The sequence below is a fragment of the Myxocyprinus asiaticus genome, chromosome 30 (assembly GCF_019703515.2).
Source record: "Myxocyprinus asiaticus isolate MX2 ecotype Aquarium Trade chromosome 30, UBuf_Myxa_2, whole genome shotgun sequence".
NCBI lineage: Eukaryota > Metazoa > Chordata > Actinopteri > Cypriniformes > Catostomidae > Myxocyprinus > Myxocyprinus asiaticus.
In genome coordinates this window covers 42,988,085-43,060,173 of record NC_059373.1, presented here as the reverse complement: position 1 = coordinate 43,060,173, position 72,089 = coordinate 42,988,085, and the positions used below count along the sequence as shown (strand labels likewise).

Here is a 72,089-nt window from a genome sequence, read left to right as displayed (position 1 = left end):
TCCTCTTTCACAGACGAGGTAAGAAACAGTGAACCAGCTGCTAAAATAGCACAGATATCCCTGCAGAGAAATCATACTCTTATGAAGGTTTTATCCCTATCATAGAGATATGTAGACTTTACGTTGAATATTTTGGAAAGTGTGCTGATGTTTCGCATAATTTTATATATGTGTTTCTCTTTCAGGTTGTTCGCCAGCCTCTTGCCGCAACTGTATGAAAGGAAACACAGATCTGAGGGTGGGTAAGAATTGCATTCGATCGATATAACTAAGACAGTGGAATAAAAATTATGTAAACAAGGCTGGACTGGGACAAAAAAAATCTATGGGGTGGGGGGGGGGACTGATTATATTGTATATAGTGATATTATTGAATTGCAAATGATATTTATCTTTCATCAGGATCTTAATTATTGAATTAACTTTTTCCATTAAAGTTCATTAGAACTGAACATATTTACAGAGGACGAAAAGCTTCATCCTTATTTCACGGGGGTCCAGGCTTAAGCTCTTGTTAAATTGTCCTTTGTACTTGCCTTAATGAACATTTACCACAGTTCTTGCACATTATCCAACGTTTAACTGTGGTATTAGTAAGAACATGTTATTCACAGGTAAAATCATGTTCCTTTTTACCAGATGCAATTATGGTTTCTATAATACAAACTATGGAATTGAAAATTATGATATACAATATTCATGTAGAGACTATAAAAACAACTGCCATAAAAGTGACTTATATTCCCCTAATATACAATATTTCATATAATTAAAATTATTGTGACATATATTTCAAATATATACAATATTTCTGCCAAAACATCATAGTTTCTACAGATAGTGTTACTAACTGCAATGCAATAAGTATGGTGATGTGTGGATTGAAAAGAATGTTATTACCGTCGTGAATGACACAGTGTTTTCCAGTTTAACTCGTCACTGCTGTTTAGAATGTTGGGCTGTTTAATCTGGTTTCAAAAAGCTTTACGCGGAGACTTTAAGGTTTTTAAATCTTGTGCTTCTTTTACCACAGGGCTGCGTCAGCGCTACGAGGAAGGCCCGGTCCCGCTCGGCTCTCGCGTAGTGTGGTTTAATCGGGTAGCAGCGTTTCAACATACTTTTGGATTATTAGGTGCTGTCCATGCACAGCAGTAAATGGCTAAACTTAATAAATAAGAGTGGAGCGATTGACTGGCCCAATACTGGTCTGGCCCACCGGGAAAAGTCCCAGAGCTCCAAATGGCCAGTCCAACACTGGGTGTAAATAAGAAAGTGTCATAAGAACTGCATTAGAATGTTGTAAATATGACATAACTAAGAAAGTGGCAAAATAACACCATAAATACGAGTGTGGCATTAGAATGGCATAACTAAGTGGCATAAATATAGTGTAAATACGGCATAACTAAGAAAGTGGCGTAAGAACGAGACAACTAAGAAAATGGCATAAGAATTGCATAAGTATAAAAACAGTGGCATAAGAACGGCATCAACAAGAAAGTGATGTAAGAATGGACAGAAACCTTTCTTCTTCATTGACTTCTTTTGTCATGTGGGGTCAGATACCAGCCCTCATTTATACAGTATGTTTTTAGTAAACTTTTTTTTTTTTTTTTTTTTTGGTGCTCTTCTGCTCTGAATGTATTACATTATCATATTATAATATTTATTCATGAATTCATTTCAGATGTTTAGGGTGTTTTGTTGTTTTCCAGGCAGTGCAAGTGCAGTATGCCAGTCTCAAATTTGTCAGGCAGTCCAGGGCAGCTGTTCCTGAACCAGTGGATGTGACATACGCAACTGTAGCCAATCACTCCCCCTGATTACTTTGTGTATTACAGGTTTATACACTTCATATCAAAAGAGTTTTATTTATATTACAGCCTACTATACCTTTTATTTTTAAGTCATTAATCTATCAAAGAAATTAAACTGCAACATAAATATAATACTTGTTTTATTGCAAATGTTTATGAATATATGAACAAATCTTCAAAAATGGTATTCACTTTCATATATGTAGCATGAGATATAAAGCTAAGAAACAGTGGTGTTTTTCTTCCTATTTAAGCTGTCTTCAGTTTTTTTCTATTTACTGTACAATTGTAAGTCACTTTTACATATAAGCAAAATAACAGCATGCTTATCATATACTTATGTGATCAGTGAGAATATAAATAAACTGAAGGCTTGTTTTGAGTGCACTGGGCACATGTAGTTTTCAGGACGTATTTGTGCCTGTGATCAGTGTGGAGTAAATCACATGCTATCTGCTGCTCGACTGTCTGTCTGTCTGTCTGTCTGTCTCCAGTGCTGCTCACCAATAGATGCATACAGTATCTTCCCCTGAACACACACACACACACACACACACACACACACACACACACAACCAGAATGAAATTAACTAATTTAACACTCCATTCATCTTTGAATCAGCTGGCTCAGTACATTCAGTTCACCTGTGGTTCAGATATCACAATATATGTTAAGCACAAGAAAAGTGTAGGGCTTTACTGGTTGTTTAGATCAGTGTTACTATCAGAAATAATTAATAATTATTTCTGTAGTTATTAATCAATATTTAAATTAATTAATTGGATCTAACTCATTAAAACCTCATATGGGACTCCAGTAAATGTAGTGTGCTACGTTTAGGAGCAAGTTTGGTTATTAGCAATAATTAATCATTATCAAAGATAATGATTAATTATTCAAATCAATAGAACATTGATGAGAATCAATGTTAGCTTTTTTTAATCCTTTAAATCAACAATTATCAAAGATAATCGTTAATTGTTAACATCGATGAAACATTAAAGTTAACACTAGCTTATTGATCATTCAAATTCAATCAAAGATAATTATCAATTATCAAAAATCAATAGAATATTAATAAGGATTAACATTGACGGGGCACCACCCTGGAATCAGGGACAAATAACCAAATATTAAAACAGTCTCAATATTAGATTGTTTTCTTAGGAAAATCGACATCCAAAGAATATCGATTTTCGGGAAAGAAAACAATGAATGAAGGTTTGAATCCGAGCACTGACATCCTGTCAGCATGACACAGGCGTATGCAAAGCAAACCAAAACACTTCTCTTTGTAATATAAACAAAGTTTATTTATGCAGTAATATCAATTAATAATTAATACAATGCAGTCAAGAAACTTCCGACTTACAACTACAAACTAAACAGTGATATGATTAGATATGGAAATAAAAATAATCCTATAACACATAAGGTGTGTGTGTATGAGTGTGTGCGTGTGTGTCAGTGTGGTTAGTGAGTGAGAGAGAGAGAGAGAGAGAGAGAGAGAGAGAGAGAGAGAGAGAGAGAGATTATTAAGTGACAGCCTGAAAGCTGATTTCGCGATAGCTGGAGATAAAGCAGCCGTGTTCATCACTCAGAGACGCGGTTTTACGAGCGGGGTTCGTAAAAGTCCTGCGTTATTTGACTCTAATGGATGAACTCAGTTTCTGTCTCACCCGCGACGGCGAAATTGCACAACAATCCAATTTGGTTGGACCACAATACAGCAAATCAAATTCGTGATAATTAATACCCTGAGTATTAATAATGAGCGGACATGGCGGTCCGTAAACTGTACAAGCAAAAACCTTGAAACACAAGAATAACACACTATAATATTCTATCTCTGCCCAGACGTAACCTCTTACTTGAATCGCATGAGGACACAGGTAGAATGTGTTTTCCTCCGTCCTTTAACTTTGACCCGGTTCCTTGAGGCTCGGGTGATGACGGGGGGCCGTTTCCTCACGCTGTCGGCGGGCGGTACGGCTGTTGATTCTCGGCGGGCTGGCGGAGAACTCAGAAATGTCGACTTGATTGAAGATGGAAGAGAAATCTTTTATCTCTTCACTTCTGTAGGCCAACGGATGAAGATGCGAATTGCTCGGCGGTCTCCTTCGGATCCGTTAGAGTGTTTGGTTGAACACAGAGTAATCTCAACTCGTCCAGCGAGATGGAGATTGTATGACCACAGTTTCAAGTCGGACATTACTTCCTTATGCCACGAGGCTACACCTGAGAGCAGCAAAAAGCTATGTCCGTATTCGGTGAACGAAGTCGCTGGAAGCAACTCTGGAAGCATTTCAGAATTATTTGAAGTCCTGATGATGTCATGTTTGAGGGACGTTCTGTGGTGTGCCTCATCCAATAGGAGTTGAGAGCTCGATCCTTTAGAGGGCAAGGCTTCATGGATCTGTAGTCTGTTTTGGACTCCCTTTGTTTGATTTTGCTACATGCCTGTATATACAGTATAACACTTAAACTGAGAAAAATGGCGTCACAGTTTTTTGATTGTCAAGACAAATGTGGAAAATAAAATAGTCTCGTTTTATCTGAAAAGTTGCGTTGTGCCTTTGCAGGGCCAGGGGCGGATTATGAATAGTGAGGGCCCTGGGGCCAATTTTCTTTTAGGGCCCCACCTAAGTCTCTTTTTATACTCTTTCTGTTATTTCCAGTCAAAATTAATTCTAATCACACATAGGGCAGATGTGGTAAAATAAATAAATAAATAAACACTCAACTGAAACACGTTTGCTGAGCAGTCGCTGTTCCTAAAGAGGCATTATACAATTTTAGCGCTCTTATACTTAGCAATATAAACTCAATGTAAATATTGTAAATACTGCAAATTATGAATACAAAAACAAGTATGTAACAAAATGTGTGATAAATGTGTGAACGTGCATATATTTAAAGGGACATTATAGAAATTATAAAATATTTTAACTTCATCAAACACTTTAAATATTAAAGAATTTAACAAATTGTTTCCTACAGCATCTATGGATGGGTTTGGTGAAACCCATGCAGAGCTCTGCTCCATAAACCTAAAGTTAACCTAGTATTAGTATTAGTATAAAATAATAATAATTATTTTTGACACCCACTGAGGTAAATCATGCATGTCACAATGGACAGGCAATTTTTTTCATAGTACAAGTTAAATGTTAGATGTGTAATTCTATTTTCATCTTATTTTTTGTTGAAAATCTGTAGCTGACATTAAATTTTACACAGTGGCATCATTATGATACCATAATGACATCATATTATTGCTACAATAAAGAATTTGTACATTTTTAAAAAGTCAAAATGTGATTAAAATGTTCTCTAATCATGTATCTGTAGAGGGTTGTAAAGCAGTGTACACACTGAAAAATGCTGATTATAAATGTAACAGTGCCAACTAATTTAAAACTACCTGTCATAACCACTATAATCTGATTATACCGTTGTGTGTATCGAAATAAAAACTAAATTCTTTCAAATATACACACTGCATTATTGCTTATGTTTAAAAGATATTTGATGGAACTGTATATAACTAACTTTCACATTTGTAAGCTTCATCCAACAAACTCTGCAAAGAGTTCAGGCAGTTCTGGCTCACGCTGCTATATCTGTTCTTACTCATCTGAATTATGGGGTGCGTTCTATTCAGAAGTGATCATCCCTATACTCTTTTCCCTTCAAAGACTTCACCCTCCACTGTGAGCTTTGGAAGGCTGAAAGGTGTGGAGCTCAAAAATAATGGTAATTTTTTTTTTATTAAAGAAGGAAAAAAGGAATCCACACACCAGGCCATAAAAATTGCAATAAAATAAATAAATAAATAAATAAATAAAAAGGAAAAAATAAGGGTTCAAATTCCAAGATCCATTGAGAAAAATGTTTTACTGAAGATTTACAATGTATAGTAACAAGAGTACTAAGCGTGCACACACAAAAAATAAATAAAAGAAAAATAGAAAAGAAAATTTAGCAATTATGGACTATCTTCAGTGCTTAACATCTTCAATGTAGATAGCATATATACTGTATATACACATACAAATCAAGCGCTACACTGATTGCAGACACTGATTGGAGCTACTAGATAATGATCAGGGATTACAAAAGGCTAGTTAATCACTTAATCACTAAATGAATGATACACAAGTACTGCCCACATAGGTGGAGTAATCCATTGTATACACAACAGCAACAACAACAACAACAACAACAGGTGGATGGGAATGACACCAACAGAAAACAGGAAAGATGTAAGGTCTCATTAAGGGCAAGAGTTTGTTCTGTTTTAACTAGAAAAATCTATCGACTTTCACACTGCAATAATCTTTGTTCCAGATTCGAGTACCTGCAGGACAAGGTAACTCTATAAATGCCACAAACAGAGAGACAGGGTAGGTGTAGATAGGGTGTCTGGCTTCCTTAAAATGTCTGGCAACCGGAGATTTTGGGTCACCTCTGTAGATGGAACTACGATGTTCATTAATGCGGGTGCAGAGTTGTCTGTTGGTTTTGCCAATGTACTGCAAGCCACAAGGACAAGTCAGAAGGTAAATAATGTTAGTAGAACTACAAGTAATAAAACAAATAATTCTATATTGCTTTTTGGTAACAAAACTAACAAAAGTGTTAATCTTTTTGGAGTTGTGACAAGAATGACAATGTCTGCAAGGAAGAAAACCATTTGGACCTTCAAGAGTCTTATCCCATCCAACTGTTGTGTTACAATCAGAGTGAACCAATCTGTCCCAGATGGTTTGTCCTATAGAATGAACAAAAAGAGGCAAGTTAGTAAATAGATCCTTGCCTACATTATCAACTGTTAACACATACAAATATTTTTTAATTATATCCTTCACTTTAGCACTAATAGGACTGTATGTTGTGGAACAAATAACGCATGAAGAATGACTGTTCTTTGTTCTTGGATATTGTCTTTGAATAAATTGATTGTACAAGACTTTGGCTTGGCACTCAATTCTCTAAATTGCTGCAAATTCTGCGCAGTCGTAAAAACTGGCTATAAGGTATACTGCGTTTCAAAGATCTTGTGTGGAAACTCTTTGCATGCAAAACACTGTTTTTGTTAGTAGGTTTTACATAGAGTGAAGTGGAAAGTGTTCTGTTCTCAAGTAAAACCAATGTGTCTAAAAAGTTTAAAGATCTCCGATTGAATTCAAGACAGAACTTGTTAATATGCAGGGAATTCAAATAGTCTCGAAAAGAGAATACTTCCACCTCACTACCATTAAATTTAACATTGGTAAAAAATAACATTAGAAGAAAAAATTGTATTGTTATGGACATATTGATACTCTAGGTAACCCACAAAAAGATTGGCGTAATCATGGGCAAAAGTTGCCCCATTGCTGTACCCTGAAGTTGTAAAAAGAAATCATCCTGAAACCTACAATAATTATTTGAAAGGACCAATTGTGCCATTTCTATCAAATTATCAGAGGGGGGCAATTTGTTCTCTTTTGTGTTAAGAAAAAACTTAAGTGCCTGTAATCCCAAAGAATGAGGAATATTAGTATAGAGACTAGTCACATCAAGAGTTGCCAGGTAGATATTATCATCAACAATTTGAACCAGAGACAGTTGTTCTAGAAAATCACTTGTGCCTCTAAGATATGATGGCAGTTGAGTCACCAGAGGTCTAATATGGGCATCAATAAAGTTGGAAAGAGGCTCAGTCAGTGATCCTATCCTAGACATTATTGGGCAACCAGGAACTTTAGTGAGGGATTTATGTACCTTAGGTAAAATGTAAATGTGTAACAACGCTGGCAATGACAGGCAGACGATGATGAAGTGTAGAACCCAAGTGCAGTGTTTATTTACACCAACGTGAAATCCAGAGTCTTGACTTCCAAACAACATTACATAAACAATACCTGACAACAGACAATGGCAAACATGAGGGCTTAAATACACAGACATGGGTAACAAGTAAACAAGACGACCAATCACAAGACTGAACTAAAAATAAGACAATGAATCAATGAAAACAAGACACATGAACATGGAGGGGAACAGGATATCACATGACCAGGAACACATGAGGAAACAGGAAATCACATGACATGAAACCACATGACCTGAACAGGAACAGGAACTAAACTTAAAAATAAAAGACATGAAAACAAGAAAGTATGGTCAAATATTAGTTTTTTGTAAAACTGGTCTTCACCTGTATAATCAGATGTATTCAATTTATTTGACTGGAAATTCTGTTTGGAACGACCCTACAGCTTGGCTACCATTATTATTACTCCCAACCAAGTGCCCTGCGAAGGCATAATTTTTGCTTTCAAAGTGGCCACAAATCCCCAAGACTACATTACATTGACACAATGTTCAAATGAGCTGAGTTTGTTTTGGAATGCTTATGCTTTATTTTAAACTTTAAAGGTTTTGTCAAACCAAGATTGTCTCGACAATCTTTACAAATCTAGTTTAATCAATACTTTTCTTAAAGGCAAGTTATTTGTTTATAATGTAGGGCAAACATGCAGATATAGCATGTTTAGAGAACACTCTGGGATTTACAGTGATGCCAAATATTAGTGAGTTTGGCCATGATAACTTCCTCTCCTTGCTCTATAGAAATGTATGACATTACAATTCAGCACTTCAAATACAATATATATATATAAAATCAATTATTATCATGTTTTTTAATACACCAAACACTATATTGACGTTTGCTATCTCAGGAGGTTATAGTAAAATTGCATCATAATAGCTTGTAATATAAAACCATGGCATCTTTATAATGACAGAGCAAGCTGCATACAGGTGCATCTCAATAAATTAGAATGTCGTGGAAAAGTTCATTTATTTCAGTAATTCAACTCAAATTGTGAAACTAGTGTATTAAATAAATTCAATGCACATAGACTGAAATAGTTTAAGTCTTTGGTTCTTTTAATTGTGATGATTTTGGATCACATTTAACAAAACCCACCAATTCACTATCTCAAAAAATTAGAATATGGTGACATGCCAATCAGCTAATCAACTCAAAACACCTGCAAAGGTTTCCTGAGCCTTCAAAATGGTCTCTCAGTTTGGTTCACTAGGCTACACAATCATGGGGAAGACTGCTGATCTGACAGTTGTCCAGAAGACAATCATTGACACCCTTCACAAGGAGGGTAAGCCACAAACATTCATTGCCAAAGAAGCTGGCTGTTCACAGAGTGCTGTATCCAAGCATGTTAACAGAAAGTTGAGTGGAAAGAAAAAGTGTGGAAGAAAAAGATGCACAACCAACTGAGAGAACCGCAGCCTTATGATTGTCAAGCAAAATCGATTCAAGAATTTGGGTGAACTTCACAAGGAATGGACTGAGGCTGGGGTCAAGGCATCAAGAGCCACCACACACAGACGTGTCAAGGAATTTGGCTACAGTTGTCGTATTCCTCTTGTTAAGCCACTCCTGAACCACAGACAACATCAGAGGCGTCTTACCTGGGCTAATGAGAAGAAGAACTGGACTGTTGCCCAGTGGTCCAAAGTCCTCTTTTCAGATGAGAGCAAGTTTTGTATTTCATTTGGAAAGCAAGGTCCTAGAGTCTGGAGGAAGGGTGGAGAAGCTCATAGCCCAAGTTGCTTGAAGTCCAGTGTTAAGTTTCCACAGTCTGTGATGATTTGGGGTGCAATGTCATCTGCTGGTGTTGGTCCATTGTGTTTTTTGAAAACCAAAGTCACTGCACCCGTTTACCAAGAAATTTTAGAGCACTTCATGCTTCCTTCTGCTGACCAGCTTTTTAAAGATGCTGATTTCATTTTCCAGCAGGATTTGGCACATGCCCACACTGCCAAAAGCACCAAAAGTTGGTTAAATGACCATGGTGTTGGTGTGCTTGACTGGCCAGCAAACTCACCAGACCTGAACCCCATAGAGAATCTATGGGGTATTGTCAAGAGGAAAATGAGAAACAAGAGACCAAAAAATGCAGATGAGCTGAAGGCCACTGTCAAAGAAACCTGGGCTTCCATACCACCTCAGCAGTGCCACAAACTGATCACCTCCATGCTATGCCGAATTGAGGCAGTAATTAAAGCAAAAGGAGCCCCTACCAAGTATTGAGTACATATACAGTAAATGAACATACTTTCTAGAAGGCCAACAATTCACTAAAAATGTTTTTTTTATTGGTCTTATGATGTATTCTAATTTGTTGAGATAGTGAATTGGTGGGTTTTTGTTAAATGTGAGCCAAAATTATCACAATTAAAAGAACCAAAGACTTAAACTACTTCAGTCTGTGTGCATTGAATTTATTTAATACACGAGTTTCACAATTTGAGTTGAATTACTGAAATAAATGAACTTTTCCACGACATTCTAATTTATTGAGATGCACCTGTATGTCAAATAACTAGCTGTTCACACTTTAAATATAGGCCTATCTTATAAAAGTTTATGTCAGTATTTTCAAGGCTCCTTTTTTATTTTATTTTTTATTGTGGTGGGCATGGATATAATGTAATGATGATAAAGAGATATACCTCAAAACCCTGTTGTATCACATTTTAGGAAATTTTGGAAATGAAATTACAAGATCTTCTTCTTCCAGAAGAGTACAGAATTTTTCACCAGGAGGCAATAGACATCTAGTGCATTGCATAGAATCGGGTTTTCAGCCAAGTTTTGATTATGTTGATGATGTAGAGCAGGGGTCTGCAACCTTTTTGACATGGAGTGCCTTTTTTTATTTTCCTGGTCAATAGCTGTGCCGATTTTTCTAATTTTAATAGTTTATTTTTCATTACAAATGATATTATCAGGATAACAGTTTGAGTGAAATTTTTTTGCAAAACCCGATGATTATGATATAATCATGATCCTGCGTGTGAATCATTAGCACAAAAGCAACAGCGAGAGAGGAGCAGGCTCTTTTATTTATATGACTTTTTTTGCAACTGCATTCCAATCTACATCTTGAGGCTTTACAAAGTCATGTAACAAATATGATACGAGTGCTGTTAAGGAGTGGCTCAAAATAATTTAATTAGAAACAGGGAGGCAAAGCGGCCCTGTAAGACGCCTGGGGCCCTCACAGTCACAGGGCCCTATTGAAGGGGCCTTGTCTAGGCTTTGGGGCCCATATATTTATTTTAAGTTGATGGGCCACGAGACCTTGCGGCCCAGGGTCCCCCAGGCTCCTAGCAGTCAAGGGCCCCTGGGCACTGGCAATGTTGGCCCGGTCCATAATTCACCTTTATGATGATGGTTTAACTAGTATAGTACATGTGATCTTCTTCTATAGTGCACTCTCATCAATGTTTATCTCATGCCGTCGCCAACTGACGTATTTGTTACATACATTCCAATCCTAATTTCAGACAAAGAAATTGTAACCATGCCAACAGGCCCGGATCAGCATGGAATGACACAATTTTGCAATGAAAACCGTTCGGCTAGATGGTGGAAAAGAGGCTAATATTACTTTTTACAATTATAAGACATTTAATCCTTTTATAGCTTTGACAATTAATATTTCACAATGCCAATGCGTAATGCCAAGCCATCAAAATGAGTGAAATAAATTTGTGAAAACTTTCACAAATCCAGTTTTGTGTGAAATTAGTGTTTTACCACTTTTTTTTCTGGTGAGTTGATGACTCAAGAACTCCAACATGGGTTAAAAGACAAAAACTTTATTGTGAAAAAATACACAAATCAGTATGGTCTATTTGAGCCTAGAGTTCCTTCTCCAAGTGGACAGTTTTTAGAATTATTAGGTGATTATAACTCCATTGACACGTACTGTATTTGTTATTATTTCACAAGGCAATGTGATCGAGCAACAAGACACAATCAAACACGATCAAATGTGACTGTGAAAGTTTTTAAAAATCAGGTTCTAAAACGAGTGAATGTGCATGAACCCAGACTGCGTGTTAACTGGAAAAAGCCATTAAAAGCCATTATCACCAACTTAACAAGGGTTGACAGACAAAAACTGTGCTGTGACAAAAATTCACAAACCAACTGGTCAAGACAAGAGCGGTTTTACTCTTCTAGTTGTTCCGCTTTTGGATATATAGTCGTATGCATTATAAAAAAAAAAGTATTCCACTAAAAATAACACTGATTGCGGATTAGAGGACCATGTCACACAAATTCACAAATCATGAAGAATAACATGCAGTGTTTTTTACATGTCTACAACAGGGCATGGTGGATATATAGCCAACAGAAGTCTAAATATCAAGCCGCAAACTATATTTACTGCGGTATAAAAACCGGGGCTTCAATCGAACGGCTCGGATGCACATTTCAGATAAGAGGCATATTTAATGTTTTTAAAGTGCTGAATGCGAGATGAATACACTGTAACGTCTGTTTGTTTTTTCCTGGGTTAAGTGTTATTTCCTAATTGCTTATGCCTCAAAAGTATAGAAAATGGTTATTATTCCCCACAAACTTTGCTTTTGTGACCAGGACAGTGATATTTTGAAATGTATCTATTTCCAATGAGAAAACAGGCGAATTTGTGTCTTTTCGTTCACATAAAGTCAGAAAAAACAACATATGAATCCAAATTAACATATATTTATACTAAAGTAATATTCAAAGCGTGCTGGTCCATAATGGTAACAAGTACCCGTCTCTTCCCCTGGCTCACTCGGTGCACCTCAAAGAGGATTACAACAGCATCAAGACCTTGCTGGATGCCTTGAAGTATGATGAGTACAGCTGGGAGATCATAGGAGACTTCAAAATGGTGGCATTCCTGATGGGTCTCCAAGGCGGTTTTTCCAAGTTTCCCTGCTATCTTTGCCTTTGGAACAGCAGGGACACCAAGGCGCACTACCACAGGCGGGACTGGCCACAGCGGACCGAGTTCTCTGTGGGTTGGAACATCGTCAAGTGGGAGCCACTGGTGGACCCCCGGAAGATGCTGATGCCACCACTGCACATCAAATTGGGCCTTATGAAACAATTTGTCAGAGCTCTAGATAAGGAGTCGACAGCCTTCAAGTACCTTCAAGACTTCTTCCCTAAGCTGTCTGAGGCAAAGGTCAAAGCCGGTGTCTTCGTTGGACCAAAGATAAAGAAGGATTTTGGATTCATGTTGTATTTTTCTGACTTTATGTGAACAAAACCAAATCTGCCCGTTTTCTCATTTGAAATATGTAAATTTCAAAATATCACTGTCCTGGTCACAAAAGCAAAGTTTGTGGGGAATAATAGCCATTTTCTATACTTTTGAGGCATATGCAATTAGGAAATAACACTTACTACCCAAGAACAAAAATTGTGTTACATAGTGATATCACTGAATGTGCTTGCGACTGCCAAAACATTTTCAATGCAGGAAAACGCATCATTTCAGCTTTAAATATGGGACCATACCATTTTTTTATGAGACAGGTGGCAACCCTAGCCACAACACAACTAGACTACTATCACTATAAAGCTGTGTGTGAACACTGCAAGAGTCCGACGCCACATATCTTGCTAAGTAGACTAGAGATTTTCGCAGATTTTAATAGAAGTAATGTAATTTTTGTCACGTCGCTCACTTGCAGTGCTGATTGAGTGTTAAATACACGTCAGCATTGACAAAAACAGCAGGAATCGTCACCAGACTTTGATCCGGGACCTCTTTATTTACAAATTTAGCACTGCTCCCTCGCACACCAAAATGGTTGCAGGCAGTTGTGTTAAATACAGTTAATTTAAAAATCAGGGTTTGATTATCTGGGGTTTTCTAACTGGGGTCTAGGGAACCCACGGCGGTCACAAGGGAGGGCTAGAGGGAAAATTTCAGTAGAAAATTTCATTCCGTTCAAAGGACTAAAAAATATTTGTTTTTGTTTTTCTAAACATGTATACTTTATATGTAATGGCAGTAGTGGATATAGGCATGGGCGACATGGGCAGACCCCCACCGGTCAACAACTTGGCCCCTGGTTAAATAAAGGATAAATAAATATAAAATAAATAAATAAACGAATGGAACCTTATTGTGCAGTGTTACCATTTCATGCTTACTATTTTTCTCACACAGTATAGCTGGGTCTTTTTGCATGAAAATATATTGCTGCCTTTTTAATTTTTTAGAAGGGGGCCCTTCCTAGCAAGGGGATCATTATATTTGTGGGTCTTTGGTATCAAAAGTTTGAAAACCCCTATCCACCTTTTTCCTGAACACAGAAGTGTTCCACAATTTATAACAGACGCTTGTTTTCAATTTCCGAAAACTGTGGATTACAAAAAATCTAGAGTTCTTACAAACTTGCCACTCATTATTTTCCACAAGCAAATGAGCTTGTATTCCCTGCCAATGTTTGTCAAACGTTTGCCACTCTTTAGTGGTGAACCTGAAGCAAACATTTGGTGACAGTGAAGAGTTGCGGCAAGTTTGCGGAAATAGCCTATATTGTTTCATGTATTGTGTTCTCATTAATTATTTTTGTCATTATTTCTTTGTAGTATTTTCAAAAAAGAAGTAGGACAGGAAACCTACAGTAGCACGAAAACTTTGGGGCAGCCCAAACTGGGATCCGAAAAACAATTGTGCAACCCACTTGCAAGGCCAGGCACAGTGCAAAAGCAAATAGGGCTGGGTTCTTCTTCATTTAGTTCAATACATTTTAGTTAAGTATTGCATCTAACAGGATTAAATCCTTTGCTATTACTCGCCTATGTGGTTAGTTATTTCGTATATTTGAATTGGTAAAAAAATGGCTGCTAAAATAAGTCGCTGGTAAAAATGTGGCTTGTGGGCAAAAGTTATTTCCCCCCACCTTTTCTGTCATGCATTGTACATGTGCTGCTGTGCTCATGCTCGACTACACGTGACAAGAATAACCTTAAATAACCGAGGGTTGTGTAAGAGCTACTAATTCAGGAACCTTCTATGTGTGTGTAGCTCTAATTTATTAGTGAATACCAATTAAAACCGCTCTTCACTCGCTTTTAATGACTGTATCACACTTTGTGCAAAGAGAGAAATTCGGAATGAAATCAATTAAATCAGGAACAAAGGAGCGATGCAGAGTATGTCGTGTCGTTACAAGCTCGACTTTCATTGGTCAATAAATCTGTCAATCTCCAGTGACTTCTAAATTGCTTGTCGTTTATTGGATCTTGCAGCAATCATTCAAAATTATCTGCGGCGATTGGACTATAACCCGCCTTTTCTGCTAGACAGTCAAACGATTGGCTCATCGCTCGTCCAATTACATTTGGTCTGTTATCCGTGTGGCGAGCCGTCCTGCCAATTTTCTGTTCTACATTCCGATTGGCTCCGCAGAACAAAAAAGAGGAGGGACTTTTTAAGGAAATGAGTTTCCTTGTCTGTGTGTCAGTGAGCAGCGGTGCGCGATGACGAACTAAACCTAATTTAAGCGAATATAATAAATCCAGTGACCCGTTTCACGGTTTCGGATGTTTCACTAACTGACGGACTCGTCTGTGATGTGGTAATCCAGCCGCTGGACGTGACTTCGTCAGCGCCAGTGTAATTTGCTGCTGTGTGTTGGTTCCGGTGGTGTGTTTGCTGATGATGACCGCGGAGCTGCTGCTGTCTGATTTGGACAGCCGCTTCTGCGCTGATAACTTGCTGACCAGCGAGGACTGGGGTGAGTACTGATGGACCTCACCAAAGACGTGAGCTATCCATTATCAGTGCTGCTGGTAGATGGCAGTGAAACATGAACTAACATTTCTGTTATCAGCCAAGAGGCCACAGTTACTGGCCTCAAAACGGCTAAATATTGTCCGATCAATCAGCCTCGCCGATCACTAAAATTAACGATGTCAATTTTCTTTAAAAAAAAAAAAAACCTAATTGGTGTTGACTCGACCAATTTCACCCTAACAATACTTTGGTTTTGTGGGTGGTCGCCAGGGTGTTACTGTGCTTTTGTAATGCGTTCTTAGTGGTTGCTAGGGCATTGCTAGTGTTTTCTGGGTAGTTGCTAGGGCATTGCTAGTGTTTTCTGGGTAGTTGCTAGGGCGTTGCTAGGATGTTCTGGGTAGTTGCTAAGGCGTTGCTAGGATGTTCTGGGTAGTTGCTAGGGTGTTTGGGTTGTTAACTTATTGGCCCATGTCAAAATAATCCACTACCAAGTCTCTATGATGTTCTTGTCTCTGGATAGAGCTTGTGTCTCTCCTTTAGTGTAAGTCAGTGCTATTATTATTTTTAACCCAGTTTATCATCCACCAAAGGGAAAAAAATGGAATGAAAACAAAAGTCTGAAGACCTTTTCACACCAAACGTGAATTTTATTTGATTCACAGTTTGATAAGGGTTAAAATGATAATCACAATTATTTTGATACAAAATTGTTATCATTGTTATTCTGTCATTTTGAGATTTTTTTGAGATATTACAGGGCTCCAGACTAAAAAAATGACTAAGGAGCCATTGGCTCCTGAACTGAAACATTTAGTAGCCAAATGGCTGTTTTAGTTGCCACATCACAGAATTGCTTGATTTAGATTGTTGTTCAAAAATAAGATAGAAAGACGAAAAAAAAAGACAGCTGATAGCTCATTATTAGGGTTTTAATATATATACTGTATGTTTGAGTGCACAAATTTGCATTCCCCTTTTGTCTCATAAGTTTTCACACCCCTTTCAGAATTTATACAATATAAGAGAGAAAAGTTTTTTTTTTTTTTTTTTTTTTAGTACTGCCCTTCAGAAACAACATAACAGGTATTTACGTATAGTATGAATATAGTAGTGTGTTCCCTTCTTGAGCATCAGTGAATGTTTGCACCTTGTGTAGTAGGTAGTAGTTGTGTATGAGTCCCTCAACTGTCCTATCAAAAGCTGGATCTCACATCACAAATAAATAATATATATGCATATGTGTATATATATATATATATATATGTATATATATATATATATATATATATATATATATATATATATATATATATATATATATATATATATATATATATATATGTATATGTATATATATTAGTATATATACATACATTGGCGGCCAAAATTTTGGAATAATGTACAGTTTTTGCTCTTTTGGAAAGAAATTGGTACTTTTATTCACCAAAGTGGCATTCGACTGATCACAATGACGAGTTTCTAGAGAAAGCTGTTTCTTTTTCTAATATTGACCTTAAGACATGCCAGTCTATTGCATACTGTGGCAACTCAAAAACAAACACAAACACAATGTTAAGCTTCATTTAATGAACCAAATAGCTTTCAGCAGTGTTTGATATAATGGCAAGTGATTTTCTAGTACCAAATGATCAATTTAGCATGATTACTCAAGGATAAGTTGGAGTGATGGCTGCTGGAAATGGGGCCTGTCTAGATTTGATCAAAAATTAATTTTTTCAAATAGTGATGGTGCTATTTATTACATCAGTAATGTCCTGACTATACTGTGTGATCAGTTGAATGCAACTTTGGTGAATTAAAGTACCAATTTCCTTCTGAAACAGCAAAATCTGTATACTATTCCAAACTTTTGGCTGCCAGTGTGTGTGTGTGTATGTGTGTGTGTGTATATGTATGTGTGTATATATATATATATGTATATATATGTATATATATATATATATATATATATATATATATATATATATATATATATATATATATAATAGAAATAAAAAAAAAATCTTAGTCTTTCTTTACTGTGACTAGATGGCCCAGATACGAAGACTACAAGAGTGCAAATTGAATGAAATATCAGATGCAGTTTATTTTGTTACTCCAATCCCAAATAATAATAAGCAGGATAAAAAAAAAAAAAGATTTGGTACATAACATGGGACTTTTCATTATAAACAAGCCGAAATACACATGGGACTACTATTTTGAAATGTCTGCGCACCCAGTTGTGAACTCATTGAAGGCTGATTCGCTGAGAAAGTGACTCGAATTGAAACCTCTAACCTGAGCTCCTGAGTTCAAACGAGCTCTGGTCGGGTGATTCATTATAAAGATCCGGTTCAAAAGAGTCATTTGTTCACGATTCGGACATCATGGCTCACACCGTGTTTGTTGTTGCATGCAGCCAGCGAGCTCATCATCAACAGAAAGGGTGAAAAGCGGCACGTGACACACTGGTGCTAAAGATGTATTCAGTAACTCACAAGATATCTGACGAAACCGTATATAAAAGCACACATCCCGACTGTCGCCAATGGTGACTAGATTTTAAATTATTGTCGCAATTTATTTTTGGTTACATTTGCGACCATTTTAGTTGCAGTCTGGAGCACTGCATTACAAGCTTCAAAACTGCTTTAGTCAGAAATAATTAGTATCTATTAGGGCTGCACAATTATTCGAAAAACGAATCACTAATTACAGCTACCACAATTATGTAATTGTGAAAGCTGATGATTACAGCGTTCAATTTAAGTCTGCTCCTACTGCGTCAATGGTTTCTGTTTACTATGTATTTTTGCATCCGTTGAGTATTCTAACCAATCACTGACATGTCTGTTGAGCAATGAAACGGCAATGGCCAATCAGAGATGCTTAAATTAGTCCTCTGTCCTATCATTAATAACAACTGATCCTAATGTGCAAGTTTTAAACAGTCTGATGCCCAGATGCTTGCTGTATGATTTACCTCGGTTTGCGGTGGCACACACAAATTAATACTGAAGAAACATTACCTCAACAAGAAAAAGCACTTTGGAATTATGTTGTGCCGCTCACTTGCAACATAGATGGTTAATACACTGCAAATGAGCAGTGCGACACAAAACTAAAATCCTCTCAAGCCGCATGATTTCAGGCCTCACTCACTCCTTCCTGTGAGAACTCTTCACCATGTCACTCCCACTATTATTCCTGTAAAGTGATCCGGCCGGATCTCTTCTCCAGCGTTGTTACGTGTGAAATATTCAGCTGTCCTGGGACAATGATCATCTCACAAAAGCACCTGATGTTACATCACACGCATCTCTTTTTTTCCATTTCCTCCATCCCATTTTCTTTGAAGCTCTTAGGGTGTGTTCACACTTGGCAGGTTTGGTTCGATTAAAACGAACTCTGGTGCGACTGCTGTGTTAGTGCAGTTCATTTGAACAAGCGTGAACGCTGCCATCCGAACCTTGGTGTGCACCAAACAAGCGGACCGAGCCTGAATAGTGGGTCTCGGTCCGCTTCCAAATGAACTCTGGCGCGGTTCGATTGATATATGAACGCAACGTGGACCAAAGACGTCTAAACGGACCAAAAACAGGAAGTAATTTGCCTAATACTGACCTCAAGCATACCTGGTTCTTCTCATCATAGGAGCTATGTTACCCATTACAGTTCGGTACAGGCGTCGGTCAGCCGTCCTTGCAGCATATCTTCCTTTGTGTGTGCAATGGAGGAATTCCTGCTGCTGTTTTGACTCCTTTACACATTTTATTAGCTCTTCATTTGTTCTCAGCTGGTAAAAATATCACCATATATACATATATAAATCCAACGTGCGCATTAATCCCAGCAGCCAGCATTGTTTTGGATGTTCGGCAAGTTCCATCACAAAATATACGACATAAAAGCTGTCCAATCAGGTTGTGACTTTTTCCTGATGCCTTTTGCTTCGTATCTTTAGGTTCGGTGTTAAAAATGCCAGTGTGAACGCTAAGCGAACCAGGACTAAATGTATCATTTTCTTTTTTGGTCCGGACCAAGAGAACCAAGAGGACCGAACTACAAGTGTGAATACACCCTTAGACTATCTGGGTACCTCGTGGCACTATTATAAGTGCCCCAACAACAGCGTTTACCATATTTTTGGTTATCAAAACACAGTTCCATTGTCAGTGGACTGGACTTCCTTAGACTTGCATTGCAAAAGAGCTAAAGTTAGTCTGATAATATGGTGGATGGCAACAGTTGCTATGGTAGGACTGGATAGATTTTAAAGCAGGGTTTAGCCAAGGGTGAGTTGGGCTCTAATGTTGCCATTATCGCCTTCTCTGTTACTGGCTCCAAGCGAGACTCACAAAAATGACTGGACTAGATGAAGGGGCATATGGGTTGGACTAAGAGGCAAATGGGATGGATGGAGGCATAGACGGTGTGAATGAAGGGGTATACTGGGTGGATGAGTGGCTTTGGGGCGATCAGAAACTCATCCGTAGCATTTAAAGACCATTTTAAGGATGTAAACAGTAAGAAAGTAATTAGAATGCCACTGTACATATATCTGGTCCTGAAGCATTTCCGCTGCATTTTTATTACCAAAACTGTGAAAATAAAATGACGAGTGCATACTTAGAGTCTAGCTAAGACAGAACAAATAAGATATGTGCAAAAACTGAAAATAAACAATGGGGTATCATTACTGGATCCTTTAAATAAGACTCTTGAGTCAACAAATGTTCTCAAAGAACATCAAACATTAACCTGAAGTGACTTATCCAGACATATTAAGTGCATCTACCTGAGAGAGCCGAAGAAAGTGTATCGTAGTTTAGATGCTCATAATTATTTCCTCAGCGGACAGATTGGGAATATTGGATTGCTCCTATTATAATCAATGAAGCTGTTCACCTAACACTGCAATCGCATGACTTGCCGATAAGGTAAGATTTTTTTTGTTGTTTAATTATATATACACTGGTGGCCAAAAGTTTTGAATAATGGACAGATTTTGCTGTTTCAGAAGGAAATTGGTACTTTAATTCACCAAAGTGGCATTCAACTGATCACAAAGTATAGTCAGGACATTACTGATGCAATAAACAGCACCATCACTATTTGAAAAAAGTCATTTTTGATCAAATCTAGACAGGCCCCATTTCCAGCAGCCATCACTCCAACAAATTATCCTTGAGTAATCATACTAAATTGATCATTTGGTTCAAGAAAATCACTTTCCATTATATCAAGCACAGCTGATAGCTATTTGGTTCGTTAAATGAAACTTATTGTCACAGTATGCAATTGACTGGCATGTCTTAAGGTCAATATTAGGTCAAAAATGGCAAAAAAGAAACAGCTTTCTCTAGAAACTCATCAGTCAATCATTGTTTTGAGGAATGAGCTATACACTGCTTGAAATTACCAAAAAACTGAAGATTTCATTCAAAGGTGTACACTACAGTCTTCAAAGATAAAGGACAACTGGCTCTAACAAGGACAGAAAGAGATGTGGAAGGCCAGATGTACAACTAAACAAGAGGATAAGTACACCAGAGTCTCTAGTTTGAGAAATAGATGCCTCACATGTCCTCAGCTGACAGCTTCGTTGAATTCTACCCGCTCAACACCAGTTTAATGTACAACAGTAAAGAAAAGACTCAGGGGTGCAGGACTTATGGGAAGAATTGCAAAGAAAAAATGTTTCTTTTGAAACAGAAAAACAATAAGAAAAGTTTAGAGTGGGCAAAGAAACACACATTGGACAACAGATAATTGGAAAAGAGTGTTATGGATCTTAACCCCATTGAGCTTTTGTGGGATCAGCTAGACTGTAAGGTGCGTCAGAAGTGCCGACAAGACAGCCACATCTATGGCAAGTGCTACAGGAAGTGTGGGGTGAAATGTCACCTGAGTATCTGGACAAACTGACAGCTAGAATGCCGAGGATCTGCAAAGCTGTCACTGCTGCACATGGAGGATTTTTGGATAAGAACTCTTTGAAGTAGTTTTAAGTTCAAATTGTAATAGTAATTTTTCACATTATTAATGTCCTGACTATACATTGTGATCAGTTGAATGCCACTTTGGTGAATAAAAGTACCAGTTTCTTTACATAAGAGCAAAATCTGTACATTATTCCAAACTTTTGGCCACCAGTGTATTTAAAAAAATATTCCTTTTGTCTCTTTCTTCTGTGTTAACATTTATACTACTCCAGATACTCTGAGAACTTGACAGTGAAATACTGCAAAAATTGTTGACTTTTCTTTGACAAAATACTTATGTACCTCATTTGTAAGTCGCTTTAAATAAATATCTGCTAAGTGACAAAATGTAAATGACTTTCGCAGCTTCATTCATTAGAGTGGGATCTAGGGCTGCACGATTATAGCAGAAATCAGAATTGTCGATTATTGCCCTTGAAATTGTAATCGCGATTATTAATGTCGATTAAAATATAAAATTACCGTGACGTCACAAAGCAAGCAACCGTGTGGTTCTTCAGAGCAGCAGATTTCAATGGTGGATATGAGCTGCGCTCCAGTTTCTTTTAAATATCTTTTAAGCATTAAATATTGTAATAATGTTTGCTAATGTTAGGCCAAATAAAAAGTATTTTAAATAGATATCTATGGTATAGAATAAATTCAATTATTGCTGAATTACTGCTTAAATTATTAATCCACATACAGTAAATAATGACACATTCAATATTCAAACTTATTAACAGCCTATTTAAATTGACCAAGTTACTTGACAAGTTACAAGCCCTTTGGTGGAGAGACAGGGGACCATTCATCCCGTTAGATCTTCAGTGGTGATCTTGTTCATGTAAGATCATCGTTAGATAATTTTTGGCCTCAGTGTTTGCACTTTGGAAATTAAAAACAGTCATTTGTGATCGGAGTTTGTGCAGTTTGTGAAAATGTTAAATCTATTAATACCAGCTGCGTGGCAAATGGGTCTTATGACGTGATAATGACGTTGATTCCTGAAATCTGTTATTCATGCCATATTCTTTATGTTGGCTACACCTCCAAAACAAACTTGGAACAGTTAAGCTGAATTAATTTTATTGCTATTTTGTACAAATCAATTTCACATTGGCCTACTTATTAACATGACAAATCAAAATTATTTCATTTTTTATAAATTGTACACAGAAATTGAGCAATGCGACAAACTCTCTGATTACAGTGACTGCTGTCACTCACTGCAGGTTTACACTGTTTGAGACCTGCATTTTGACGTGAGCTCAATGACGCTCCATTCAAAGTTCCGCACTCTCACGAATGCTCTCATTAAAAACAAAGCTGTCTAATCAGCATAATAAATCAATTATTTACTCCACGTCTATGCCTTGATTAGAATGGGATCATTTTAGTTTTGTTGTGTTGCTCATTTGCAGTGTATTTAACATCTACGTTCAAAGCGAGGGGTGCAATATGCAATGAATCCAAAATAATTCCAAAGTGCTTTTTGCTCTTGTTTTACAGCTTCAGGTGATGAAGTGTCAGGTGATGTGTCTTCAACATTAATTTATATGTGCCACAGCGAACAGAGGTGGAACATAAAGCAAGCATCTGGGCATTCAGATGGTTTAAAAACTTGTGCATTAGGATCATTTGTCATTACTGATAGGATGGAGAACTAATTTAAGCATCTCTGATTGGCCATTGCCATTTCATTGCTCAACGGATATGTTAGTAATTGGTTAGAATACTCAACCGCTGCAAAAATACATTGTAAATAGAAACCATTGAGTTTTCACGATTACATAATCGTGGCAGCCGTAAACGTAATCGTGATTAGTTTTTCATTTAATTGTGCTGCCCTAGTGGGAGCGATCTATAGTCACTTTTAGAGCCCGTAAAGAAATACTCTGATTAACTAGCCAGCTAAACTATACTATTATTTTACATAAATGTTGTTCACCTACCGGAGATAAGATGTGTGCTACAGTTGTTAATACTGCACATATCCAGCCGTTTTGCATCACTGCAGTTTTTCATTTGTCCATTTGCTTTTTTGGCAACTTCCTTAAACTGACGAATAATCCTTAATGTCTATATTGGCTTTGTTCATGTTAATATTATAATTGGTGTATATATATTAGTAGTTGACCGATATGGGTTTTTTTAATGAACAGTGCTGATATCTAGAGAGCAGGGTGGCCGATAAGCCAATACAATGCCGTTATATCACACAATTTAATATAGTAAATAACATAGACATAAAATTACTTAAAAAAATGAATAAACTCTTATTTAGCACTATATTTACTCAATTTCTCACAAAACATTAACTTTGTATTTTAAATGGTAGATAGCAGTTTCTTCTGATTTCTTTTGTCATCAAATTTTAGTAATTTATTTGCACATGGAGAAATTGTTAATATGATAGGAAGAAGAAAATAACAGTACACACAGTAGTCCAGCAACCATGGATGGCATGTCCACATTAGCAATCGCATTTTCTCAAAAAATACCAAATCAAACCAGTTTGACAGTGCATAGTGAATAAGACATTTACTTATAGCACACGTGAAGCGTTTTTACTTTGAAGTTGCACTCGTGTGCTTGTGCGGATCCAGCACGATCGGCAATCTCCTGACAGTTTAAACGGCCTGGATCGCCTGCTAGGATTGTCACGGAGTGACCATCATGATTTGTGAATCAGAGGAACTTTTGATCATGATCCTGAAATTTTTGATTCTGGCTGATGGAATACATGCTTCAGAGGAAGATATTAGTTGAGCACTCGACGGGAAGAAAACGCTGGATTTTTGTGAGATTCGTGAATTATATCTGTTTATATATGCATATTTTCAAATGGTATATAATATAATTTTTGATATTTGTCTTTTATCATTAGACAAGAAAGTTAAAAGTGACAGGGAACTGCTGAGGAGAGGCAGATAGAATATTTGCTTTAGAGATAAATAAATGAGCACGCCATAGGACGCTGGATCTGCTCAAGTTTTGTGAGGTTGGTTTATTACATCTGTTTAAACGAGATATCTGCATATTTGCAAACAGTATATAATAGTTTTATTGATATTTGCCTTTAATCATTAGAATAGAATGTTAAAAGTTACAGGGAACTGCTGAGGAGAGGCTGATAGAATATGTGCTTTAGAGGAAGATTTATGAGCACTCCACAGGATGCTGGATCTGCTGAAGTTGTGTGAGGTTGGTTTATTACATCTGTTTAAATGAGATATGCACATATTAGCAGATGGTATACATGATATTAGTTTTATTGATATTTGCCTTTTTATCATTAGACAAGACAGTTAATAGTTAGAGGGAACTGTTGAGGAGTGAGATGGTGAATGAAACAGACGAGCACTTTAACATTATGAGCTCAAACGCATCTGCCTCGGCTCTTATATGCGGACTGTTTAAATAAGACTGTGCTGCACACCGGTCTTATTGTAGTAACATGATGCATGGAACAACAAAACGAACCCTGTCTGGTTGTTTACATGTCTCAATCGCTTCACATGCAAGCAGCCGATTTTCGGCACCCTCAAGAAAAAAATCGGCAAAAGTCAGAATATCGGCTGATTTATCGGCCTCGCTGATATATTGTTTGACCATTAATATTTATTGTATTTGTAATACATTTGTCTGTTTCAGATGCTTGTCTTTATCAGTGTGAGGATATGGAGGAGGGGGATGACACTCATTTCATAGGAGAAATGAAATATGACACATTGGTTCGTTCACACCACACAAACATATACACACACACAGGAAACAGTACTGCGCACAGACAATCAGTATGTTTACATGTGCAGTTAAAATCGAGCTACAGTGTGTTTTTGACAAGTCAAGCATTAGTCTTCATCTGTCTGTCCAAGTATACATGATACAATGCATAATCAAATAATTAAAAGAAGGACATTAAAACACGGCAGGTTAAATATGTGGGTGGCAAACTTTCTTCCAGCCAAATATGAGGCATTTTAAATTATGCGATAAATTGACTTGATTAACAAGACATTGTAAAAAGCCTGTAACGTGAAAAATGCTTAATGTGACTAAAAGGAATAGTTCTCCCAAAAATGAAAATTCTCTCATCATTTACTCACCCTGATGCCATCCCTGATGTGTATGACTTTCTTTCATCTACAGAAGAACTAAAAATTCTCTTCTCTGTCCAGTATGTGGCAATATGCTTGAAGAATGCAAATCTGCCATTTAATACAAAATGCAATTCTGCTGTCTTAACAACGTGACGATTACATATTATATGGGATGGTTGAAAATGGCAACCCTCACCTTTCAAAGCAAGCATGCACACAGCGCCGAGTCCAGTTGTTGTCCCATCAATGTGTATATACATGCTGGATGAAGCCAAGCTGCTATCACTCTGTTTTGAGTCTGTTAGTCAGGCTATGCAAAAATCAGACTGGTATGATTTCAGTTGGACTAGAGTATACATGACACTATAAAAAGACAAATTACTGCTTTAGTCTGACTGAAATATATATTTTAAGTGCATGTAAACATACTGTCTGAGCTGAAAGAGTAAAATAGTGGGAAAAATGTACAGATGCAGGAACAGTTTTCAGTGATGGTGGAAGAAACAGTTACAGCTGTTGACCTCTAACAACACTCTCTCTCTCTCAGTTGGACAGTGATCTTGTTCTCACCCTTGACCCTGATAACCCCACATCACCATGGAAGAACCTAGACAACAACTTCACAGGTTTGAAACTAAAATTTCATTCCCATAATATTCAGAAATAAATTTATTTACATACAATTCTACAGTTCCAGCTGTGCTAAAATACATGGCATATTAACAGCTATAGCATGAACAGTTCACCAGCTTCTATGTATATAACAGCACAGCACCCACAGAGACCAACTGTCAACCACATTACATGTCAGAAACTATATGTTCTAGCGGAATGATGATACTTCATGAATGTTCTCACAAAAAAAATCATAGTATATTTTGAATAAAGTCTCTCCACTTCACGCTGTGCCACACAACGCCATTTAGCCATTCCTATATTCACAGTACAGCACAACCTCTCATACCTTACTAAAGTACATGTACATCAGTTACTAATCTCATAAACATAGTTGAACATAGTAAACGGTCACTAGTTGATGTTTTAAGTTGTGACAGATGTCCATAAGAGCGCGTATAGGTTGCACAGGGTGGTTTATTGTTGCGGGGGACTCTGGCCTGCAAACGTTCATGTTTAATGATTAAATAGCAGCACTCAGAGCTGAGCTGTTTATGGAATCAATAACCACTACTGTATGTAGAGCTGTTAACTGTATCTCCGTTTCCTCTGTATCCCTCCATCTGCTTTACTTCTGCATTGTGTCTTACATTTATTTGCAGATGAAATATCAGTCACAAAAGGTGAAATGACAATAACACAGCCTCTACCAGTGGACATGTGTAAGTCACATTTATGTGTATATTGGTACATTTAAAACAAATCCTACATGTTAAAAATGTTAACATGTAGGATGTGTTTTTGTATTATTATTCCTTTACAAACATTTCCATGGTAACCATGGTTGGTACTAAGATATAATACTTGTATACTAAATATAAATGTGTAAACAGAGTGTATATTGGTTATGTTGTTCAGTGTCAAATCAACCAATTTTCAGAAAAGTTAAAAAAAATAAAGGTGCATTTCTAGTTTCAGCAATACATTAACTTTAGACCTATTATGTTTTGGACAAGAAGTAGCAGCTTTGTATCATGTGACACACATTTGGTTTTCGACCATTGATAATTGGTAGAATTGAAAGATTTTAGGATGGAGTCACATTTGAAGCCCTATATCAGACAATATAAGGTCGTAAAGAAATATTCCGGGTTCAGTAAATGTTCAGCTCAATCGACAGCATTTGTGGCATAATATTGATTACCACAAAAATACAAAATCAAGGTTACAGTGAGGCACTTACAATGGAAGTGAATGTGGCCAACTTTAAGCAGTGCATATATAAACATTTTGCACATTATTGTTCCTTACACATACAACTTAAGTCCTAATGTAATGCTCAAGATTGCAGAAAAACAGAAATGGAGAATTCATCCCTAGGGAGAACGACAGTGATCTGCTCTGTCCGACGCTAGGGATGAATTTTCTCTTTCTGTTTTTCTGCAATCTTGAGCATTACATTAGGACTTAAGTTTTATGTGTAAGGAACAAGAATGTGCAAAATGAACATGTACCTTGTAATGCCCTTTAGAGATCAGTTTTTGTTCCAAGGAGCTAGGACCATCCTGAGTAGAGAGATTGAGGTTTCTGTAAACAGCTGTATAACCAAAATTTGTCATGTGCCATGACACAAAGATAGCCGTCGTGGTTAAACCAAGTAAAATAAAATAAAAACCTGGTGGTTTTGCAGTACCAATACATAGATGTAATCACTCAAAATGGTCAAGCAAACAACTTTACAATTATTGGACCACTTGAGCTGGACTGACCCATATCCATCTGGAATGTTCATGGTTTTTATAGGGATATTGTTTGGTTTGTTGGCCTGTTGAGTTGGACTGCATTCTCACCACAAGCGTACCGCTCCAGATTTCGTTTGAATCAGACTGATTGTTTTGGTGCGGATACAAGTGCAATTGACACGAACTAAGGAGAAAACACATGTTCCAAAACAAATGCTCCAAACAAGCCAGGTGTGAAAATGCCCTCAGTAAATATTGATCCATGTTGTTTAATATTTTGGATTCATCACCATTTACACCGATCAACCACAACATTAAAACCACCTGCCTAATATTGTGTTGGTCCCCCTCGTGCCGCCAAAACAGCACCAACCCGCCTCTCAGAATAGCATTCTGAGATGATATTCTTCTCACCACAATTGTACAGTGTAGTTATCTGAGTTACCGTAGACTTTGTCAGTTCCAACCAGTCTGGCCATTCTCTGTTGACCTCTCTCATCAACAAGGTGTTTCCATCGCGGAAGCCAAATCAAAAACAACATTTTGAGCTGGGGACCTCTGGTTGAGTTGACATGGAATTACCCTCATTTGTGTGTGTGTGTGTGTGTGTGTGTGTTGTAGTTTTCCAGGTGAAGACAGAACCTCCATCACCAGCATCATCTCTGACATCTGACAGCTCCATACCGTCATTACCTGAACATCAGGTACGAGCAGATGCTTGCCTTCTCCTCAGCAGTGACACCGCACCACTCACATCTTTCACTGAAACTCAAGACAGTGCTGTTGTATGGCAGCATTTTGCATTTGCTGCAGTAAAACGCCAGCAAATCCCAGCAGCCTGGGCTGTGTGGTCACAATGTCGCAGTATTGCTCATTTTTAAGTCACTTTGGATAAGAGGATCTGGTACATGAATGAATGGAAATGTTGAACACACTGCTTTGCATTTCTGTCTGTTTGATTACTGGGATGGTTTTGGTTATATTTTAGGAGGTTCTGATACACCTGAACATTCAGGTTTAATTCCTGTTTATATTCAACAGAACGTGTCAGTTTGAAGTCGTCTTGACACATTATTGACATAATTTCCTCAGTGTGTACTCATATTGTCTTCACTCGCAGCTGAGCAAATATTTGGATACCCTCCCTCGCCCTTATCTCTCGATGAGATCTTCATACTCTCCTCACATCTCACCTCCAGCACTCACATTCAGCCACTACGGCCCTGTTTGCACCTGCTGATCTGATCGCAAGTGGGCATCGGATACACATTACTTGACGTTTAAACTAGCATTTACACAACAAATGCAATGTGGTTTCTGTCTCTCAGGTGACGGTGAAAGGCGAGAACCCCCCCACTCCTCCGTACATGTATGGAGACGTGCTGCTGCCGCCGCTGGCCAGCATGGAGGTGACCGTAGCGAACACCACTCCACAGCATCAGCCTCCACTTCCTGTCCCACTACAGACTCGCACACTCAACGGCCTCGACACACAAACCACAGGTCTGTGCATGCGCACACACAGTAATGCTTCATGATTTGGACACACTCTGTCTGCAGCGAGGACAGATGACTCATTCAAGTAAAAAGACTGTTACTTCCTGTGTAACATGACACTGACTGTGTGTGTGTTACTGTTTGTGTTGTGCCCTCCTCATACAGACATTCTTACTGTAAAACATTGCTTTTGTGGGCCAGATTAGAGAAGCATCATCTTATCCAGACCAAATGTATTATTTTTTGAGTCCCTAATGAACCCATGGAGAGCGCTTGCACAACACTCTTCTGGAGCTTATACGGTCAACAATCAATTTTGTTGCTTGGTATACTAACATTGGGCTAAAATCATTTAAATTGACTCTTAAATTTAATTCACCTTAAATTACATCTACACACTAAATTATTAATTAAGGAATTATTAACCAACAATATTGACAAGAAAAAGAGAAAACTGCTCTGGGCTGGAGAACTTGAGCTGTAATAAGCCATCTGAAACAGAACACAAAGTTAGTAAATCAAAAGAACCTATATACTGTAGCTAATTTTAATTTCAGGCCTGCTTCTCAGTCAAACACTGGCTGTAATAATGTGTAATATCTTATAATAAGTGTAATATGGCCGTAGGAATGCATTATATTTTGTAATCATAATCTGACAGTATAAATGTATCATTATTTTATAATCTGTATAATTTGCAGTTTTAGTGTATCTATATCTAACAGTCAGTATAATCTGTCTGTATTAATGTTTTTATATTTTAATATTTTATAGTCAGTGTAATCTGGCAGAGTTAATAAAGCATATCTTTTAACCGATGGAGATTTGAATGCAATCGATAAAGTTTTTTTATTCCTTAATAATATTGATTGTATCCTCCGAGTGTTGCTGTGGGATAGCTGTCACCCACTGATGGAGTATTAGATCAGTGAAGGGGTGGGCGATATGACCAAAATCTTATAACATGATATGAGTAATTTTATATCACGATAACGATATATCGCAATATAGTAAATTTTTGTAGGAAAATAAAAAAATTGGTTAATATATTAAATAACCAGATTGTAATGTCTATTTTTGGATAAGCCAGTCTGTGAATTAAATACTTCCAAATATATATACAGGTGCATCTCAATAAATTAGAATGTCGTGGAAAAGTTCATTTATTTCAGTAATTCAACTCAAATTGTGAAACTCGTGTATTAAATAAATTCAATGCACACAGACTGAAGTAGTTTAAGTCTTTGGTTCTTTTAATTGTGATGATTTTGGCTCACATTTAACAAAAACCCACCAATTCACTATCTCAAAAAATTAGAATACATCATAAGACCAATAAAAAAAAACATTTTTAGTGAATTGTTGGCCTTCTGGAAAGTATGTTCATGTACTGTATATGTACTCAATACTTGGTAGGGACTCCTTTTGCTTTAATTACTGCCTCAATTCGGCGTGGCATGGAGGTGATCAGTTTGTGGCACTGCTGAGGTGGTATGGAAGCCCAGGTTTCTTTGACAGTGGCCTTCAGCTCATCTGCATTTTTTTGGTCTCTTGTTTCTCATTTTCCTCTTGACAATACCCCATAGATTCTCTGTGGGGTTCAGGTCTGGTGAGTTTGCTGGCCAGTCAAGCACACCAACACCATGGTCATTTAACCAACTTTTGGTGCTTTTGGCAGTGTGGGCAGGTGCCAAATCCTGCTGGAAAATGAAATCAGCATCTTTAAAAAGCTGGTCAGCAGAAGGAAGCATGAAGTGCTCCACAATTTCTTGGTAAACAGGTGCAGTGACTTTGGTTTTCAAAAAACACAATGGACCAACACCAGCAGATGAAATTGCATCCCAAATCATCACAGACTGTGGAAACTTAACACTGGACTTCAAGTAACTTGGGCTATGAGCTTCTCCACCCTTCCTCCAGACTCTAGGACCTTGCTTTCCAAATGAAATACAAAACTTGCTCTCATCTGAAAAGAGGACTTTGGAACACTGGGCAACAGTCCAGTTCTTCTTCTCCTTAGCCCAGGTAAGACGCCTCTGACGTTGTCTGTGGTTCAGGAGTGGCTTAACAAGAGGAATACGACAACTGTAGCCAAATTCCTTGACATGTCTGTGTGTGGTGGCTCTTGATGCCTTGACCCCAGCCTCAGTCCATTCCTTGTGAAGTTCACCCAAATTCTTGAATCGATTTTGCTTGACAATCCTCATAAGGCTGTGGTTCTCTCGGTTGGTTGTGCATCTTTTTCTTCAACACTTTTTCCTTCCACTCAACTTTCTGTTAACATGCTTGGATACAGCACTCTGTGAACAGCCAGCTTCTTTGGCAATGAATGTTTGTGGCTTACCCTCCTTGTGAAGGGTGTCAATGATTGTCTTCTGGACAACTGTCAGATCAGCAGTCTTCCCCATGATTGTGTAGCCTAGTGAACCAAACTGAGAGACCATTTTGAAGGCTCAGGAAACCTTTGCAGGTGTTTTGATTTGATTAGCTGATTGGCATGTCACCATATTCTAATTTTTTGAGATAGTGAATTGGTGGGTTTTTGTTAAATGTGAGCCAAAATCATCACAATTAAAAGAACCAAAGACTTAAACTACTTCAGTCTGTGTGCATTGAATTTATTTAATACACGAGTTTCACAATTTGAGTTGAATTACTGAAATAAATGCTTTTCCACGACATTCTAATTTATTGAGATGCACCTGTATATTTATATAATATATAAACTCTTATATAATTTTCTCTTTATTTGGAACAACTTGGTTTTAAATCATTCTTACCGTAATGCTAAATATTCCATTTTGACATTTGAGTCTGATGTTGTTGACCAATATTATTATTATTATTATTTTTATAAACATTCTTCAAGAAACTCAAGATCTTCACGAAGCAATGCAACAAAGAAAATAATGCATAAGTTAAAAGAAAAATCCAACAAACACTTCTTGCAGAAAATATCCAAAATGATGTACACACTTTTTGAAAAAACATGACAAAAATTTGCAGAATACATTTGTTCTGCTCCGTGTCGGCTTTGACGCACCTGTTTTTCAGTAATAACAAGCTCCTCTTCATTTTCTTGACTTGTTAAAGAGTCATCCCAGGGTTTTTCCTGGGTCAAGGAAATCAAATGATTGAGTAGCACGAGTGATCCCACACTGCGCTCGCCTGTAAATATCAGGAATCCTGCTGGACTGCCAGAGATAGCGCATGCGACGCACACATGAACCACAGATGCTTCCGACGAAAAGCATATTAAGCGCATATGAAACGCGAACACGAGATGAATGTTATTGAATTTCCTTGCACAGCCGTCAAAAAAAATATAATGCCATAAAAACCCACGATGCGCACATGGATATTTACATATTACGATATACACCATACACAATATAGCATAATCTCTATCGCTTGACACTTTACGTGGTCGCCACTATATACATATATATATCATCATATCGCCGAGCCATGGATCAGTGAATTTAGAAAGTTGTGAATTCATGCAAATGCCGAATGCTGCATTTATTTAAAAGACTCTGCCATTTTCGTTCCCCTCTTGTCCTTGTGTCTGCTCTCTAACTGTCGCAATCAATAAAATAACAAAAAACTAAAATGATGCTTTGAACATATGTGATTATGTGGAGCACAACAGATGTACTTTGGACACGTTGTTCCATGTTCTTGTTTGAAAGCCCAGGTTGTATTTTTAGGGTTTTACCCTTGAGCAGCTGATATTCACACTGTCTCTCTCTGTAGTTCTGTCTTCAGCGGCGACGTTAAAAGCCAACAGCATTCTGAGCAGTAAACCTCTGATACAGCCCAAACCCGTGTGTGTGGCTGCACTGCCTGTGACTCAAAGCTCGAGTCCAGCTAAAGCCCTCATCCTGCAGAGCGTCCCGTTACCTGTACCTGTCCCTGCCATCGACCAAAACACGACACCTGGTGAGAATACACCATCACAACCCATAACATACACTTCCGTTGCTTCCTTTATAACACAAGAACAAGATGCTACTCCAATTTATTGTTTTTTTCCTGTCTGACTTTTTAATGCAGAAATGGTGTAACTAATAATGGAAAATTTTGCAATTTAGAGTTCCAAATTGTCCAAGTGATGGATGATGTTTATTTGTTGCGCGACCTTAAATGCTCTTTCTGTACCAGGAGTGAATGATATACCAGCAGACATTTTTGAGTGTCGTTTGTATTGCAGTTATGCAAAATGCCAGCGCATGGTACAGAATGCACTTTCCAGTCAAAGGGCACATTACAAATAATCATTATATTGATTTTTTAACTGTCATTAGTTATATTTGATATTTTTTTATTTTTGCATAAGAGCGCTCCCACTTATGCAAGAATAATATGCAAGAATAATACTCTCAGAGAGAGTGAAGACATGTAAAGATGGTTCAAATGAAAACTGATGCATTAGTTCTATTTCAGGCCTCCTAAATGGTTTTATTTCTTTTTTTTTTTTTTTTTTTTTTATCTGCCAATTTGACAGACAACATTTTGAAATAATCCATCAGCCAAAACAACCTCTAGTTCCAAACTTCCAAACACTTTACATTCCAAAAGAAAATGAGAGAGAGCTTGCTGCATCCTCCATGGTGTGGAACTGACCCTCCGCTTAGCCCGCTCACTGCAATTTGATGTATCCATTGACATAGGCATTATTCCATCGTAAATTAACGAGCGACGGCTGGGTTTCCCGATAACTTTGCAACTTAAGCTTTTACGATCATCTTAACTAATGTTGCTCGTTATTTTATGATGGAGTAACGCCTGTTTCCCAAACAGCACGTAGATCGCTCGTTATAAAGTACAACTTAAGTTCTTTGTTATGGGAGCTGTTCAGTCCAAAGGTGATGAATCTTTGGCCAATATATGTCCAGGAGTCTTCTCAACATGAATATAATGTGGAAATACTGACAAACACGGAAGTTGTTTGTAACCTTGTCGAGGCACCGAAATGTATTAACTATTACAGAATTCAATTAAAGAAATAATGATGACTTTAGTAAGACGGAGTTTCAGATGTATTGATGCTCAATCATAGAGATTAAGGAAAGTGACACAATAAATGCATTAAACATGAATGCACGCGATGTGAATCATAAGGGGCTCTCACGTAGCCTAAAGTTTTTTGTTTTTTTTTTTCTTAGTCTGGAAACTGAATAAATGCACCCAGATCAGGATTAAAATGACGGGCATCAGTACTGAACTACTCATAGACCTGTCTAAATATTGATAAATCATCTGGTTACAGTTGTAAAAAAATGGCTTTCTAATGATCAAAATATATTAATACAATATATTAAATGTCCCCTTTCTTTGATAAACAGTGAAAGATGCCAGAAAGATAAGTTTAAGTTGCACTTTGTTAATTGTTAAGTTTGTTAATTTGCGAACGGTTTCACAAACGATGCTTTTGGGAAACGTTTCACAAAGGGGGGAGCAAGAGTAATAAATGAACGAACAAACTGGTCACATTTAATTAAAATGAGGGCATGAAGTAATAAAACGTGGCCACGATTTAACAAAAACGAGGGAGCAAATTAATAAAACGTGCACACGTATTAACAGGTCGTGGGAACTATTTCTTAATTCATGGCCACGATATGAAAATTGTTTTCCCCGCAAGTCGTGTCACATGTAGTCACAATTAATCATGTGCCCGGACCATAATAAGAAATATTTCTATCCTCAGAACATTTCAAGCTTGAAGTACCGCCTGTTTTCATCAGGGGGTAGTAAGCGCAACTCCAGATGTATAGGCAACATTTATCTTTTACAGAGAACAAACCACACTTTCCCACAGTAAACACCACAAGATGAGGACACGTTCTTGCGTTCAAACACAGCTGGACGGATGCAAGAATCTTGTGACATGAAAGCACTCAAAGTGTTTGTCTGAAGCATTTTCACATTGACCTTTGAAAAGCCCTTATGATAAATATATCTCTGTAATAATATATAATAATAATAAATATAACATCTGTAACCATAGTGACAGTGAGTAAAAGATGGCGACGTCCATAACACCTCTTAACGACAGACATAACATGTCTTATCACAATTGATGCTGCGCTATTGAATAAACAAGTCCCAAAGAGGTGTGAGTTCATCCATCAGATCATAATTAACTGACAGTGGCTTTGAATGCTTTTAAACTGAGTGCAAAGCACAGCTTTTTGTGTCCCGTGGCTTGTGCCCGCAAGAAGCTCCAGTGGAAGACAGTGGTTGGATCTTCGGATCATACAGCTAATTTTCCCCTCTCTGTGAGTTAACAAAACCCCAAATAAACACGAGACACATGTGTGTACAGTGCAGGTTGGCTCTCACTTTACATGACGTAACTAACAACTAGTTGTCCAGTACAGTTCCATTCATACAGCACAGGTTTGCCGTGAATGCGGTTGTGAGACCTGAAAATTTGCGGGTGTCAGTGCGGTTATAGAATGCGATTGTCACTCTCGAAGATAACCGACCAGTGTGTGAATACAACCATATTAAGCACTCAAAACAGAACTGACAACCGTATTATGCTGCTGTGTGAATGTGGCCCAGGTGTCACATATTATTACAACAATCATTATGTCAAACTTTTGCCAATTGTGTAGTTGTGTTGTATTGAGTTTTTCCATCTCTTTCCTGCAGTGGTACTGTCTCAGTCAGTGTGTCTGGGTTCCGCTCCTGCTATTGTTAAAATGGAGCCGTTATCTCCCAGCATGCCTCACTGCACGAGCCCATCAGCCCCGCCCCCCAGTAAACCCATAATCCCAGCGGCTGTGCTGCCTGCCAACAACTGCACTGATATTGATGTGAGTGACACTCTCAGTGTGTGTTTCTTCCTTTCAGTGAATACCAGTGAATCTGGTAGATCAACATCTTTGGCTGCTGGTTACACTACATACTTAAGCTTCAAAGTAACTTCCTTCTATTCCAGCTCAGACTGGATTGTTTTCTGTTTTCTTAGAAATGGACATTCAGATAATGTCATTGCACTCTAGAATACATTGACCTGACTACAAAGTACTGATATACTGTGTCCTAACTTGCTAACTTTCAGAGTATGTACTTTGTTTGATGAAGAACTTACTTGTCTATCGATAATTAAGTACGTTCTTTGGGTATGCAAGTGTGTAGCATCTATACATTTTTGGACTATACTTACATACTTCATCTGGGAACGTGGACATTGTCTTATGTATGACGTAGTAACAACAACCACAAAAAGAACAACTTGATTCCGCCCGACTCGCAGTTTTTGTTTGTTTGTTGTCCTATTTAAAGAAACATTCTGCCATCCTACTTAACTGGCATTCAGGCTGCACAGACTGTTATGAGAAGATTTTGTAGAGAAAATAAACACATCTTCAGTTGTTAATGGAGGGCAATATTTGATCACTCTGTCATGTTTGATGTCTTAATGATCAGATGAAGGTTCTGAAGAGGCAGCAGCGGATGATAAAGAACCGAGAATCGGCCTGTCAGAGCCGCAAGAAGAAGAAAGAGTACTTGCAGAATCTCGAGGCGCAGCTGCGAGAAGCGCAGCAAGAGAACGAGCAACTGCGCAAAGAGAATCAAGCTCTGCGACTGCGACTCGCTGGCAAAGAGGTTAAGACTGATATGCCACACACAACAAACAAACTCTCCATTATAAAGTTTACCTGAATTCACACTCGTGTACAGAACACTAGACAATAGTGACTTGTTATGGAGGATTTCAGTATGTGTCTGAGTATGTGACATTGTGTGTTGCAGGCGAGTGTATCAGGGAACAATAAGAGAGCTGTTTGTGTGATGGCTTTGTTTCTCTTCATCACCTTTACCTTTGGCCCTGTCAGGTAAACACCATAGCTCCACACACACACACACATGCTAAACTAACAAGAAACACGTTATCCATTATCAACAAACATTGCTGACTAAGATTGGAAAACAAGAACCAGTTTTTACTCAGTACTTGCTCTGTCAAAAAAAAAAATCATGATATTCTGTTCATTAAAGCTTCTTGAACATCTGCATTCTTGCGTTGATGCTATAAAATATTCTGACAGTGTTTCCTGCAGCGCTACTGAAACTACAGCGATGCGTAAAGATCATAAAGACATAAGTTATCGATTTGAATCTGTAGAATGACTCGCTGAATCGGTTGAAACTGTTCACCAAATGGTTAATTACTTTTGTCACGTCCAGCTCGAAAGGAACCAAGAACTGTTAATGTGTTATGTGTGCTTAAGGCTTGTGAGATTTAACCCCTTAAAGGTGCTGTAAGCGTTTTTTTTTTTTTTTCATGTAAAAGTATGCAAAAAAATGTCCTACTCCCTTAAAGATATGAATGAAATAAGTGTCTTGAGAGATCTCACTGGTCTCTGTGACAGCTGTAGACTTTGTAAACGGCAAACAAAAATGTGTCTGCGGACACTGATGCTTTTGACCTGTCAATCATTTTGCTCGTTCTCATAGCGTTGTATTTGAAGAGGATCATTAAAACTACGATTCATAATGTTTGTTAGTTGAGGGTGCTATTGTGCCACTGTATCTTTGGAAGGCAGGGTTTAGAAATGAGGGGGCGCGGCTAATTCAAAGGCTCAGTCACGTAAAAGCTTCAGAATGCTCAAATTGTTTAAGCTGTGCTGCATTTTTGGGCTTCTAGCTGCAATTTTTCACACCTAAATTTAAAAGCTCATTACACACATTCAGTGGACTAATTGCAAAATATTGGTCTCATTTTACAGAAAACCCCCTTTGCTTGACACTTTTTTTGCCAGTAACACATTATTGGTAATTCTTAAAAGATTAGCAGTTCATCAACACTTAAATATATTAAATCAAACTTTCATGACATTCATAACTATATGAATGTATTTTCAGTTGTAACTATCTCTGTTAAGCGTGGTATAAGTAAGGAATAATCCACGGCTAGTTGTGAGTTAAACGATTATAATGCATGACATGGAGGCAAAAAAACCACCCAATGCGAAGCAGCTAATGTCCACATTAACCGTGGATTATCCTGCTTATATCATGGTCACTTGTCAGCATTGATTAGTTGCAGCTGTCACTGATTTTTACAGTGCAAATTTTGACTGGAATAATAACAATAACAGTTCACTTTATCTACAGGTTGTCACATCTAGAGTTCTGCCCATTCTAAATCGGACACAGAGACAAATTAGTGCAATAATATCACATTTATTTAAGAGCCGATGTACACTTGGCACTTCATGCATTGTCACTGGTCGGATAGCTATCCAATTGAATAAGCTCATTCCATTTACAGTACACTTGGCCACATCAATGTGTCTCCGCCCAACGGATATAAATCCGATCTTTAAATGCTCGGTAGCAGCTGTTATATTTTGTGTTTTCCCTGTGCTGACGTAGTGCTTTTTGGGTGGAGTAAAGTTTACATATGCGTCTTGAACAGCCAAATGCATTTATATTTTACCAGTTTCATCTGCAGTGCATCTCAAACCACCTCCTGAAGTGGTTTGGGCAATTGCAATCCATCTCGAATGCGTTTCGGAGGGCATTTACACCTGGTCTTTTCAAGATTGGATAGCTATCCGATCAGTGAAAGCGCATGAAGTGGCCAAGTGCACATGGGCCCGTTGATGTAGCCAAGTTTAAATGGAATGAGCTTATTCAATCGGATAGCAATCCGATCAGTAAAAACGCATGAAGTGACCAAATGTTAATAGGCCCAAAATGAATTAAATAGAAAGCTGTATGAATAATTGGAAAAATTGATGTTTTTTGGAGACCACACACTGTAAACTGTGAATTTAAACACTCATTCATGAAAAATTCATTCCTATTCTTTGTCATTTTCACATTGAGGAAAAACCAGCATTGCTGATGTGGCAGTTGTAAAAGTAGCTCTTACTGTTCATAATGAGAAGATCATCCAAAACCTGCAAACTTTGACCTCTGAGACATCCATATGGTGTCCATTTAACGTTGCATGATTGATTTAATTAAGAATGAAATCACAATGTGGCCTTACATGATTAAAAAACAACAAAATGCTGTGTGTTATGAAACAGTTTCCATTCAGAGCTTCAGTCAGTAATGTGTGGTTGCGGGGCACCCGCTAGCGCACGTTGAGCAGTGCAGACATTTTTTATGTTTTTCGTATTACAATATAAATCATCTTGTCTTGTCTTACTGGAGAGTGAATGACATATTTGATGGGTCCCGGTTACCTTCTCTTCCCCTCCATGGGAAACAGCTGAATGTAAAACCATACTTTCCTCTCAAACACTTTAGGTGAGGAACACGGGGCTGATGAACATTGTTGTCTTTTCCGTGTTTCCTGTAGCTCTTCACAGTTGATTTAAAGACAGCACTGCATGACTTGATGTTGTTTTGTGATGTGAGGGTTAATCCCAGCTCTGAAACTATATTTGCGTCTGGAGGTCGTTTGAACAGAGGCATAAAACTCTCTCAATGTCTCATTATGGAGGACAGCAGAGAAGGCGCAATAATATAGAATGGTGATTAAAACTGACTGGAACTACCTGCGCATTAAACAGTTTTAATGCACGCATTCCAACCAATCAGAATCGAGTATTTGAACAGACCATGGTGTTCATGAAAGTTATAAAATGTTAACAATATATTTTTTTATGTGCAGTCTTAAAGACAGGACGCTGGACTCTGGGTTAGAGGAAGCAGCCGTTCCGCTCACAGGACGCCATCTGCTGGAGTTTGAGAACGCACAAGAGATGAGCGACAAACCTGTGAATGAGAAAGCCACTGAGGAGAGGATCAACCGAGAGGACCGATGGAGGAGAGGAGACCTGGAGAAAGAGTCTGCACTGTCCTATCAGTTCAGGTGAGACGGACCGCACGCGCACACACACATACACCTATGAACATCATCAGCGTTTGTGACCGTCTGTTGTGTGTGTGTGCAGGAATCAGAGCGGTGTGTTCAGTGATGTCAAAGATCTGCTGCTGCAGGATATCGATCGATACTTCTCCTCACCGGACTGCCGGCAGTTCAACCGCTCCGAGTCCCTCAGGTCAGCACACACCTGCCATTGTGACGTCACCATCATATACCTGTTTATCTCTCATCATCACAACTACACCACTCTTGAATGGAATTTTATATTCATCACAGCTGAAATCGAAAAGGCAACACCATCGTGTTATTTACAGGGTACCTGCGGGTCCTTAAAGTCTTAAATTTACTTTTTTAAATTTAAGGCCATAAAAAGTCTTAAAAATCTTAAATAAATTACAAGAAGTCTTACATTTTGTTTGCTGAGGTCTTAAATTTTGGGGCGTGAATAGAGATGTGAGTCAAAATCCTCTCTCTCTCGTGCATTCATCATTTAGCAGATGACGCTTGAGGTTTAGTGTGAGCGCATGCAGGGAAGCGCATTTTTACTGAACTTACGATGTTACACATGTATAAACCTTCATAAACCCGTTATTCTGCATCTCTGTAAGCGAGGGATGCGCTAACACTAACGCTTCTGCTTATAATCGACAAAGCTGTCAATGTTGCAGTTTGCAAGTATGCAAGGTTGGAGCGTCTTTTGACACCTTTCAAATTATGGCACTTCATTATTTCACATTACCTTTGACAAGAATTGTAAAGGTAACAGAACTATTCAGCTGCAGAGTTACACCTGTTATATCTCCATCTCTCTAGATCTGACATATACAGGTATTTTCTCCTTTATAAAAAAAAAAAAAAAAAATGAATATACAAAACTATAATTATATAAATATTATAATATTAATAATATATATATATATTTTAATATTTGTATACAATCTGTTTTCAATATACAGTGCATCCGGAAAGTATTCACAGCACTTCACTTTTTCCACATTTTGTTATGTTACAGCCTTATTCCAAAATGGATTAAATTCATTGTTTTCCTCAAAATTCTACAAACAATACCCCATAATGACAACATGAAAGAAGTTTGTTTGAAATCTTTGCAAATTTATTAAAAAATAAAAAAACGAAAAAATCACATGTACATAAGTATTCACAGCCTTTGCCATGACACTCAAAATTGAGCTCAGGTGCATCCTGTTTCCACTGATCATCCTTGAGATGTTTCTACAACTTGATTGGAGTCCACCTGTGGTAAATTCAGTTGATTGGACATGATTTGGAAAGGCACACACCTGTCTATATAAGGTCCCACAGTTAACAGTGCATGTCGAGCACAAACCAAGCCATGAAGTCCAAGGAATTGTCTGTAGACCTCCGAGACAGGATTGTATCGAGGCACAGATCTGGGGAAGGGCACAGAAAAATTTCTGCAGCATTGAAGGTCCCAATGAGCACAGTGGTCTCCATCATCCGTAAATGGAAGAAGTTTGGAATCACCAGGACTCTTCCTAGAGCTGGCCGCCTGGCCAAACTGAGCGATCGGGGGAGAAGGGCCTTAGTCAGGGAGGTGACCAAGAACCTGATGGTCACTCTGACAGAGCTCCAGCATTTCTCTGTGGAGAGAGGAGAACCTTCCAGAAGAACAACCATCTCTGCAGCACTCCACCAATCAGGCCTGTATGGTAGAGTGGCCAGATGGAAGCCACTCTTCTGTAAAAGGCACATGACAGCCCGTCTGGAGTTTGCCAAAAGGCACCTGAAGGACTCTCAGACCATGAGAAACAAAATTCTCTGGTCTGATGAAACAAAGATTGAACTCTTTGGCCTGAATGGCAAGCGTCATGTCTGGAGGAAACCAGGCACCGCTCATCACCTGGCCAATACCATCCCTACAGTGAAGCATGGTGGTGGCAGCATCATGCTGTGGTGATGTTTTTCAGCGGCAGGAACTGGGAGACTAGTCAGGATCGAGGGAAAGATGAATGCAGCAATGTACAGAGACATCCTTGATGAAAACCTGCTCCAGAGCGCTCTGGACCTCAGACTGGGGCGAAGGTTCATCTTCCAACAGGACAACGACCCTAAGCTCACAGCCAAGATAACAAAGGAGTGGCTACGGGACAACTCTGTGAATGTCCTTGAGTGGTCCAGCCAGAGCCCAGACTTGAACCCGATTGAACATCTCTGGAGAGATCTGAAAATGGCTGTGCACCGACGCTCCCCATCCAACCTGATGGAGCTTGAGAGGTCCTGCAAAGAAGAATGGGAGAAACTGCCCAAAAATAGGTGTGCCTAGCTTGTAGCATCATACTCAAAAAGACTTGAGGCTGTAATTGGTGCCAAAGGTGCTTCAACAAAGTATTGAGCAAAGGCTGTGAATACTTATGGACATGTGATTTAATTTTTTTTCATTTATTTATTTATTTATTATTTGTAATAAATTTGCAAAGATTTCAAACAAACTTCTTTCACGTTGTCATTATGGGGTATTGTTTGTAGAATTGAGGAAAATAATGAATTTAATCCATTTTGGAATAAGGCTGTAACATAACAAAATGTGGAAAAAGTGAAGCGCTGTGAATACTTTCCGGATGCACTGTCAATCATAACTAATTATGCAGCACAGTTCTCTTTCATAATTTAATCTGTTAAAATTTTCAATACATATTGTCAACTTTAAACAGCCATTTTTAAGGTAACTGACGAGTTATCGCTGTACTGATGAGATATTTCACACAAAAATGAAAATTGTCATCACTTACCTTCATGCTGTTGCAAACCTGTATGACTTTATTTCAGTGGATATCAAAAGGAGATATTAGGGAATTTCAATCACCATTTACTTTCAGTGAATGAAAAAAAAAAAAGATGCAGTTACAGTGAATGAGACTAAACGTTTTGCTTAACATCTCCTTTTTTGTTCCACGGCAGAGAAAAATTCATACAGACTCAAGGGTGAGCAGTGATGACAGATTTTTAAATGAACTGCCCTTTAACTACCTGTTAAAGTATTTATGAAAGGTATCTGCCAGGAAAAAATATAGAAATGTTATTCAGCACATGCTAGACCTTATTCACGCTAGCGCCATCTTTGATTTTTAATGAGAATGACAACGAATCTGTGTGGGATATATGTACAGTCTCTTCAATGGGCTGTTCTGCAGTTTAAAGTTTTTTGGATAGTTACGTGGAAAAAACATTGATAAAATATCTGTCCAAGAACATTCAGTATACAAAGAACTCCAGACAACATGAGTTGTGTAAAATCAGATGTGATCTAGGAGCTTTATACAGCTTAATACAGTTTGTGCCACTGAAGAGACTGTAAGTCTATCCCTCACAGCCTCACTCTCTTTCACGTTAAAAATCAAACATGGTGCTAGTGTGAAGAAGGTCTATAGACCAATTCTCTTTTTTACAAAAATGTCAGCACATGTGCAGTAAGTAGTGGCAGAAAGCCCGCTGACTGTTGCGTTAGATTTGACAGATTAGATGATTAAATGAAAGTATGACACAAAACCATCATAAATACAAATATATTCTTAGTGATAAAAGTACTATAATGAAATGAGTTAATAACAAACATGTAATCATGTTCGCTATACATTTTTGCTGCAAAGTTGTGAGTTGAAATGATCTCCTCAGTCCAGTCAGCTCTGTTGATGGCTTGAAGCCACAGCAGTCAACGAGAGCCCTCGGAATCATTTTTCAACAATGTAATCCGATAAAAGTTTACTTTTTACGCATGGTTTTTGCCACCACTTCCGTGTTTGACATAAGCGGTGACATTGCCAAAGCATTGGTCTGTTGCATCACATCTTGCTGGAAAGCAAGTGACTAAAGAGAAGGGTCACAATATAGGCTACATACTTTAGGCTATGTGCATTCTAAATGAATTCATTAAGAGTTTTAATGTTGTATTAATGTATTTAAAAAAAGAAAACACAAATGCACAATAAAATATAAAAAACATGTCCAGAGACATCCAACTAGCCTCAGTGGTTTTGTATTTACCAGCTAATGAATTATTCAGTGTGTTTTTTGTTTATTTTGTTTTATTGCAAAAGTGGTCTTAAATTTTTCATTTATTTGGCCTTAAAGTCTTACATTTCATTCCTTCAAACCTGCAGATACCCTGTATTTACTTCCATCTGTAATGCATCCTTTTATTACAGATTAAATAAGGAAGCAGGTGATTTAAATAAATACAAACTTTGATTACAAATATAGAATCGCGATTAATCGCATAATCTTTTATAGTTAAACAGGGTTCCCGCAGATCCTTAAAGTCTTAAATGAAGTTTTCCAAAATTGAAGGTCATAGAAAGATGATTAAAAGTCTTATTTTTTTATTTCAAGAGTTCTTAAATTTGGGGGGTGGAAAGACAGGAATCGTAATTTGACCTAATGTTATTATCAAACTTCAAAAGTATACTTTTTATTATATAAGTGAATGCACTGCATCCTTCAGAGTGAAAACATGACTGTTGTATTTTTTCCAAGCACACGGGGGCTTGTGAGTGTAGCTGTTACAGAGCAGTTCACAGTATTTAGGACATATTGGAATTTATGACAGAACTATCACAAATTATCACCCGTTGATTATGATGATGATAGTGTTGATGTTTACTTTTAATTGTTTATATTGTAATATGTTGTAGATTATTGAAGGAGTGCATATTTTATATCCCTTATTTGTTTGATTGTGCATCTGGAATTTAATTCAATTTGGATCCTTGTAGCCTCTGTCTGGCCCTCCCCATCACAGGAAGGAAATAATAAGGACATGTAATATAGGCTACCAATTTAATAAACTACTGGCAGACTAACTGGCTTTCTTTCAACACATTATCGAATCAGCACAATTTTCCAATCAAATTATTCCACAGTATAAAATAGAAATGCACTAAAATTGCATTTCCCAAAGTCTAAGTGTGAGGTTGACTAATTGAATGACTAATCCCTATTGTTTCCATATTTATGTCAGTTGGCATTACATCTCTTAAACCTTCATCCTCCACTATATTAATTGTGGCAATCCACTTTGCTACAGCAATCTTGAAGCTGCGTTTTCATGCCGCTTTGAACTCTGCGTTGTCCGGTAAGGGTGCTTACACACTAGGGAAAGCTCCGACGGAGCGTTTGACGCATGGGAGTGCGTAAGGTCCGTTTGCAAGGCCTGTACTTAAGGGAAGGTTCAGTTTGAAAATCACCAGCAATCGACGATAGAGGTGGCTATCTATAATACAACTTTTCAGCAATATACCAGTAAACACTGAAACTCTTCTCCAGGCTCTCTCTCCACAATTACTATCTTTTTAGCTGGCCAGAGAAAAATAATAAAGGATAGGGAAAGAATACACCGCATGTACGAGTTTGTCCACATGGTGTTTTCAATTTCACAGTATAGCTAGTCCCGCCTTTCTGAGATTCTCATTGGTCAACGCATGCCTACATATGAGTGCGTTGCAACTAAAGTGCTTTTGGCCGCATGACGAAGCGGCACTATCGCAAACCCTCACGTTTTCCCTTTCCGTCCTTCCGAAGCATCATCCCCACTTAAATCGATGCACTCGCAGCGTTAACTCTAGTGTGTAAGCGCACTAAGGCGGAAGTGCAACGTGAAGCTGTGGGAATGCTGATGCTCTACTCCAGCGTGTCATCTGAATGTGGCTTTTCACAGGTCCCATATGGGTTTGTTTTGTACAAAAATACAGTTGCAAGGTCCTTTCTCTATCTCTTGATCATTGACACGGAATCACTGTGTTCGTGGTGTGTATATCAGTGTAATGACCCCTCACCCAGCGCAAAAATTCTGCTCTATTCCAGCCAGTGTTCAGAACTCACATGGAGTGGAATAAAATGTCAGAATCAAATGTGAAAATTGGTAAACACTTTAATTGCATTAAAATGTTAACACATTCATTTTCCTTGAAGTTAATTGCATGCATTAAAGCGTTTATTTTAACAGCTGTAATATTTATAATTTAACCTAGATTTCACCATAAAATTTGTTACAGAAGCTGGCATAGCATTAAAAACAAAAACAAATACACACCAGCTGTTCCCACTTGTGCCCATTTTTTACTTACTACCTACATTACTAACTACATTTTTTTTTAAGCATAAATAATTTGAAATGTCTATTTATTTGTCAATTTGAAAGCATTTTGCTTACTTTTTTGGAGTTAATAAGTTGATGTGATTTACTCCTCCATGACTTAATGCCCATGTGAAGCAATACAGATTAGTTACAGACTGTTTTATCATCTGTCTCTGTTTCTGCATCAGGTTGGCTGATGAGCTGCGTGGGTGGGTTCATCGGCATCAAAACAACCGCAAGTCTGATGGAAAACCCAAGCTAGCGAAGAAGACTAAAATAGCTCAGGTTTGAAACCACAGACATCTCAACATGAGCAAAACCAGCCTGAATGACACGCCATTCAATGCACTTCCATTCATTTCAATAGAAAATGTCAATTAAATTCAAAGTGATGGAACACAATTCATTTCTCTTGCAATACAATACAATGCAGTACCCTTGGTCAAGTACAGGAACATTTGTTGCATGACTCCACATGTATACAGGCAGAGACGAGGTGCAGTACACGTAACATTAGTGTAATTGACAAGCAGCTCGTATCAGATCACGTGTTTTTTTTTTTTTGTTGTTTTTTTTTCATTGTTTCATTATATTTAACAGAAAGCTCAGCACAGGAAGACAAACTTCTCCAGATACCTGCCGATTCAGACCCATCGCTCCATTGAAAGGTAAATTACAGCTGCATCTCACAGCAGTCTTTGAGTGAAATGACACATGGAAATATCTGTATTGAATGAACTTTTCTCTCTTTAGTCAGCTGCAGGTGTTGCCTGGACCAGAGATCAGTTACAGTGATTTTCTCGATGCTATTGATCGTCGTGAGGACACTTTTTATGTCGTGTCCTTCAGACGGGTAAGAGGAATAGCACGCTGATATGACCGATCTGAGCGACCTGTTTCCATGTCACCTCACAGCTTCTCTTCGGTCTTTTCTAGGATCACCTGCTGTTACCTGCGATCAGCCACAATAAAACCTCTCGACCCAAAATGTCTCTGGTCATGCCTGCGATGGCCATCAATGGTCAGTTGATATTTGTTTTAGAGCTAGAGCTGCTCTCAACGGCTCTCATTCACCAACCGTGCATACACATTACAAGCTTTATTTGAACGATCCCGATATACATTTTTAAAACCCAAGGATCGATCGTTTACTCTTTGCGCAGCCCTCTACAATGCGAGTAATTCATGCTGTGTGACTAAACATGTCTGTGATTCTCCACTGGCTGGTAAATGTTTGGATTTCACTCTCCAGTGATTGAGTCATATAGAGAAGTTCAGCAGCGAGACAATTTGAGTGTTATGAGTAAAAGTTTGGTTTGACTCGTTCTGTGCGTCAAAAGACGAGATCCGCTCAGTCCATTTGTCATTGAATAATGTTTCTTTAATAGCCTTTCTGTTATTAAAAAAAATTGGAAACATTTAATTCTACTCCCACATAGAACGGATGCGTTAAAGAAGCCATCCGACTCCACTCAATCCAGTTACCGTGCACTCAACCGTATCACTTCTGTGAGACGCACGCTGAACTGCCATTATTCTTAAAGTGACAGTACCGTTAAGCACTTGTTTTACATATCAATGTAAATACTTGTGAATGTGACCGAAAATAAATGAAATTAATATTTTCGCAATGTACTTAGTTAGAAGGTCCCCTTTTATAATTAAAAGCATTAGCTGAGAGAGAATATCTTTCATGTTTAAGCTAAATGAACCTTATAACTAAAATATGCTCAAATGAATCAGAATTGAGTTGAAGATGGCATACTACCATAATACTATGTATGGCAGAAATAGTACGAGTAGTATTCTGAACTCAGCTCTAACAGAAATCACCGTTCATCAATACAGATGCCATAAGGATGTACAGTATATAATGCTAATTGTGGGTGTGTGTGCTCCCTCGTTTAGAATAATATGGATTTTCTAGAACAGGGTAAGAATACATTTACGTGCGTACGAATCTGTTGTGAATCCGGTGAACATTTCACCTGAGAACCTTTCCTGCATTCTTGCATGAAACACTTGTGAAACACTTGTACACAATTGTTAGTGAACGAGTCTTGACGTGCATTCTGTTTTTACCACTACCACTTTTATTGTAATTTTTTGGACATTTTTTGCTCTGTAGATTCGGTGTATAACTCATCCCAGGTTGGTTATGAGATGATGATGCAGGTGGACTGTGAGGTCATGGACACCAGGATCATCCCAATCAAGTCCTCTGTAGTCCCGCCCTCTCTCAGAGACCCACCCCCGTCCCCACCCCCTCATCATCACCATGGCAACCACACCTCCCTCCGCAGCCGACACCACCACCACCCCCATGGCAACGGAGCGTCACCGAGACGGAGGGGAGCGGATTATTTCATCAGTCAGGGTGGACCCGTGTGAGAGGATAATTTTAAATGGAGGGTTTAGAAAAACAGGGAATTTTTCTATTAGGAAAATATACATACATGTCTGTAGATGATGAGGATTCAGGACATTGTTGCTGCCCTGCATGGTCCAGTGTGAGACTATTTTTATTTCATCTCCGCAAATAACGGGAATAACTTTTAAACTGACTCTCAAATCCAATCTGATCATGATTCAACACACGATGTACATGGAAAGGAAATGTAACAGTCCCAAATGATGACATGATCATTATGATATTAGTCCAAATAATATATCAGTAGGTAAATAAAGCTTTATTTTCTCCAGCCCAACATAAACAGTCCATTGCACTTATACGGCTTGTATAGTGTATTTTCCACTAGTGGACTGCACAGGGGTCAAACTGAAATGTATACATTGACCCTAACTGTTATCGTTGGTGTGTTATGTGTTCAGACTCTCTTTTCCTGTATGCAATTTATCATGTGCTGTCCTTGTTTTTATATGTTGTATTGTTTTATTTGTTTTTTTGTTTTACAGATTTTTATTGAGATTATTTAAAGTTGTGCTTATACCAGGTGCGTGTGTGATATAAATATTCATTTGGATATAAAACATAATTGTGCGTGTAATCTTGCCCTTCACAGTCAGGCATTTGTACGTTTTCTTCTCTTTTTTTTTTCTTCAATTATGAAACTGCTGGTAGTGAATGTTCAGTTTTCAGTTTGCAACAGCAAACTTTATCCAGCGTGACGATGCATGTGCCGTCCTGTCATTAGAGCATATGTTGACATTGAAACAAAGTTTCACAGAAATGTCTTGTCAACTATATCAACGTGTTTGATATTTCAGGCCAGATTTACAAAATGATTTAATTAACAGAAATGTTTTGTAGAGAGTAAGTGAGATTGTGATTAGATTTAAAATGATTTGAGGTTACAAATCTTCTGGTCTTTTGTAAGATGATTTTGATGATGTAAATGTACTCGATGTGTTGCTGCTTTTGTCACAAACCACTAACATGATACAATAATCATCTGGCAGATGCACATTTTCTGGAGTTTAGATTTATATTTGAGTTGTTTTCTCAGGCAGTGGTCTTAAGTTCAGAAAGAAAATTAAAATTTTCAGGCTGTATGAAAAAAATCATTTAAAAATGAAGATGGGAAGGTGTAATCTGAAAACTCATAACTGATTAAATTACTGTAGATCACAGGAAATATTTCCATGGATGCTTCATTTAATTGAAATGTCATTTGTATATAAAGGCTTTATACTGTGCAACAGGGATCCAAAACTAATTTGACCAAAAGCTACCCAAATGATACAGTTCATCAGAGATATCTCTTGGTAAACTGTGTCAAGCCTTCACAAGCAAAAGGATCAAGACCTGCATCTGGATGTGAATGTTGCATTGTAGAGTCTTTTATACAAGCATTTTTATTTATTTTTCTGTAAAGTTATCATGATGGGGTGTTTAACTATTTTTGTTGTTTTAACGGAAGATATTTTTGTTTTCCATGATGCATGTGTCCGAAACGTTCCCATGATGCACTGCTCTCGCATGTTTCTGTTATCTGTGATGGAGGAATGATGTAAATTTAAAACTGCTTTTTTACTTTTTTATTTAAATGAGATTTAACAAAAAAAAAAACAAACAAACAAAAAAAAGTGTTTAATTTTCTCTTCCTGACTATGAGTATTTTGAACTACTGTCTGCATTTGTAGAGGAAAAAATAAATTTGTTAAATACTAATAAAATCAGCTTGTTGGTTTAGTATATAAATGCATGTTTCTAACTGTTTACTTTTTTTTTTTTTTTACTTCGTCAAAGTACAAAAGTACTTTTATAATTTGACTGGAAAGAGGGCTGATACATTGTTAGCTTCACTCTGTACTTCACTGCCGGTTTTCAACAACGGCCAGGTTTGAATATGCAAATTAACCTTACACACACACGAAGCGTCCAGGTTTCATCTAGCGGTAGAAATTGTTGATGTGTTGAGATTTCCTACAGCAAGAGGGCGCTAGAGATCTATTTAAATACTTAAACACTGTTCAACGGTAACAAACCAGCTTGGAGATTTGAATTCAATGCAGTGGTTCTTATTTGGCAACATTTTACCATTACCCGACAACACCACATATAACTACCTTGTAAAAAGAACATATGCTATAATTTGATAATGCAATGGACAATGTACAGTCAGACAGCCTAAAATAAAGCAGAAGTGGAAGTACATTATTCCTCTTATTGCATGGCTACTAACCAAATAAATCAATAAATGGACATGAAATGTTGATTTGATCAGTTCCCTGGGTTGCCTGATCATTAGTATTGACAGTTTCATGGCATTAAAGGAATAGTTCACCCAAAAACGAAAATTCTCTCATCATTTACTCACCCTCATGCCATCCCAGATGTGTATGACTTTCTCTCTTCTGCGGAACACAAATGAAGATTTTTAGAAGAATATTTCAGTTCTGTAGGTCCATACAATGTTAGTGAATGGTGACCAGAACTCTGATGCTCCAAAAAGCACATAGAGGCAGCATAAAAGTAATCTATACGACTCCAGTGTTTTAATCCATATGTTCAAAAGTGATATGATAGGTGTGGGTGAGAAACATTAATATTGAAGTCTTTTTTACTATCATTCTCCACTTTCACCTTCAAATTCTACTTCTTTTGTTTTTGGCGATTTGCATTCATTCATGCATATTGACACCTTACTGTGCAGGGAGAATTTATAGTAAAAAAGGACTTAAATATTGATCTTTTTCTCACCCAGACCTATCATATGACTTCTGAAGACATGGATTAAACCACTGGAGTCGTATGGATTACATTTATAATGCCTTTATGAGCTTTTTTTTTTTTTTAGCTTCAAAGTTTTGGCACCCATTAACATTCATTCTATGGACCTACAGAGCTGAAATATTCTTCTAAAACTCTTCATTTGTGTTCTGCAGAAGAAAAGCTGTCATACACATCTAGGATGGCATGAGGGTGAGTAAATGGTGAGAGAAAGTGAGCTATCCCTTTAAGATCTTCTTTAATTCTTCTTCGAATCCGAGGCTTTGAGAATCGAGTTGACTTCAAAGCTTGAAATGTCAAAATCTTTTCCTTCATAATGTCATGAGTAGTGTTAAGCCTGGGTAGCTCAGGGAGTAAAGATGCTGATTACCACACCTGCATGCTGAGTGACTCCAGCCAGGTCTCCTAAGCAACCAAATTGGCCCAGTAGAGTCACATGGGGTAACCTCCTCGTGGTATCTATAATGTGGTTCTCGCTCTTGGTGGGGTGCGTGGTGAGTCGTGCGTGGACGGAGAATAGCGTGAAGCCTCCACACACGCTATGTCAACAAGTCACATGATAAGATGCGTGGATTGACGGTCTCAGATGCAGAGGCAACTGAGATTCGTCTGCCACCCGGATTGAGGTGAGTCACTACACCACCATGAGGACTTAGAGCGCATTGGGAATTGGGCATTCCAAATTGGGGAGAAAAGGGGAATATAAAGAACGCTTTATATTAAGCTGTTTATTATGAGATTTATCTTCGAGTTTTAAATGTTTTAAACTGTTAAATTGAGGTTTAAATATTATTTAATGTGCACATATTTGTGCATTTTTGACCAGTGTTCACCTTCACAGTAGCGCCACCTAATCTAGAACATAATGGTATGAAAGACATACACTATATTGCCAAAAGTATTCGCTCATCTGCCTTTAGACGCATATGAACTTAAGTGACATCCCATTCTTAATCCATAGGGTTTAATATGACGTTGGCCCACCCTTTGCAGCTATAACAGCTTCAACTCTTCTGGGAAGGCTTTCCACAAGGTTTATGAGTGTGTTTATGGGAATTTTTGACCATTCTTCCAGAAGCGCATTTGTGAGGTCAGACACTGATGTTGGACGAGAAGGCCTGGCTCGCAGTCTTCGCTCTAATTCATCCCATTCGGGTTGAGGTCAGGACTCTGTGCAGGCCAGTCAAGTTCTTCCACACCAAACTCGCTCATCCATGTCTTTATGGACCTTGCTTTGTGCACTGGTGCGCAGTCATGTTGGAACAGGAAGGGGCCATCCCCAAACTGTTCCCACAAAGTTGGGAGCATGGAATTGTCCAAAATCTCTTGGTATGCTGAAGCATTCAGAGTTCCTTTCACTGGAACTAAGGGGCCAAGCCCAGCTCCTGAAAAACAACCCCACACCATAATCCCCCCTCCACCAAACTTCACAGTTGGCACAATGCAGTCAGACAAGTACCGTTCTCCTGGCAACCGCCAAACCCAGACTCATCCATCATATTGCCAGATGGAGAAGCGTGATTCGTTACTCCAGAGAACACGTCTCCACTGCTCTAGAGTCCAGTGGCGGCGTGCTTTACACCACTGCATCCGACGCTTTGCATTGCACTTGGTGATGTATGGCTTGGATGCAGCTGCTCGGCCATGGAAACCCATTCCATGAAGCTCTCTACGCACTGTTCTTGAGCTAATCTGAAGGCCACATGAACTTTGGAGGTCTGTAGTGATTGACTCTGCAGAAAGTTGGCGACCTCTGCGCACTATGCGCCTCAGCATCTGCTGACTCCGCTCTGTCATTTTACGTGGCCTACCACTTCGTGGCTGAGTTGCTGTCATTCCCAATCGCTTCCACTTTGTTATAATACCACTGACAGTTGACTGTGGAATAATTAGTAGTGAGGAAATTTCACGACTGGACTTGTTGCACAGGTGGCATCCTATCACAATACCACGCTGGAATTCACTGAGCTCCTGAGAGCGGCCCATTCTTTCACAAATGTTTGTAGAAGCAGTCTGCATGCCTAGGTGCTTCATTTTATACACCTGTGGCCATGGAAGTGATTGGAACACCTGAATTCAATTATTTGGATGGGTGAGCGAATACTTTTGGCAATATAGTGTATGTTAGGGTCAATTTAGATGAATGGCCTTTAGCAAAAGTAAATGCAAACATGTGACACATATTTTGAACAAAATTAATAAATTATCCATGAGATAATGAAACACATTCACAAACCTTTTATTGTAAATTAATACAGACAGAACTGCATAATGCAGTGTTTCTGTGGATTCATAATTTGATAGATCCCATGACATCATTTCATGTTATTTCCTTTTTGTGTGGTAAGGAACGGTGATGTCATGACTCTTATTGGCACTCGTTGTCAGTTGATTTGCATTGAGTGTGTAATATTATTCCATCTGATATCCAGCTGCACTGCATATGAAAATTAAAAATATCATTTTTATCATGCAAGACATACAGTATGTGCCTGTTGTATTTCCACATTAAGATGGATGGAAAAATCTCTCACTTTTTCAGCTAACAAGTGTCCAAGTGTCAGGCTTCGCAATAAAGTGATGGTCAAATATATGCAGATCGTGTCTGTATATGAGCACTATCTGCCAGCATTACTGTAAGTTAAAGAAAGACCAAATGGAGATGGTGTATGATGGTGAGCAGAGAGAAAGAGGACAGCAGGGTGGAAGACTAGAGAAAATAAGACACAGGAGAGGCTCAAATGATCTGAGAGTCCCTCTAATTGATCGTGTTATGAATCACGTTCTGTCTGAGACACAAAGAGTTTGGCCTAATGCGAGCAGATCTACAGTGATTTCAACAAAAAAGAAGAGGGAAGAATGGCGTTGGTCTGCATGCCACAATCAATGTCCACAATTACTGTACCACATGTACTTACAGTGCTGTCTTACATAAGTCTATACAATATAGCAATTTTTTACAGTAAACTTCCTCATCCTCTTTCCAGAGGAAAAGCAGTAAAAATGAATTATAGTTTGGATAAATGTGTAAAATCAATCGAGAAAAACTGTAAAGACAATTACTATCCGTACTTTACTGTGCTGTCTTGAGTTCATACAATATAGAGAGACTGCTTTTTTAACAGTAAACTTCCTCATCCATTTTCAAGAGGAAGAGCAGGAACAAGTAGAAATTTAGGGACATTTTACAAAAACACAAGGACAAAGACGAGAGTCTTTATTGTGGATTTTTATGATAAATGTGTTATTTCAAAAGTAGAGTTGTGTCTATTGCTGAATATGTTTTGAATTCAAAAGAGAACACATCTATGGTTTTAATTTTAATATTTAGTTTTAATAAATGCATTATCTGAAAACAATACATTGCTTCATTATGCAGTGAAATTGAGTTGTTCTGCTAAATTAAGAGTCTGTTTCGTTGACTGTATGAATTGTTTTGAGGGCACTGACAAAAGTTTGGACTTATTCAGAACCCTTTTATGTTGCAGACTTATGCTAAAATGCTTTAAAAAAAAATATTCACATCAATCTATACTCCATACCCCATAATGACAAAGCAAAATGTTTGATAACTTTGCAAATTTATTAAAAATAAAAAACTGAAATATCACACTGACATAAGTATCCAGACACTTAACTAGTACTTTGTTGAAGCACCATTGGCAGCGATTAAAGTCTCGAGTCTTTTTGGGTACGATGCGACAAGCTTTGCACACCTGGATTTGGGGATTTTCTGCCATTCTTCTCTACAGATCCTCTCAAGCTCTGTCAGGTTGGATGGGGACTGTCGGTGGACAGCCATTTTCAGGTTTCTTCAGAGATTCTTCAGATTCTTCAGAAGTCCGGGTTCTGGCTGGGCCACTCAAGGACATTCACAGAGTTGTCCCTAAGCCACTGTTGCGTCGTCTTGTCCTGTTGGAAGGTGAACCTATGGCTCAGTCTGAGGCCTGAGCACTCTGGACCAGGTTTTCAATAAGGATATCTCTGTATTTTGCTGCATTCAGATTTCCTTCAACCCCGACTGGTCCCCCTGTCACTGAAAAACACCCCCACAGCATGATGCTGGCACAACCATGCTTCACTGTTGGGATGGTATTGCGCAGGTGATGAGAGGTGCCTGATTGGAATTGAGGCCAAACAGTTCAATCTTCATTTAATCAGACCAGGGAATCTTGTTTCTCACAGTTTGGGAGTTTTTAGGTGCTTATTTGTGTCTTGCACTGAGGAGAGGCTTCCGTCTGGCCACTCTGCCATAAAGCCCAGATTGGTGGAGTGTTGCAGTGATGGTTGTTCTTCTGCAAGTTTCTCCCATCTCCACACATGATCTCTGGAGCTCAACCAGAGTGACCATCGGGTTCTTGGTCACCTCTCTTACCAAGGCCCTTCTCCCCATTTGCTCAGTTTGGCCAGGCTGCCAGCTTTAGGAAGAGTCCTGGTTGTTCCAAACTTCTTCCATTTAAGAATTATGGAGGCTACTGTGCTCTTGGGAAACTTCAGTGCAACTAAAACAATTTTTTAGCCTTCCCCAGATCTGTGCTTCGACACAATCCTGTCTCTGAGCTCTGCAGGCAGTTCCTTTGTCCTCATGGCTTGGTTTTTGCTCTGATATGCATTTTCAGCTGTGAGACCTTATGTAGACAGGTGTGTGTCTTTCCAAATCATGTCCAATCAATTGAATTTTTTCAATTTTCTTTACCACTGGTTGACTCCAGTCAAAGTGTAGAAACATCTAAAAGATGATCCAGAGAAATGGGATGCACCTGAGCTAAATTTCACATGTCATATTAAAGGGTCTGAATACTTATGTCAATGTGATATTTCAGTTTTTTCTTTTTTAATACATTTTTGCAAGTTATCAAAAATCTGGTTTTTGCATTGTCATTATGGGGTATGGAGTGTAGAATGATGTGGGGGGAAAAAAGGATAATTTAAAGCATTTTAGCATAAGGCTGCAACATAAAATGTGAAAAAAATGAAAGGGTCTGAATACTTTCTGAATGCACTGTATGTATAAAATCATTTGAGAAAAACTCAAAAAGCTTTTTGAGTGTATTTTTGATTAGGACTGAGACATTTATTTGCTTATAATATTTGTTCACTTGTGAGCATGTATCACTGGTTATGTATATGAGCATTTGTGTGATTCTGTCAGATTTACAGGTGTCTAATATGTTAAATATCTACAAACCCCAAATAATTTGCAAAGCAACCTGGTTCCAAAAATTTGGGCCTCATTCAGTAATAATTATGTGGATTTTGCATACATATACACACAGGAAAAGTTTTCAGGAAAAATGTTCTACTTCACAACAGATGTGTAGGCACATGAATTTGTTCTTATCCTCGTTCTAATGTTACTGAATTCAGATTACTCGAAATGAATATGATTTAATGTGATGATGTAAAACATCAACTAATTCATCAAAATGTGTTATCAATGACTACTGTATATGCCTCATTCTGTGAATAGAATTCACATGACATCAGTAAAAGAAGCTGTTTAACCACTCTATGATTATTTATAGAAATATATAAAGAGTAGATAATGTGTCATTTGTAATGTTACGCAGCCACCTTTTTGCATTCACGGCACTAATGCTAACACACTATACGTGGACATAATATGTGCCGATTACACTCTGTTATTGTATTTTATGATGACACTGATACAAATGCAAAATGTGTGTATAAAAGAGTGTTAATGGGTAGAATACAGACAAAAGAATGATGATAGGCTTTCGCTGAAGACAGCACATAAGTGATGCAGCATATCAAATAAAAGAGTGAATGTGCACTTATGAGTATTTGAGTAGATTTGATTCCTTTTCTAGACTAATTAAAAGAAGAAGAAGCAAAAAAATGACATGGTCATGGTAAATTTGCACCTGCTCAATAACAACTGCACACCAGTGTGCTCATGTTGACTGATCTTAACTGACTGAACAGGAATCAGCTGTCGGCCTCAAAGTAGGTGGAGCTCCAGGTCACCTGGACCAATGACAGTAAGAAAGTGTTTAGCTGTCAGTAAAGATGTTTTCCTAAAAGTTTGCTCTGGCGAGCCGTTACAAACCACTGAAACGAACTCAAAAACACCTTTGTTTTGGCCAGATTTTGTTCTAAATGACGTCACACCCATTGGTTCTTCTTTTCTGTAGGAAGATTGAAGGGGTGCTCGATGTGGGAAGAATGCAGTGGCGGTTCTGCCTCTTTGTCTAATTTGTTCTTGAACAGGCCACCGTACTGGCACCTTATAAGAGTTAGAAATGCTTCTGGTACTGTGTCATGAATTATGCACTTCGAACACTACCATAAGGTTTTTGTAGGTGCCATAAGGTATTTTCCATAAGTATGTTTGAGAAAATGTTCATACACAAATTTCAGGCACAAATATGTGTGTACGCACGGTTACTTAATGAGGCCCATTGTCTCTACTTTTGGGCTGGTTAAGATGGTTTTTACCCAAATATGAATTTCTATGGTATAGGCTAGTATATAATATGCATATCATAAATCAGTTCTCAAATATATAAATAAATATATATACATTTCTTAGTTATGTCCATGAAATAGTCAAGCTTATTCTGAATATTTTCTGTACTTTACTTAGACTCTCTACAAATTTCCCTCTATTTGTGTGTGTGTGTGTTTTCTGTGCAATCGCTTACTAAGACTGCTGTGCAAATGTTATTATTTTTTCCTTTATCTATTTTTATGATAAATCTCAGATAACCTCGACCCTAAATGGCACATAATGACACGAACTGTGATTGATGCTTTACATGTCAGTCGAGTGCAGTTAGCTAACCGTGCTGAGAAATCCGAGCTGGGAACGTGTACCATACCGAATCGTATTCAAGCGAGAATGCTACTGAAACCGCTACATACCGTGCTCAGAACCTTTCGGCCCAATGGTGAAGACGCACTTAATATTGCCTAGACTTTTTGCCGCAGTCAAAGGTCTAGCTTAAGTATATGAAATAGGCCCTCTCTACCCAATATCTCCCTTTTAACCCTAGATTGCAAATGCAACTTTACCCCCATAAAATGCATATGAGGGTCGAAAAAGACCCAGGTGAAATCTAGATGCTTGTTCTTTATAAAACTAGTTTTTTTTTTTTTTTTTTTTTTTAAGGAAAATTAACTGTATTGGTATTTTTATTATTAATTCACATTTTTAAATGGTTGATATATCTTATATTTAATTCTTAAGAGTTTACACACATTGAAAATGGACTAGGGGTTTTGGGTTTTTTGGGACAGTGTAAAAAATAACAGTAGAAAATAACATGGGCAATTTCCATGTTTGTTGGTAACATACGACATGTCTTAGCTATTCTACCCAGACAAACACATACATTTATGTGCATTGGACTAGGAATGTTTTTTGTTTGTTTGTTTGTTTGTTTGTTTGTTTGTTTGTTTTTTGTACAAAAAACTTATATTGCTGCACTATATTTTTTCATTACAGTAATCTACTGTATGTTGCTATATTTGTTGTTGGGAGAACTGGAGCGAACTGAAAAAAGAAAAGTTGAAGGTGCAAGCACAATAAGAAGTGGTCCTGGAGCTATTTCCATTGTGGCCTTGCTGTGAACTAGTCATCTAATGTCAGGTTGCTCCATGAGGACTATCCCTGTAATAGATATAATGTCATGCACATTGTATAAAAACAATGCCTGAATTATTCTTAATATACTTACATTCTACATATAAATATGAATGTGAACATGGTATTTAACATACAGGTATATTTAATTACATAACAGATGGAAACTGAAAAGAACCAATGTATTACAAGAGTAATACCAGTGTTAAATGCATTGAACACTGTAGTAAACATATATGGGTCATTGTAACATATTCATAGGATGGGCAAGGAGGAGGCGGGAACCGGCTGAGCAATCAACGTAAACTTTTTAATGATACGTAGGAACTTAAACATAACATAAAACACACAGGCAGCGTGGCCGTGTGCGTCTCTCTCTCTCTCTCTCTCTCGAACTGGTGTCCCCGGCTCAAATGTATTCTTCTTCCGGCTGATTGGGCTGATTCAGAGCTGGGTGTCCATCGTTACAGCCCGGCCACACCCTCCTCCTCGTCACATTCCCCCAACACCCGATTCAGGCTGGGGAAACTACCAGCCTGACTTACTCCCCCCTCCCTTCCTGGAGGGGAGGTGTTGCCCTTTCGGCCATCCTTCTGCCAGCCGGTCTTCCCTGCCTCCTGGGAATCTGAGTAGGATGAGGCAAGGGTGAGGGGAGAGGGAAAGAGCAAGTGGGAGAGACAGAGAGAGAGGAGAGAGAAAAAAACTGGCTCGCCGGTCCCCGGACACGCTGTCGACTGGTCCTCAGCCAGCTGTGCAGCGATCCTCCGCGACGCCGGGCGATGGCACTGGACCTCACCTCCTGGCAGACGGCAGCGGGCTCCTCTGCCTCCTGGCAGACATCAGCGGCTCGTCCGCCTCCTGGAGGACATCAGAGGCTCCTCCACTTCCTGGCGGACAGCAGCAGCTCCTTTGTCTCCTGGCAGATGGCAGTGGGCTCCTCCATCTTCTGGCGAACCGCTCCAGTACTACTGGACCATACCTCCTCAGTGTCGCGACCTTTCATCAGCGGCAAGGGCTCTCTGACAGCACATCCCTCCTCCCTCTCGGGTTTCAGCACCAATGTAACATATTCATAGGATGGGCAAGGAGGAGGTGGGAACCAGCTGAGCAGTCAACGTAAACTTTTTAAAGACACAAAGGAAAATAAACATAACATAAAACACACAGACAGCGTGGCCGCGTGCGTCTCTCTCTTTCTTTCAAACTGGCATCTCCGGCGTCCATTGTTACGGCACAGACACGCCCTACTCCTCGTCACAGTCATAAAGTATAGGACCCACATATGCATTCAAGGGGAAGTGATGGTAAAATGGTTAAATGGGTAAGATAAAGTTACACACTCATCTAATATCATGCTCCAACCACGTGACCTCACAGTTTGGGTGCTTCTGCACTGCAGTTAGTTGTTTAGTCCCATCAGGTGGGCAATGGTGGGACAGGTGAGTCACATTTGCAGGGGGCTCGCCAACACACAGGCTAGCAAGAGTATATGTGTGCATGGTGACTACAAAGGCATGCTAGTGTCAATAGGCCTGCCAAGGGTAAGTCATTTGATAAATGTAAGTAGGTCATTAATAGAGATCTATATACAGGCTATTGAAAGTCTACTGAATGTTTGTTGAAACACTGTTTGATAGTTATAGCAAGCCAGTTGATAAGTCACTTATAGTCAGTTAAATATCTATTTGGGACCATCAAAATAAAGTGTTACCCTGCCAAGTGGCCCGCCTAAATTGAAGTGGTAGAATGGAAAGAGTGGTATTCTCATTTTATGAATTATATTTAAACAAAACATCAATGCATTATGACTGCATAATAATATTTAGTGGGGTAAAGTTTAATTTAAATTAAATATTTATTAAATAGTCACTTATGGTTCACAAGAGATCGTCTGAAAAATCCACACACTGTGCTAAAACATCATTGGTGTCCAAGTGTTCAATGCAACTGCCTTGCATGTTCTGTCTTAAACACTTATTTAAAAAAAACATTTACACATTCTAAAGATTGTAAATCGTATGCATAACTTACACTTTAATTGAATTAATTAATTAATTAATACTTGGACACCTCCAACATTTTAGTGCTGTAGGTGAAAATTTTTAGATGGTCCCTTACAAGCGTTAGTTAATGAAAGCCCATCTGAGCATTTTTAGGCATAATTCTCCAGCTACAACTAGCATTGACCGTTTAAGTTCAAAGTTTTATGCCTGCATGATGTAGTCATATATTCTTTAACCTAACTGTGCTATGATATTGTTGTAAAATTGTCGGCTCTAGATAGCGAAGGTAGGAGAAATCAAATGTCAAACAAATAACGAGCCAACAACTTCTGGAGATAAGGTAGAAGTTCAGCATTAGTTTTGCATCTTTGGACCTGCCAGCTCCAGTTTCAGTTCTACTTAATGTTAATTATACATGCTTGTGTAAATGTAAATGTAATTTCCCATGTTATTATCACAAAACCCGATCTTTATCTGATTTTCTGCCTTACTGAATGCGCCTGAGCCCAACTCGTTAGAGATCGCTCTTATTTGGCAAGCATTCATTATAAAATATTTTTTGTATGTGTATCTGTAGGGTTTTAATTTCTGGAACAACATACTGTACACACTTATGTTATTTATAATGAGGTATTTTTTCCACTGTCTTTAATTTAATGTTTTGCACTGTACAATGCAGAAACAAGACAAATGTAGTGCAACAAGTTTGGCAAAACAAACAATAAAGTGAATCTGATGAAACAGCATTCTGGAACAGATGTAAAGAAACATGTATGAAGAAACAGCAGCTAGCTTTATACAGGGCCACACCGCACCTGCAATGGAAAATGTATTAGGAATACACAAAAATATAAAATTGGAACCCTTATAAACCACTCCACTGAAGCCCAAATAAATGCCTTACCTTCAGTGTGAAAGGCTCTCATACACTAAGCTCACCACATCAATGCACTTCAACCTAATAATATAGATTAATATTGGTGCTGTTGGGCACAGGCGAGAGAATAAAAAGAAAACACGCAACTAACCGGGGAGAAAGAACAAAGCTGCAGTGTTGATCCTGCTGCTTCTCTTGCAAAGGAAATGCAAGAGGAAAGGTTTACAGGGAAGATAACAAACACAACGTCCTCTTTATGAACACCATCAATCAAATACTTAACACATGGCGCACAAATCACCAGGGAGACATGTGCTCAATAACGGATAATTGAGCTTAATATTAACAACCAAATTCTCTTTTAGACTTTATGAAGAAATTAAAATATTAACCCGTAAACAACTGTACAGTATATGTTCAATTATTACACTTATGGGGGGGGATTTTTCCCCTTTTTCTCCCAATTTGGAATGCCCAATTCCCAATGCGCTCTAAGTCCTCGTGGTCACATAGTGGCCTCAGTCCGGGTGGCGGAGGATGAATCTCAGTTGCCTCCGCGTCTGAGACGGTCAACCTGCACGTCTTATCACGTGGCTTGTTGAGCGCGTTGCCACGAAGACATTGCGCGTGTGGAGGCTTCACGCCATCCACCGCGGCAACCATGCTCAACCACGCTCAATTCACCATGCGGCCCACCGAGAACAAACCACATTATAGCGACCACGAGAAGGTTACCCCATGTGACTCTACCCTCCCTAGCAACTGGGCCAATTTGGTTGCTTAGGAGACCTGGCTGGAGTCACTCAGCATGCCCTGGGATTCGAACTAGCGAACTCCAGGGGTGGTAGCCAGCGTATTTTACCACTGAGCTACCCAGGCCCCCACAGTACATATATTTGTTTTATTTTAACTCCTTTATTAGAATAACAGATCAAGTAAATTTACAGGAAAATAACACAAGCAAAAGCCAGTTTCAAACAGAAAGCCAGGGGTTTCATTGTTTTAAAAAAGTGCATTATAATAATGAATAGCCTTTATAAAACCAAGATTTGTTTTTTTTTTTTTTTATAGAACCAGAGTGTGTTTAGAGGTGCAGCTGGTTTAATTTACAACAAACCTGTCAATTTATGACTTATGGTCCGGTTCCGGCCCACTTGGCAGCGAAGTGCCATCAGTTGAACCCTATGGAAATGCTCCTTTTGAAGTGTCTTTCAAAGCAGTGATTTATGAGTCCTTCAGTTTGGAATGACCCTTCAACATGGCGGCCACTATCGTTCCCCCTTCGATGTGCCCTTTGGAGGCGGATTTATCCCGTTTGGAAAGCAGGGACTGGCAGACATACTAATAATTAAAAACAAAAACACATTAAAGCCATCTTATTTGTCACATATAACTACGATGCATGCAACTTTGAGATAGTTATCCTTTAAAATGAATTAGTGAATTTAAAAATGTGCTTAAAAATTCTTTAAATAATCTTAAAGGAAATGGTGACCATTTACAAGACATGTACATGCTGATTATAGCCTTGATTAAATTCTAACCTAAAGTCTTGATGTAGCCTATCATTCATTTTCCCCAAGAATTGTACTGCATTAGTCATTCTAAAGAACAGCATGGCAACATGGCTTAAAATTTGTGGGTAAAACTAGAATGTAAGGGTGTATTGACTAATTGAAACATTTGTCATGATCGTGTTTGTTTATATATTTTTTAATTAAAATTGTAAAATTTTACTCAAATTTGGTGAATCTAGGGTCATTGTATGCTTTTTTTACATTTTCAACTTCTTTTAGTGTGTAATGTTGCTGTTTGAGCATAAAACATTTCTGTAAAGTTACAAAGCACAAAGTCCACTCCAAAACAAGTTATTGTCTATATTAGTTTAGCACTGTTTCTGAACTCCCTAAAAGGAATACATTGTAGTCCTGAGTTTTTTTCCGGGATCCATCTACGTCACAGGATCCATCTGCATCACAAATTTAAATAATTCCCGCCCAAGGCATGTTCAAAAAAATAAAGGGGGCGAGGCCTGGTTGAGTTGCTGTAGTAAAAAAAAAGCAGGCCGAGCCGAGCTGTACCATGCACTGGAAAAGCGCCAGTATGTTGTCGACATGTCGAAGAGACGCTGTTTTTTCAACCCGGTTCCAAACCCCCTTATTTTGGCCTTCCTAAGGATAAAGAACATAGAGAACAGTGGTTAAAATTTATTTTTTTAACACTGTTCCTGAACATTATAACCCTAAATTTGTAAAAATGTATGCTGCACATTTTACAGAGGACAGCTTCCATAACTTCGGGTAATACAATGCCGGCTTCTCTCAAAAGCTTGCCTTGAAAGACGAAGCAGTTCCTACTTTGTCGGGACAATGTTGCGTTTCTGGATCACAACCTGTAAGTGTTTTATTATTTGTTAATGTTTCTCTTATTGACAGTTCTAATTCAAAGTATTGTGTTGTAGACTAAGTGCAAATCTGTTTGGCTCTGCCAGCTAAATTGTGTTGATACATTTTTTAGCTGCGGTCCCACTTTTTTCACTTTTATAAGTTTCTGTTCAATGCTCGTAGTTCTGGCGACAAAGATTCGGCTACACCCGTTCTATGAAAAGATAATTAAATGTGCGTTACATTCTGTAGCGCCGTGGGGCCTCGAGAACACCCTCTGACTCGCGCGCGTTAGACTCCTTGGCCCGTGAGCCACCTTCACCCTGCGGCGCACTTCCGCGGAAGAAATGCGCCTGGCGTATCGTCCTCTGTGAAAGCTATTTTGCGTAATACAAGGATATTGTGTGGATGTGTGAACCTTTGTTTCACTTATCTGCTGATTTAATAAGCAAATTCATCATTATTATTTTACATGTTGAATGTGTAATTTGCCATAAGCTGTGATGTAATTCTTTAATTTCACTATTTCTTTTAGAGTACATCTCAGCAGGGTCCTAGTTCACAAGAGTTTCCCACTTCAACCAGATTTGATGAAATTCAATGTCAAACGGACCCTGTAGAAACCGTAACAGTGGCCACACAGACTGAGAGGCCAAAGATGAGATCCGTTGGCACACAAATGTCTCAGGGTAAACAGAAGGATGTGCACATAAGGAGCAAAGGTATTAAATACAGACAGTAAATTTTTTCATGTATTGTTATTTCATATACAGTACCATTACATATTCTGTAGTACTGACTGATGATAAGATTATGTGTATTTTAAATCTTTGACTATTCAGATGCATTTACATTGTGACTGCGCCTCAGATGTAATCAACTGCATGTGTGTCTGTAAAGGTGTGAACCAAATGGCCCATACAGTCAACACTGAGAAACTATTATGTGGGCTATAGAAAATACAGTGCACTTTAACAGTGTTACTTGTTTTTCTCCTTATATAATGTTTTAGGGTCTGAGTCATATAAATATTTGAGTAAAAATATAGTAATTGTATGTTTTTTTTTTTTTAAACTTATAGGCACCCCGGCAAGGGTTTCCTGTCACGATGTTGGCACTGAAACCACTCCCATGTTACCTGATGTACCACTGTCTTCTACACCAATAAGTGGCTCTGCTTTCAGGCCATGCAAAAGACCTCGTCTGGTGTTTGAGGAGGAGAAGGAAGAAGGAGACACTGATTCAGAATTACATGTTGAACCCCATGACTCTACGTACAACCCGGACACGACTGTTGTTACAGAGGAATAAGAATTGTCGTAAATTTTAAATACATGTAGGCAACAGATTAAAAATAATTTTCAGTACAAATAAGAAATTGACTTGAAAGCAATTGCCAAAGATATTATTGTTTTTGTCTTCTTTTAGGTTACATCCCCGGTCCAACTATGGTGTTTCAAAATACATCGTTTTTGAAAGCTGCCTCCGAGAGCTCTTTGAGACTTGTCCACTTTGCAAGTCCAAGTGTACTGTCCAGAGTAGGCTAATGGGTACTTTTGTGGCATTCACTCAACTTTGTGAAAAATGTGAGTACCACAGACAGTGGCAGAACCAGCCCAGTGTAGGAAGTACCCCCGTTGGAAATCTGGAATTGTCTGCAGCTGTATATTTTACTGGTGGATCCTTTTTTCAACTGCAAAAGTTATTTTTTATTTATATTATAATCAAATTTAAATTAAATTAATTGTTCTCTTGATCTTCTGGACTTTGCACTACATTGTAATGGATCGTCATCCGCAGATTCAGAAGTTTCTGAGGGAACGCAACATCACTCAGTTCTACGATGTGTGGCACTTTGCGAAAGGTGAATATTCATCCTTGTATTTTTCGTAACATACCAATTAGATTACTAATTAGATTAAACTTATTCGGTTCAGTTATGGTTTTAAAAGACTGTCATGAATGAATGTCTGTATTACTGATATATTATTTTTTCTTTATATCAGGTTTGTCTAAGAAACTCGAAAAACTTTCACAAAGGAAGGACTGTGAGGTGTTGAAAAAGTGGTTGCGCAGCATCAAAAATCATGTGTACAGGAGTGCAACATCATCAACATCTGGCCCAGAGAAGGTGGCAAAGTGGACTTCATTAATCAATCACATTCAAAATGTGCACATCCACGAAAACCCCCTCTTCCCTAAGTGTGATCATCCAGATAGAGTTTCCAGGGATCCAAAGAAATGGTTCCAACCAGGTATGCATATGAATATAGTAATGAAATTGTGGTTAAAGTGTTAAAAATGACATGTAATGTAAAATGTAATTTCTTTGTCACTCAAGGGTCAGTGGCACTTTACAAAGTCGAGAAGGTCTTAAACAACAAGAGAGTTCTCAAGGATGTTGAGAAACTCAGTCACCACTACCAAACATTATCGCTGGAGGCCTTCCACAGCTTGATCCTGCTTTTTGCACCAAAGAATGTTATTTACCCTTTTATGGGAATGTTGTGCAGGTTAAAAACACTTTAAAACACTTAAAAAAAAATTGGTAATACCTTAAAATAAATATATTCTTTACCATGTACTAAGTTTGAAGTATTTCATGGATTGTTCATTGATTGCAGTTTATACCTTGCAGTCCATGCACTACAACAAAAATGCTGACCGCAAGCAAGCAACAACATCTGGCGGACAAGCTATGTACAAGGTCCTTTTCCCCAAGTCGAAGAAGGCTTTAGTTGACGGGTGGTCGAAAGCCATCAATCTGTCCAGCTGGTTCAGGAAACTGCTGGTGGATCCGGCTAACATCACAGGATGGGATGACAACCCTGACATTCCGACCTAAATAACCCCAGCACCAGCTGACAAAGCTGCGATAGGCGAGATAATGGTTCCGCCTGTAATGAGAGGATTGGACACCATTACTGTGTTGTAGATAAAAAATGTTTATTAAATGTGAATATGTGCATAAGGGTATATAAGAAATTTTAAGCAAAAAAGTAATGGCATGTGTCTTCAAATTTTATTATTTTAGTTAGTGTTTGAATGAAAATTTATTCTTGCTGCTATCATTTTACACAGCATTAGGTCATAACATGTCAGGAAAACTTACTCTTCTTCAGTTCTGCGCCTCAGAGGTCCATAGTCAGCTCGGTAAATGTTATGGATGTTTTGCAAGGTGTAAGGATTCAAACAGTTTGCTTCAAAGCCTGGATGGTGTACCATACATGTTGAAGGGTCTGGAACCTGCTTCATTCGTTTTACAACCTAAAATGTAATATAAGACTGACTATTTATAGTGCAGTAAACTCACATTCATCTTTTATGATAAAGTAATATTCAACTGTATGAAAATTGGTCCTCATGCTTAATTTATGTAGTTATTTATTACACTACCTTTTGTATTTCCTTGCAGCAGATGTTTTCGATTTCACTGGGCATTCTAGCATATATATATATATATATATATATATAAACTTAAGTTTGTTTATGGACAGTTGTTACAGTTATATGAATATACATTTCAGTTTACTTACAAGAAAAAAATTGTATAATGACATACAAATGCGTACAGTTGAATACAATTATGTATTCTGCAGAATTAACAATTACAATAAGTATTCAACTGTATAACTGCAGCTGTATAGCAGTTTTACTGCAGTTTTTGTAATACTGATGTACTTCAGTAGTACTACATTGAATGTATTATTGTTGCACTTATCCTATATACAGAAACTGCAGTTACTTTTGAATAATTTATAACGTCGCATCTGAGATGTATAATAGAATTACAAAATAAAAACATACCATTGTGAAACGTCCTGTTCAAGTCTTGCTTATAAATGTGGTTCTGTTCGATTCGCTTGTTCTTCTACATTCTCATTATCTGACTCGGGCTCGAATTGATAAGGCAAAATTGACGCCATTGTTAATGTTTACACCTGGGAAGCTGAATCTCGCGGTTATGGTAAGGGGCGTAACATATCAGACACACCCTCGAAGTGGTCGACCAATCACAACACACTGGTCCATCCGACCAATCAGAGCACATTGCTCTTTTCGGAAGGAGGGGCTTCATAGAAACCAGAACTAAACAGAAGCATTTCAGACAGACTGGGAAGAGAGGTAATGCAGATATGTATAATATGTGAAAAATATTGTGTTTAAAAAAAAAACACACACACACACAAAAAAAATCATAAATACCTATTGTAGTAGACCCACCCCAAAAAATAAACACTTTATGAAAGGGCATACGATGAACCCTTTAAAAAATTGCATGTCCGCAAATATTAAAACAGCAAATGATGTTTTATATGTGTACAGGGGACATTTAAGGTATAAAACAGTTGCCCCCCTACAAACACACCCAGCCCCACCCTGGGCCCCCCAGTCAAAAGTGTCTTGAACTGCCCCTGATTCTCAACTCTGTTGGGGTTAGACAAAATTAGACAGGTCCAACCCATCTCCAAAATCATACGCTAGATCTAATTTTGTCATATGGAATTGATGTTGATAATAATGACATTCTGCCGCAGAGCGATGATTTCTCAGATCATTACCTTGTCTCTTGTATGCTGCACTTAGCAAAGGTCACTCAATCTATGCAACGTTATCGTTCAGGTAGAACTATTCTTTTGACCACTAAAGATATCTTCACTAATAATCTTCCAGATTTGTCTCAAATACTCAGTATGCAAAAAAGTTGTTGTTGTCACAGAAAATATGGATAGTCTTCTCTAGCACTTTAGATAGTGTCACCCCCCTTCAATTAAAGAAAGTTAAAGAGAAAAATCCCACACCATGGAAAAATGATCACACTCATGCTCTCAAGAGAGCAGCTCAGAAAATGGAGCGTAAATGGAAGAATACAAAATTAGAGCTATTTCACGTTGCATGGAAGGATAGTGTCTCTAACTACAGACAGGCTCTAAAAACTGCCAGGTCTGCATATTTGAGCAAACTCATAGAAAATAACCACAACAATTATATTCAGTACTGTGGCTAAATTGGTAAGGAATAAAACTTCGATTGAACCAGATATTCCATCACAGCATAGTAGTAATGACTTTATGAATTTCATTACTGATAAAATGTAAATAATCTGAAAAAAATTTGGAATTATGCATCCGTCTGCCACAGCACCCCAGAAGACTTCAATTATTCCCTACGAGCAACTTCAATCCTTCGCTGTTATTGGTCAGGAAGAGCTTACAAAAATGATCAAAACATCAAAATCAGCAACATGTATATTATATCCAATACCGACTAAACTCCTAAAAGAGGTGTTTCATGTAATCTCAGAACCTCTTCTTAATATTATCCTCCTCATTATCCTTAGGGCATGTCCCAAGAAACTTTAAACTGGCAGTTACAGTATCAAACCACTTATCAAGAAACCACAGCTTGATCCTGGAGAATTGGCTATTATAGACTGATTTCAAATCTCCCATTTATGTCAAAAATACTAGAAAAGGTAATGTCCTCCCAACTATGTTCATTTTTACAGAGAAATTGTATATATGAAGAATTTCAGTCAGGATTTAGGCCCCATTATAGTACAGAGACTGCACTTACCAGAGTTACAAACGACTTGCTCTAATCATCTGATCGCGGCTGCATTTCTCTTCTAGTGCTCTTAGATCTTAGTGCTGCCTTCAACACCATAAATCATGACATTCTCTTGGATAGGCTTGAAAATGATGTTGGCATTTGTGGACAGGCATTCGCTTGGGTTAGGTCCTATCTCTATCACTTTGTCTGTGTAAATAAGGAAATGTCAGATCAAATTAAAGTTAAGTATGGAGTGCCACAGGGATCAGTTTTAGGGCCTCTGCTTTTCTCCCTATATACAGTATGCTTCCCCTGGGAGACATTATCAGGAACCATGGAGTTAATTTTCACTGTTATGCAGATGATACCCAACTTTATATTTCTCCAAAACCCAACAAAATTTCACAATTTTCCAAATTAACAGAATGTATAAATTATATCAAAAAGTGGATGGCTAGAAATTTCCTTCTACTCAAATCCGATAAAACAGAAGTACTAATTATTAGAACAAAAACCTAAAAAAATAAGACGCTAAAATATAATCTGACTCTTGATGGATGTACTGTAATGTTAACTTCTACAGCAAAAAATTTAGTTGTTATATCTGTGTAATGATGCTGGCAGGTGCTGGCAATGATGAAGACAATGATGATGAAGTGAAGAACCCAAGTGCAATTTTATTAACAAATGTGAAATCCAAAAAACCCTAACTGAATTAAGGGATAAATTAGGTGTATGTCTAGCTGAATAGATAAGTCTTTAGTCTAGACTTAGACTGAGAGAGTGTGTCTGAGTTCCGAACACTGCTAGGAAGACTATTCCATAGTTTAAATATAAAAATGATCTCCCTCCTTTTGTGGATTTTGATATTCTCTGTATTGTTAACAGGCCGGAGTTTTGTGATCGTAGTGAGCGTGATGAATTATAGCATGATAGAAGATCACTTAAGTACTTCAGAGCTAAACAATTCAAAGCTTTGTAAGCTATTAACAGAATTTTAAAATTAATACGAAACTTAAAAGGTAGCCAATGTAATGCCGATAAAATGGTGCTGATATGATCATATTTCTTGGTTTTAGTTTGCACTCAAGCTGCCGCATTTTGAACCAACTAAAGTGTATTTATTAAACCTGCAAGACATCCACCTAGTAATACATTACAGTAATCTAGTCTTGAAGTCATGAATGCATGAATTCATTTTTCGGCATCAGAAACAGATAGCATGTGTCGTAATTTAGCAATATTTCTGAGGTGGAAGAATGCAATTCTACAAATACTGGAAATTTGTTTTTCAAAGGTTAGATTGCTATCAGATTGTAATGTTTAATGTGTGTGTTCATGTATTTCATGTCTTTTATTTTGAAATATCTAGTTCCTGTTTCATGTCATGTGTTTCCCTAGTCATGTGATTCCTGTTTCCCTCCATGTTCTTGTGTCTTGTTTTCATTGGGTTATTGTCTTGTTATCTTGTTATCAGCTCTGTCTGTTTATTGGTTATCTTTTTCATGTGTTCTCCCATGTCCATGTATTTAAACCCTCATTGTTTTCCATTGTCTGTTGTCAGGTATTGTGTGTTTGGTAACGTTGTCATTTTAGGTCAAATCATTGTTGATGTTCAAGTCAAGTCAAGTTTGTGTCTAGTCAAGTTTATGTCAAGTCAAGTTTATGTTTATGTTTCATGTTTATAGTTAGGGTTTTTTGGATTTCACATTTGTTAATAAAATTGCACTTGGTTTCTTCACTTCATCATCATCGTCTTCATCATTGCCAGCGCCTGCCAGCATCATTACAGAAATACCTGACTGAACAATGAACCCAGCAGTTCAACTCGTACGCCTATGTCAGGGGAATCGTCCCCTGGAGAATTATGTAGAGGACTTCTGCGATCTGGCCTGCCGGGTGGACTTTAATGAGGTCGCCCTCAAAGACATTTTCTGTTTTGGATTGAGTGAGCCAATCTGAACTTTGATGCCTGGCAGTCGCGGTTCCCTCAGCCTCGCTCAGTGTATCGACCTTGCTCTGCAGATCACTGGTTCTACGTTCACTGTGGAGGAGGCGGATGCCGAGCCGGAGTCCCACGTCATGGTCGACAAGCCAGCATCCCACGCCATG

General features: G+C 38.1%; 2 protein-coding genes and 1 long non-coding RNA gene across 6 annotated transcripts; 1 reads left to right on the top strand and 2 right to left on the bottom strand.

The window, feature by feature from the left end:
• Positions 1–6,237: 6,237 nt before the first annotated feature.
• LOC127420798 (uncharacterized) lies at positions 6,238–7,716 on the bottom strand. Its single transcript, XR_007893882.1, has 3 exons — positions 7,588–7,716; positions 6,521–6,592; positions 6,238–6,353 (listed from the first exon to the last, which is right to left on the bottom strand). It is a non-coding gene; the product is annotated as an uncharacterized LOC127420798 (long non-coding RNA).
• A 7,424-nt stretch (positions 7,717–15,140) lies between these two features.
• atf6b (activating transcription factor 6 beta) lies at positions 15,141–50,522 on the top strand. The gene is made up of 17 exons (XM_051663181.1): positions 15,141–15,438; positions 25,082–25,161; positions 26,078–26,156; positions 26,808–26,867; positions 28,509–28,591; positions 29,216–29,390; positions 33,141–33,326; positions 36,048–36,211; positions 36,828–37,007; positions 37,155–37,237; positions 40,033–40,233; positions 40,316–40,423; positions 46,549–46,645; positions 46,961–47,028; positions 47,114–47,213; positions 47,297–47,381; positions 48,489–50,522. The coding sequence occupies exons 1-17, from the start codon at positions 15,360–15,362 to the stop codon at positions 48,749–48,751; spliced, it is 2,091 nt and encodes a 696-aa protein (XP_051519141.1). The 5' UTR covers positions 15,141–15,359; the 3' UTR covers positions 48,752–50,522.
• Positions 50,523–59,404: 8,882 nt separating this feature from the next.
• On the bottom strand, positions 59,405–68,379 carry LOC127420785 (P2X purinoceptor 7-like). Of its 4 annotated transcripts, XR_007893872.1 has the most exons (6): positions 68,232–68,379; positions 67,821–67,866; positions 67,537–67,691; positions 67,003–67,321; positions 62,068–64,211; positions 59,405–61,978 (listed from the first exon to the last, which is right to left on the bottom strand). XR_007893872.1 is itself a non-coding variant. In XM_051663327.1 (4 exons), the coding sequence occupies exons 2-4, from the start codon at positions 67,863–67,865 to the stop codon at positions 67,159–67,161; spliced, it is 363 nt and encodes a 120-aa protein (XP_051519287.1). In that variant the 5' UTR covers position 67,866; positions 68,232–68,379; the 3' UTR covers positions 66,718–67,158. The 4 variants fall into 4 exon arrangements, 1 of the variants encoding a protein (XP_051519287.1); XR_007893870.1 differs by having other exon boundaries at positions 59,405–64,211; XR_007893871.1 differs by lacking the exon at positions 67,821–67,866 and having other exon boundaries at positions 59,405–64,211; positions 68,232–68,372.
• Between the last annotated feature and the right edge of the window lie 3,710 nt (positions 68,380–72,089).

Coding starts and splice junctions, on each gene's coding strand:
- atf6b (XM_051663181.1), top strand. CDS start 15,360: ATGATGACCGCGGAGCTGCTGCTGTCTGATTTGGACAGCCGCTTCTGC. Junction 15,439..25,081: donor GCTGACCAGCGAGGACTGGG/GTGAGTACTGAT, acceptor TGTCTGTTTCAG/ATGCTTGTCTTTATCAGTGT. Junction 47,214..47,296: donor ATGTCGTGTCCTTCAGACGG/GTAAGAGGAATA, acceptor GGTCTTTTCTAG/GATCACCTGCTGTTACCTGC.
- LOC127420785 (XM_051663327.1), bottom strand. CDS start 67,865: ATGCCCAGTGAAATCGAAAACATCTGCTGCAAGGAAATACAAAAG. Junction 67,692..67,820: donor GCTGCAAGGAAATACAAAAG/GTAGTGTAATAA, acceptor ATTACATTTTAG/GTTGTAAAACGAATGAAGCA. Junction 67,322..67,536: donor AGGCGCAGAACTGAAGAAGA/GTAAGTTTTCCT, acceptor CTCTCATTACAG/GCGGAACCATTATCTCGCCT.